The 72089-nt window shown below is 37.1% G+C and overlaps 4 protein-coding genes and 1 pseudogene across 4 annotated transcripts; all 5 read left to right on the top strand.

Annotated features, from left to right (window-relative positions):
• Nucleotides 1-17370: 17370 nt before the first annotated feature.
• Nucleotides 17371-21502, top strand: LOC103109983 (olfactory receptor 4A15-like). The gene is made up of 2 exons (XM_007519124.3): nucleotides 17371-17386; nucleotides 20580-21502. The coding sequence occupies exons 1-2, from the start codon at nucleotides 17371-17373 to the stop codon at nucleotides 21500-21502; spliced, it is 939 nt and encodes a 312-aa protein (XP_007519186.2).
• A 9718-nt stretch (nucleotides 21503-31220) lies between these two features.
• Nucleotides 31221-32168, top strand: LOC103109900 (olfactory receptor 4A16-like). The gene has a single exon (XM_007519019.2). The coding sequence runs from the start codon at nucleotides 31221-31223 to the stop codon at nucleotides 32166-32168; it is 948 nt and encodes a 315-aa protein (XP_007519081.2).
• Nucleotides 32169-43348: 11180 nt separating this feature from the next.
• LOC103109982 (olfactory receptor 4A16-like) lies at nucleotides 43349-44293 on the top strand. Its single transcript, XM_007519123.2, has one exon. The coding sequence runs from the start codon at nucleotides 43352-43354 to the stop codon at nucleotides 44291-44293; it is 942 nt and encodes a 313-aa protein (XP_007519185.2). The 5' UTR covers nucleotides 43349-43351.
• Nucleotides 44294-52487: 8194 nt separating this feature from the next.
• Nucleotides 52488-53244, top strand: LOC103109981 (olfactory receptor 4A15-like; annotated as a pseudogene).
• A 7094-nt stretch (nucleotides 53245-60338) lies between these two features.
• Nucleotides 60339-61259, top strand: LOC103109980 (olfactory receptor 4A15-like). The gene has a single exon (XM_007519122.2). The coding sequence runs from the start codon at nucleotides 60342-60344 to the stop codon at nucleotides 61257-61259; it is 918 nt and encodes a 305-aa protein (XP_007519184.2). The 5' UTR covers nucleotides 60339-60341.
• Nucleotides 61260-72089: the final 10830 nt, after the last annotated feature.

The raw sequence follows: 72089 nt of genomic DNA, 5'->3' as shown, positions 1-72089 counted from the left end.
TTATAGCCATACAATCACATATTAAACAACAAGAAAAAGCTCAAATGAACGACCTTATTGCACACCTCAAGAACTTAGAGGAAGAGGAACAAGGAACCCTAAAGAACCAGGAGGACAGAAATCACTAAAATTAGAGCAGAAATAAACAACATCGAAAATAAAAGAACAATACAAAAGATCAATGAAGCCAAATGTTGGTTCTTTGAAAGATTAAACAGGGGGGTTACCGGAAGATGGTGGACTGAGAAGCTGCTAGTGGCTTGAGCTCTGACCATGTCTTCTGGAAACTGTAGGATTTTCTGCCTTTAGTATGCCACTCAATAAGGGGTCCTAGTGGTGACACCAAGGAGGTGACTATAACTTAATTTGGGTTAAGAAATAGAGTAGGAAAAAAGGGGAAAAAAATTCTTTCCTTTTAATTATTAAGCACACCTTCCCCCCCCCCCCATAACCAGTACCTGGAGATCAGCTCCTAGCAGGCTCCCCTGCTGAGCTTCTGTCTTTACCAAATTCCTGTCCCACCAGGGAGTATCATTCATTCTAAGTGTATACCCTTCTGAAACCTCTGCCCTTTTTTCTTTCTAGGTAGCCAACCCCCCCCACCAAGCTCACCCCGCATAGCTAATTAAATAATTAAAAATAAATAAATAAATAAATAACTCCTTTCATTGCTCTTTTATGACTGTTCTTTTTCTTATCTTTTTCTTTTTTCTCTTTCTCATTCTTGTCATCCTTTCTTCCTTAATCCTACAGCTTCCAAAGCCACAGGCCCCAGCCCCCACACCACCAAACAGTGTGCTTTTTTGAATTCACTGATACACATTTGGGAAATATTTTGGGGAAGAATTTTTTTTTTAATTATCTTTATTTATTGGATAGAAAAAGTTAGAAATGGAGAGGAAAGAGGGAGAGAGAGAGGGAGAGAAACAAAGAGACACCTGCAGCCCTGCTTTACCACTTGCAAAGTTTTCCCCCTGCAGGGGCTCAGACTGGGGGCTCGAACCCAGATCTTTCCACACTGTAACATGTACTCTCAACCAGGTGTGCCTGGCCTTTTGCCAGTACTTTCTATGGTACTAGTGTCCCCCTCAGGGTCATTGAGTCATTATCAGCATCTGCTGTGTTCCCATAGAAAGTAAGAAAACATTTAAGGGAGCTGGGTGGGTGGTATGACTGGTTGAGAACACACATTACCATGCAAAGTAATGCTGCAAGTCTCTCTCTCTCTCCCTCTCCCTCCCTCTCTCTCTCTCTCCCTCTCCATCTCCCCCTTCCCTCTCAATTCTTTTTTTTTTAATTTTTTTTTAAATTTTTTTTATTTTGGGGAAGAATTCTGAATCAGTTTGGACTCTCACTGCTAGTGTCTGCTCAACTTCCCTTTCTCCTTTAGCCACCCCTAGAATATACAGCAGATAGTAGATTTGCATAACTGTCTATTTCAGCTATCCTTGTCTAGTCCTGAGGTTTTGTTTTTTTCTCATTCTTAACAATCAGCTGCCTCTGATCACTAGGTTTGAGGTAATCTTTTTTCTACCCTGTTCTATTTTATTATTAATATTATATAAAGGCATATATCTTCACCCCCTTTAGGTTGATCAGAATTAACTCTTAGGGTATCTTTCATTGCTAGTGTAGTGGGCATCTTATCTTTTGTGGGAGGAACTTGTCTCCTTACTCCTACCTCCTCTACAGACTCTGCCCTCCCTTCTCCTCCTAGCTAATTAAAAAAATCAAATTAAATTAAATTAAAAATAAAGTAATCAAAAAACAACCTTTCCTTTCACTGCTCTTTAATTACAGCTCTTTTTCTTATCTTTTCCCTGTTCTCTCACTTGTCTCTTTTTTCTTTTTCTTTTCTTTTTTTGTTATCTTATCATACACTTCTTCCTTCCTTCTTCTTTGCCTTTCTGAATTTGTAAATTATTTTGGGGAAGAAATATGACTCAGAGTGGACTCTCTGTGTATGTATCTCTGCTCTAGTTCCCTTTCCCCTCTTGTGACCAATAGAATATACAGCGGATAGTAGATTTGCATAACTGTCTGTTCTTGCTATCCCTTCTTTCTTTTCTCTTTCTTCTTCACTGGGATTTGGTTACTATTTTTTCACGGACTGGAGAAATTGTTTGGCTAACTGGTAATGATTAAACTGCTTCAATACTTGCTTCAGTTGCTACTGTAATTCCTGAGGTTGGTGAGTGCAATTGTCATAAAGGTATTTAGTACAGTGTTGCTTGTACTCAAGACACAACAACTAAGGAACAACAGAGCATAAAAAAAAGAAACACATAAATCAAAAGAATGCGTAGATCAAAAACAAATAAAACTGCTACTCCAATGAATGAAGACAAGAGCCCAGAAGAAACTACAAATCAGCCAGAAGTCACCATAGATAAGAAAAGTATGCAAGCAATAATAAACTTAGTAATCACAGAAATGAAAACAACATTGGAGGAAAAGAATGGCAGTATTAGGGAAACATCAGTTGAGACCCCCAAGGAAAATACTGATTATTTTGAGGCAATTAGAGAACTGAAAGCTGAAATAGATGTAATGAAGAAAGAAGCTGAGGCAAGGGAAATCAGACTAGCAGAAGCAGAAAACAGAATTAGTCAGAGGATGAGTAAGATAAAACGAAGAAAGAGGTGAAAGAGCTTAAAAAGAGATTGAGAGACACTGAAAACAACAACAGAGACATATGGGATGATCTCAAAAGAAGTAACATTCGCATAATTGGCCTGCCAGAGGAAGAAAGAGAGGAAGGGGAAGCAAACATTCTAGAGGAAATAATAGAAGAAAACTTCTCAGATCTGAATAACAGAAAGGACATCAAGATTCAAGAGGCCCACAGAGTGCCAAACAGAATCAACCCAGACCTGAAGACACCAAGACACATCATTGTCACAATGAGAAGAAGTAAGGATAAAGAAAGGATCCTAAAGGCTGCAAGAGAGAAACAAAAAGTCACATACAAGGGAAAACCCATAAGATTATCTGCAGATTTCTCCACTCAAACTCTAAAATCCAGAAGACAATGGCAAGATGTCTATCGAGCCCTGAATGAAAAAGGGTTTCAACCAAGGATAATATATCCTGCTAGACTTTCATTCAACCTAGATGGAGGGATCAAAACCTTCTTAGACAAACAACAGTTAAAGGAGGCAACCATCACCAAACCGGCCCTGAAAAAGGTTCTAAAAGACCTCTTATAAACAAGAACATCACTATAATACTGGCAATATATCAGAGCAAACAAAAAAATTGGTTTTTTTTGAACAATGGCACTACAATACATTAAATCCATAATATCAATAAATTTCAATTACTTAAACTCACCCATCAAAAGGCTCAGAGTTGGGGGATGGATCAGAAAACATAATCCAACCATATGCTGCTTGCAAGAATCCCATCTGTCACAACAAGATAAACACAGACTTACAGTGAAAGGATGGAAAACTATCATACCGGCTAACAGACCACAAAAAAGGGCAGGAACAGCCATTATCATCTCAGACATGATAGATTTTAAATTAAATAAAGTAATAAAAGATAGGCAAGGACATTACATAATAATTAGAGGATCAGTCAGCCAAGAAGACTTAATAATCATTAGCATCTATGCACCCAATGAGGGACCATCTAAATACGTCAAGCTCTTACTGAAAGAATTTCAAAAATACATCAATAGTGAAAGATTAAACAAAATTGACAAACCCCTAGCCAGACACACCAAACAAAAAAGAGAGAAGACTCAAATTAATAGAATTGTAAACGATGCAGGAGATATCACAATTGACACCACAAAAATCCAGAGAATCCTGCAAAACTTCTATAAAGAACTATACGCCACCAAGCTAGAGAATCTGGAAGAAATGGAACAATTCCTAGAAGCATATGCCCTTCCAAAACTGAACCAAGAACTACAAAATCTAAATGCACCAATCATAAACAAAGAAATTGAAACTGTTATTAAGAATCTCCCCAACAACAAAAGTCCTGGACCAGAAGGCTTGCTTCACAAACGAATTCTACAAAACTTTTAGGAAACCGTTAGTACCGATACTTCTTAAGCTTTTCCATAAGATTGAATAAACAGTAATACTCCCTTCCACCTTCTATGAAGCCAACATCACCCTGATACCAAAAGCTGATAGGGACAGAACAAAAAAGGAAAACTACAGACCAATATCTCTGATGAACATAGATGCCAAAATATTAAACAAGATCTTGGCCAGCCGGATACAGCAACATATCAAAAAGATTGTTCATCATGACCAAGTGGGATTCATCCCAGGAATGCAAGGCTGGTTCTCTCTCAAAAGCCTAGACCATGTAGATCAGAAGCAACCAGTAGCACAGCTATATACAAGATATTGCGTACTGTACAGCAAACCCTAACAAAAGGACTTTTCAAATTTAACCCAATTACCAAATAATGTGATGATAATATTAACTATCGATTGTCTTTTTGAACCCTAAGACAGCAGGAACCTCACATCTCCACTATAGAGCCTCTACTTCCCTTGTCCTGGAACCCTTGGATAGGGCCTACTTTCCCATATGCCTCTCCCAATCCATATCAAATAATATTGCATCTGCGGATCACAACCTAACCAACACAATGATTGCCACCTCAACATGCTTCACTTCAGATTGTGTCCAGAGACTTCATGTGTGGAATGACAACCCTTCAGCTGCATTGCTTGGGTGAGACCTTTCCTTTCATAGTATATTCTAATTCCATCTCAGGTGGTTCACTTTCTAACAAAGTTCCAAAACCTAGATATACACCAGTTTCTGTAAGAGAGAGCATATGTTCACACGTATCTGTAAACTACTGCAAAATATATACCTGAAAGCAGAAGTACACTACAGTTTGCACTGATTATCCCCCTAACATTTCCTTTCCACTATTCCAAGCTTTGGGTCCATGGCTGCTCAACAATTTGTTTAGCTTTGTATGTTAACTCTTTTCAGTAACCAGGTTCCAGATGTCATCAGGATGCTGGCCATGCTTCCCTGGACTGAAGACCCCACCAATGTGTCCTGGAGCTCAGCTTCCCCAGAGACCCACTCTACTAGGGAAAGAGAGAGGCAGACTGGGAGTATGGACCGACCAGTCAACGCCCATGTTCAGCGGGGAAGCAATTACAGAAGCCAGACCTTCCACCTTCTACAACTCACAATGACCCTGGTCCATGCTCCCAGAGGGGTAGAGAATGGGAAAGCTATCAGGGGAGTGGGTGGGATATGGAGATTGGGTGGTGGGAATTGTGTGGAGTTGTTCCCCTCCTACCCTATGGTTTTGTTCATTAATCCTTTCTTAAATAAAAAAGAAAAAAAAAGAATTTGAATATTGTCTCAGGTGATTGAATGCACAGGCACCCAACTTTGAGCCCCTAGTCCCACCTGCAGGGGGGAAGCTTTTTCAGTGTTGACAGTGCTTCAGGTGTCTCTCCCCCTCATCTCTTGATTTCTGACTATCTCTGCACAATAAATAAGTAAAGATAATAACAAAAAATTAAAAAGGAATTTGATGTTAAACAGAAAACTTTATAGGAAAACATTGGCAGAAGTCTTTGGTATAACATTTACAAGTGTCTTCAGTGAGTCAAGTGCATTCACATAGAATATAACCAAAAATAAACCAGTGAGACTACATCAAATTGATGTTTACAACAACAACAACAAAAAAAACCTCCCAAGTAGACTTTTAAGGAATGGGAGATCTTTGCTATACATCAGACAAAAGATTTATAATCAACATATTCAAAGAACTTACAAATTCATCAATAGAAAAACAAAAATCAAGAAAACATTGAAAAGTGAGGAGGGAGAGGATATGGACAGAATATTCACCAAATAAGAGATTGAAAGGCCCTACCAACATATGAAAAAATACTCAAAGACTGTCGGGCATTAAACCAGCTCCCCCTGTTCCATGCTGCATTGCTGATAGTATGGCCTTTTTACATAATCATTGTTTTGCCTGGTCTATCTTCTTTCAACATCAAGACCTGCCCTGCCTGCAGGGTATATTAATCCCACCAGTTAAAGCCATTGCAACAGTTGCTATGGATGCTTCCACCTTCCCAGCATGCCTTTTCCTAGCCATCTCTGTTCCCAACTTGCCACTTCTCAACCCCTTTTCCTAGCCATCTCTGTTCCCAACTTGCCACTTCTGGTCTTATCCCATAAAATCCACTTCTGTTCCTAGTTTCGCTCTCTTTTCTATCCTGTATCCTGACCTGGAGAAGGGCTGGTGTGTAGAACAGGAGGCGGCCATTGTAGTTGGTGCCACTTGGCTTAACCCGCTGTGCTCACACCCAACTCTGGGGTGTTCCCGTGTGAATAAAGAATTGTATTACCATGCCGCTACTAGTTCCTGTATCCTCTCTCCCACCCGCATTGCTAGCTCAGCAAAAGACAACACTGAAATACCACATCCTGTGAGAATGTCATGCATCAGAAAGGACAGTAACATCAAATTTTGAAGTGGTTGTGAGTTAAAAAAAAAAAAACAACCTTTTACAAGTCAGTGTCATTCCGTTATGAAACACTAAGTTGGAAGAAGAAAACAAGAAATCAATTCCTTTTATTATAGCAACAAAAACATAAAATATCTAGGAATAAGTCTAACCAAAGAAGTGAAAGAATTGTATACTGATAATTATGAGTAACTACTCAAAGAAATAGAAAACGATACAAAGAAATGGAAAGCTAGTCTGTGTTCATGGTTAGAAGAATTAACATCATTCAAATGCATATACTACTCAGAGCCATATACAAATTTAATGCTTTACCATCAAGATCCCAACCACATATTTTAGGAGAATAGAACAAATGCTATAAATATTTATCTGGAACCAGAAAAGACCTAGAATTGCCAAAACAGTCTTGAAAAGAAAGAACAGAACTGGAGACATCACACTCCCAGTTCTCAAATTGTATTATAGGGCCATTGTCATAAAAACTGCTTGGCATTGGAGCATGGATAGACACAATGACCAGTGGAATAGAATTGAGAGCCCAAAATTAAGCCCACACAGCTATGGATATCTAATCTTTGACAAAGTTGTTAGACAATTAAATAGGGAAAGTAGAGTCTCTTCAACAAATGGTGTTGGAAAAATGAGGTTGTAACATGCAGAAAAATGAAGCTGAGCTAATATATTTCACCAAACACAAAAGTAAATTCCAAATAGATAAAGGATTTAAATGGATGTTAGACTAGAAACTATCATATACTTAAAGGAAAACATTGGAAGAAATCTTTTCCGTGTAAATTTTGAAGACATCTTAAATGAAATTAGTCCAATTACACAGAAGACTAAATTAAAAACAAACTAATGGGACTACACCAAATCAAAAAGCTTCTGTACAGCAAAAGAAACCAATACCCAAATAAAGAGATCATTCACAGAATGGGAGAAGATCTTCCCATGCCATTCATCAGACAAGAGGCTAATAACCAAAATATATAAAGAGCCCACCAAACTCAACAACAAGAAAATAAATGATCCCATCCAAAAAATGGAGAGAGGACGTTGAGAGAATATTCAACATAGAAGAGATCCAAAAGGTTGAGAAACATGAGAAAATGCTCTAAGTCATTGATTGTCAGAGAAATGCAAATAAAGACAATAATGAGATACCACTTCATGCCTGTGAAAATGTCATACATCAGAAAAAGTAGCAACAAATTCTAGAGAGGCTGTGCAGACAAGGAACCCTCCTGCTGTGCTAGTGGGAATGTAAATTAGTTCAACCCCTGTGGACAGCATTCCAGAGAACTTTCAAATGGCTAGAAATGGACACCTACCCTATGACCCTGCAATTCCTCTTCTGGGGATATATCCTAAGGAACCAAACACACCCATCCAAAAAAGACTGATGTATGACTATGCTCATAGCAGTACAATCTGTAATAGCCAAAACCTGGGATCAACCCAAGCGTCCAACAACAGATGAATGGCTGATCAAGTTGTGGTCTATACACCATGGAATACTACTCATCTGTTAAAAATGGTGATTTCACTGTTTTCAGCCCATCTTGGATGGAGCTTGAAGAAATCATGTTAAGTGAGATAAATCAGAAACAGAAAGATGAGTATGGAATGATCTCCCTCACAGAAAGAAGTTGGAAAACAACATCAGAAGAGAAAACACTAAGCAGAACTTGGAATGGAGTTGGTGTGTTGCACTAAAGTAAAAGACTAGTGGGTGGATGGTGGGGAGTTCAGTTCCTGGAACTGATGGCAGAGCACCTAGTGGGGGTTGTACTGTATAGAAAACTGAGAAATGTTATGCATGTACAAACTATTGTATTTACTGCTGAATGTGAAACATTCATCCCCCAATAAAGAAAGAAAGAAAGAAAGAAAGAGAAAAAGAAAAAAAGAAAGAAAGAAAGAGAGAGGAAAGAAAGAAAGAAAGAAAGAAAGAAAGAAAGAAAGAAAGAAAGAAAGAAAAGAAGAGAAAAGAAAGAAAGAAACCTTTTTAAATTGCTGGTGGGTGGGAATGTAAAATAAGTGCAAGTCATAATTTTCAGTTTAGAAGTCTTTCATTACTTTGGTTAAGTTTATTCCTAGATATTTTATTGTTTTTGTTACTATAGTAAAAGGAATTGATTTCTGGATTTCAACTTCTTCTAACTTAGTGTTTGCATAGAGGAATGCCACTGACTTTTGAATGTTAATTTTGTAAACTGACACCTTACTGTATTGCCTCATGATTTCCAAAAGCTTCTTGCTGGATTCTTTAGGTTTTCTATGTATGCAATCATGTTGTCTGCAAATAGGGAGAGTCTGACATTTTCTCTTTCAATCTGTATTCCTTTAATTACTTACTCCTGACTGATTGCTATGGCAAGAACTTTCAACACTGTGTTGAATAGTAAAGGTGATAGTGGGCAGCTCTGTCTAGTACCTGATCTGAGGGGAAATGCTTCCAGTTTTTCACCTTGAGTATGATGTTGGCTGTAGTTTTGCTATATAAAGACTTCACTCCCTTAGGAATTTTCCATATATTCCTATTTTTTGTAGCTTTTTGATCACAAAAGGGATGTTGGATTTTGTCAAAGACTTTCTCTGCATCTATTGATATAACCATATGGTTTTTGGTCTTGTTTTTGTTGATGTAGTGGATCACGTTGATTGATTTACATATATTAAACCACCCTTGCATCCCTGGGATAAACCCCACTTGGTCATGATGAAAAATCTTTTCAATATACTCCTGTATCCAGTTGGCTAGAATTTTGTTCAATATTTTAGCGACTATGTTCATCATAGTTTTTAGTGACTATGCTCATCATAGTTTTCTTTTATGGTTGTGTCTCTTTTCTGCTTTTGGTATCAGAGTGATGTTGGCTTCATAGAAGCTGGAAGGGAGTATTCCAGTGTCTTCAATTTTCTGGAAGACTTTTAAAAGTAGAGGTATTAACTCTTCCTTAAAGGTTTTGTAGAATTTGTTTGTAAAACCATCAGGTCCTGGACTTTTATTCTTGGGAAGGTTTTTTATAACTATTTCAATTTCATTGGCTGTGATGGGCCTGTTCATATTATCTAGTTCCTCTTTATTTAATTTTGGAAGCTGGTAGGTATCTAGGAAATCATCAGTTTCTTCCAGGTTCTCTAGCTTGGTGGAAGATAGTTGTTCATAGAAGCCTCACATGATATGTTGAAATTCTGTGGTGTCTGTTGTGATATCACCTCTTTCATTTACAATCCGATTTATTTGGGTAATTTCCCTTTTTTGTTTTGTGAGTCTGGCTAAAGGTGTGCTGATTTTGTTCACTCTTTCAAAGAGCCAGAATTTACTTTCATTGATCTTTTGTATGGTTTTCTTATTTTCAATGTTACTTTATTTCTGCTCTAACTTTAGTTATTCCAGTCCTTCTGGTTGCTCTAGGGTTCCTTTGTTCTTCTTCTTCTAGGTCTTTAAGATGTGCAATCAGGTTGTTTATTTGAGCTTTTTCTTGTTTCCTACTGTGTGCTTGCATCACTATGAACTTCCCTCTCAGTACTTTCTTAGCTGTGTCCCCAATATTTTGATACCTTGTGTCTTCATTTTCATTGAACTCTCGAAACATTTTGAGCTTCCACATTTTGGGACTATTACTAATCTTTTGTTGATTGTTAAGTGTTAGTTTAATTCTACTGTGGTCTGAGAAAATACTTGGGATGATTTCAATGCTCTTGAATTTGCCGATGCTGTCTTTGTGGCCTAACATATGGTCTATCCTTCAGAATGACGCATGTGAACTTGAGTAGAATGTGTATTCCAGTTTCTTGGGGTGAATGATTCTGAAAATGTCCAATAGTACTAATTTATCTATCTCCTCATTTAGCTCCCTTATGTCTTTATTGATTTTCTGCCTGGATGATCTGTCAAGTTGAGAGACTGGGGTGTTCAATTCCCCTACTATGACTTTGTTGCTGTTAATATATTGCTGTAGCTTTTTCATTAGATTTTTGATGTATTTAGATGGCTTCTCATTGGGTGCATAGATGTTAATAATTATTAAGTCCTCTTGATTGACTGATCATCTGAGAATTAAGTAGTCTCCATCCCTATCTTTTCAAATTTTATTTATTTTAAACAGATATCATGTCAGACATGAGAATAGCTATTCCTGCCATTTTTTGTGGCCCATTGGCTTCTATTACCATCCTTTCACGTTGAGGCTCTTTGTCTTGTTGAGTTAGGTGGGTTTCCTCTAGACAGCATATAGTTGGCTTATATTTTCTGATCCATCTTCCTACTCTGTACCTTTTAATAGGTGAATTCAGGCCATTAACATTTATTGATATCAAAGATTGAAGATATTTTAATGCCATTCTTGTAGATTTTTAGAGTGTTGTGATATGTGATATACTTATGGTGGTGTGACTATGTGGACCTTTCAGAACTTCTTTCAGGGCAGGCTTGGTGATAGTTGATTCTTTCAACTGTTGCTTGTCTGAGAAGGTTTTTATGCTTCTACTAGGCTAAATGATAGTCTACCAGAATACAGTAGTCTTGGTTGAAATCCTTAATCATTGAGCACTCGATAGATATCTTGCCATTCTCTATCTTTCTTCCTTTACATTCTAAATATGATGTATCATGGTTTCTTTAATCTGGGTTAATTCTGTTTGGGACCCTCTGGGCTTTTTGAACCTTTATGTCTTTTTAAAAAAAAAAATATATATATATATATATATATATAATTTATTTATTTTCCCTTTTGTTGTCCTTGTTTTTTATTGTTGTTGTTGTTATTGTTGTTGTTATTGATGTCATTGTTGTTGGATAGGACAGAGAGAAATGGAAAGAGGAGGGGAAGACAGAAAGGCGGAGAGAAAGTTAGACACCTGCAGACCTGCTTCACATGTGAAGCAACTCCCTTGCAGGTGGGTAGCCGGGGCTTGAACCAAATCCTTAGGCCAGTCCTTGTGCCTTGTGCCACATGCACTTAACCTGCTGTGCTACTGCCTGACTCCCAAACCTTTATGTCTTTTATGCTGTATAGACTAGAGAAGTTCTTAGCTATTATGTCCTGTAGAATGCTTTCTTCCCCTCCCTCTCTTTCTTCCTCCAGTAAGCCAATAATGTGTATATTATTTCTTTTTTTAATATTTATTTTATTTATTTATTTATTCCCTTTTGTTGCCCTTGTTGTTTTATTGTTGTAGTTATTATTGTTGTCGTAGTTGTTGGATAGGACAGAGAGAAATGGAGAGAGGTGGGGAAGACAGAGAGGGGGAGAGAAAGATAGACACCTACAGACCTGCTTCACCGCTTGTGAAGCGACTTCCCTGCAGGTGGGGATTCAGGGCTCGAACCGGGATCCTCATGACGGTCCTTGTGCTTTGTGCCACCTGCGCTTAACCTGTGCTTAACCCGACTCCCAAATTATTTATCCCCCCTCCATATTATTTCTTTTGAAGACATTCCATATGTCTCTGTTGTTATTTTAAGTAGCTTTTAATATATTTTTTAGATGTCTTATTTCTTTCTTAGTTTTCTGTAATCCATCCTTGACCTTGCTAATTCTGTTTTCACACTCATTTATTCTATTCTCTCTCTTTTCTGCTGTTTTCTGTAGTTCTGCTATTTTGTTATCCTTTTCTGATACTGTTTTAGCTTGTTAAGCTAGTTGTGTTCTTAGCTCAGCTATTTCAACTTTCAGCTCTCTGATTACCTTGAGATAATTAGTGTTTTCTTCCAGAGTCTCATTTGTTGTCTCCCCATCTCTGATGATTATACTTGCAAACTTTCCTCACTCCTGTGTTTAATTCCTTAGCTAGCATTTGGATCTTGACCTCTGTGCTTCAACCTTTAAGGGACTTTTGGCTGGAACGTTGTCCTGGTTCATTTCTTCTTGGTTTAAACATTCTATATAGTGTGTTATGAGGTCCCTTTCTCAGTGCTTTCCAAATTACTGATCACTCTTGCCTGGACTGACCTGTGTCTGAGTAAGGTACTTAAAGAGTTCATACTTTTAGAAATTAACAGTTGTTTCAATATTATCTCAATCCCTGAGTTGAAGCACAGTGGCTGTTAAAACCTCTTTTGTTCTTTTTCTTCCTTGTAGGCTATGGGAGCCTGAGGGGTTTTAAACTATAAGTAGGCTTCTTAGCTTAATCACTTACTCCTTACCAAGAGATAAATCAGGTTGGAGGAGAGCTAACAATAGTTATGCACAGAGATTCCCACACCCCAAGGATACAAAGCCCAGCCTCAATTCAGCTATCTTCCAGCAGCCAGAACTAAGCTGAAAGTACTTGGCCTTGTGAGTTTCCAAACAAGTCCCATTTATACTCTGTGGGTTCTGTGGCAGTTATTCTTCATGTCTCTGCAGTTCATCAGGAGAACAGTGTGGAAAGATTCTCACTATACAGCCCCACCTCTAGCCCACCAGGGTATAGATCTTAACCTGAGTTTCTGGGCCAGTTCTCTGCCCCTCAGTGTCAGCACAGGGCCTCCTGGCTGCCACTCCAGCCTCTGAGGGGTTCCCAGTTGTATTTGGTGAGCCTTAGACAAGTCCTTTCCACCCTTCAGCAGTTTTTTTTAGTAAAACAGACTGGAGGTGATGCTTCAACCAGCAAACTGCCGGACTGTTACCAGCCACTGTGGAGTAGATATGGACTTTTGCCACAGGATCTCTCCTTAGGCTCCTCTCTGCCCAGGAGCCACACGTGTCTGCACTCACCAGTGATTTGGTGGGTTTCCAAATTCATTCTAGTCCTGTCTTGTTGCAGTTCCAGGTGGTCTCCATAGATGTTCCTAGTTGACTGAGGAGAGGAGAGGATAGAAACACAGCTGTTGCTGCTCCGTAGCACCTCCCCCACCATCCAGCTTTCTAGTTCTCTTTCCAACTATGACACCATCTCCTCAGACAATGCTTTGGGTCCACCTGCATGTTAGTTGTCAGACTCAGGAAAAAACTAGTAAAGTCATGGGCCCCTTGGAATATACCTAAAATAGACCTACTAGCTTTTTCCAGAATGAAGACCCCAAATCTCATATACAATATTCATGCCTTTAGGTTCAATATTAGTCAACAATTGGTTCTGCTTTCTATCTTAACTCTTTTCAGCCACCAGGTTCCAGATGCTACCACAATGCCAACCTGAATTCCCTGGGCAGATGACCCCACCAATGTGTCCTGGAGCCCTGCCTCCCCAGGGTCCTACCCTACTAGGGAAAGATAGAAACAGGTTGAGGTATGGATCGACCTGCCAGTATCCATGTCCAGTGGAGAAGCAATTATGGAAACTAGACCTACTACCTTCTGCACCCCATAATGATCCTGGTTCCATACTCCCAGTGGGATAAGAGTAGGAAAGCTTTCAAGGAAGGGGATGAGATATGTAGTTCTTGTGGTGGAAATTGTGTGGAATTGTACCCCTCTTATCCTATGGTCCTGTCAATATTTCCATTCTAGATAAAACTTTAAAAGATCAATATGCATAACTTTCTGTTATCAGTCTTTGTCCCTGTACTCTGTGGTCACCTCCTCCCTTAGGGACATGTACTGGCAAACATTATCTATTTCTATCCTTTTCTAGAATGCCATATAAATCATGGGGCCAGGTGGTGTAACTTTTAAGATGTACAAATCAGTGTATGTGAGGACCAGGGTTCCCTCTACTTCCTGGGGGGAGTTTCAGGAGCAGTGTAGCAGGCTGCACATGTTTCATTCTTTCTGTCCCTCTCTTGCCAGACACTGTTTGCTTCTGTCATTAAAAAAAGAAGGAAAAATGGCCACCAGTAACTGGATTCATAGTGCAGGCACTGAGTCCCAGCAATTACCCTAATGGCAAAATAAATAAGTAAATAAATAAATAAAACCATGACATTGAAGGTCACTTTTTTTTCCTTTTAATCTTTTTTAGTTATGAATAAGAAAAAATAACCCTATATTTTTAAGGTGTACACCTTGGTGATTTGACTTATACATAAATCCTCTAGTGATTAGCACGTTATACTAATATGTATAAACACATTTGTGACCACCAAATTTTTTCATAGTGGAAATACTTAGATGTATCATTCTTGGAAATTTTCATGCTTACAATACAGTGTTTTCTAGAAACACCTTGCTATCTATTAAGTTCCAGTAGTTCATTCATATTTTAATGGATGTTTGTATTCTTTGACTGACTTCTCCATTTTTCACCCAACCCATGCTTGGAACTCAGCATTCTACTCTGTATGTCTGAGAGTCCTGATTTGTAAGAATCATTTGTCCACATTTTAATCACATTCTGCTATACTTTATGGTTCATTTTTCAACAGAAATCTAGGGAAACGATTATTAGCAGCATTCTGTCTTCCATCTCATGAGCATAAGTATCTGTCCATTCACTTAGATTTTACTAGTGTCTTTTCATAATAATTTATAGTTGAAAAGGCTTCTTTGTGAAATTGAAAATATTTTCATGCATGCTATAAGCCTGATAAATTTACTCAATAGTTCCAGTAATCCATAAATTAGTTTTGACTTAATATATATATGCAATGCTATACACACACATACACACATATATACACAGTTTTAATCCACCCACTTCTTTCTTTCCTTTACTTTATCTGTCTTTTACTTTATTTCAGTGGTTAGGTCATTTGGCACGCTACTGGATATGTATAGTTACAATGTATATCTGTCTATGTTTCTGGCCATAGGGGAAATATTCTCAGTCATCTCTCACTAGTAAATTTCTCACTGTATGACGCTTCTAAATAGCCTTTATCACACTGAATGATTTTTTCTTTAACTTTCTGAAAATATTTTCTTTACTTTTCCATTAATTTTCATTGTAGCATTTCTGTCTTATGCTAATTATTCTCATGCCTGAGGTTTCCTCTCCGGCCCACACCTAGGGTGTGTCTCCATCTTAAATGGGTGTAACAAAAGGTTAAAAGACGTTGTTGATATGTAAAAGTCTAAAATTCCTTCTCTATTAGAAACGTTGGATCGTGCAGTAGATATGCTAATAACAAGTTTTGTTTCATAGTAAGTAAGTTGCAGCCAGCTTCCTGTGGGACTCTAGGCCATTCCCCGCCCCCATGCAATTGCCCTAGCCCCCCAGAGGCAAGAAATGTTTTTTTTTTCAGATATGGCCCCCTCAGGCCTTCCCTTGACAACATGCTGGTTTTTGTTATATATGTTTCTGTTCACCCCACACCCTTGATACTATAGTCATTTAGTTAAAAAGAAAAGGGGGAATTGTCGTATGCTTTACATTGGTTTGTTCTAGCCCTCCCCCCCGCCAAGAGAATTGGATCAGTCCTGTTAATTTCGCGGGCCTGCTTGGCCCCGCCCCGAAGGAACCCCGGGAGAGGGTTCCTGAGTTCGAGAGTGACAGAGTTCCTGAGTTCCTAAGTTCGAGAGTTCCAGAGTTGGAGAGGGGTTCCTGAGTTGGAGAGTTTTAGGGTTACAGAGTAAGAGAGAGTTCCACAGTGGAAGAGTTGCAGAGGGTTCCCCAGTACGAGAGTTCCAGAGTTCCAGAGTTGGAGAGTTCCCGAGTTACAGAAAAGGAAAAAGTGCTTGCGCCGCCGCAAAGAGACAGTAGAGTTCTGTTTGGTGATTAGTTTGTCTTAGTTTGTGAATCGTTGTTCCTGAATAAAAAAATACAGCTTCCCTGCCCAGCCGTTGTCTCCGCGTCTCTGTTACCCGCCCGTGAAGCAAGCCAGCCCGGCTAGTAACTATTTCCACTCTACAGTGCCTTCTGTGTTTATTTATCTGTGTTGCTTCTCCAACATCTTTATACAAAGTCTTTGTTATTTAAAAAAAATTATGTTATCTAATACTTGCAAAAACATTCTTTAAGACATTTTTGAAATGTAGTATTTTACTATCTAGTTTGTTGGTCATTTTGGTGAATTTTCCATAAACGCATTAAGATAAATGGAATTGTCTCACAACTCTCTTTTCTTACTGTCTTCTGAACACAGGTACTCTTAGCTAACTGTGTAGAAAGTACTGGTCAAACTCCAGACCCTTATTTTAGGGGGAAATTCTGTGCTACTTGCATTAGAATCAAGTGTTAAGGAGTTACTCTGTAACTGTCAACATCTTCTGGGAGTCAGTTTGAATGTTACCTACAGTAGTATAGTTAGCAGATTGGCCAATTCTGAAGATCATGATTAAAAAAAGAAAATTAAAATTGGTATTTTTACCCACTGGACTTATCCCTTTTGGTGATTTGACTTCAGGTCTTTATTTTGTTATTTTGTCCCCAGAGAACATGATTCTGAAAGTCTTGTTCAACATGATGATTATCTTGGTGGCATCTCTGGAGATGCAAAGCCTACCATCAGAGTCATGGATAGTTCCCGGTGAATTTAATTAGAAAGAATCACCTTTGGAAAGGCACAGTGCCAGTGACTCAGCAACTCAAATGCAGGCAAAGTGCTTGTCCTGACCTCACATCATGTTTGTCTGGATTGGTATTCACATGGCTGGAATTTTCAGAAAATTGACTGATGACCTCAAAGCATAATAAAGAATTTATATGAAATGATTCTCCATGTTTCAGGTAAGGCAAAATTCAACTATGCCTGATAAAAACAGATTGTTAAGGGGCCAGGTGGTACACCTGGTTAAGAGCACACATCACGGGGGTTGGGAGGTAGCACAGTGGGTTAAGCGCATGTGGCGCAAAGCGCAGGGACCGGCGTAAGGATCCCGGTTCGAGCCCCCGGCTCCCCACCTGCAGGGGAGTCGCTTCACAGGCGGTGAAGCAGGTCTGCAGGTGTCTATCTTTCTCTCCCCCTCTCTGTCTTCCCCTCCTCTCTCCATTTCTCTCTGTCCTATCCAACAACGAACGACATCAACAACAACAATAATAACCACAACAAGGGCAACAAAATGGGGAGAAAATGGCCTCCAGGAGCAGTGAATTCATGGTGCAGGCACTGAGCCCCAGCAATAACCTTGGAGGCAAAAAAAAAAAAAAGAGCATACATTACTGTGTGTGAGGACCCAGGTTCAAGACCCTGCAGTGGAAAGCTTCACAAGTAGTGAGGCAGGGATGCAAGTGTCTCTCTATCTCTCTGTCTCCTTATCTTTCTCAATATCTTTGTCTTTATCCAATAATAAATAAGTAATTAAATAAGCAAGCAATCTTTTAAAAAAACAGGTCATTATAATTGTTAGGTAATAATAATAATAATAAAAATGTTGTAAAAGTTATCTCACTTTCATTGACATAAAATATACATTTCAGTAAATATTTCAGTTCATATTTTTAATATTTATTCCCTTTTGTTGCCCTGTATTGTTGTAGTTATTACTGATGTCATTGTTGTTGGAAAGAACAGAGAAAAATGGAGAGAGGAGGGGAAAAACAGAGAGGGGGAGAGAAAGACTCCTGCAGACCTGCTTCACAACTTGTGAAGCGACTCCCATGCAGGTGGGGAGCCGGGGACTCAAACCAGGATCCTTATGCCATTCCTTGTGCTTTGCACCACGTGTGCTTAACCTGATGCACTCCTGCCTGACTCCCAGTTCATATTTTTAACTGTACAGAGAGAAATTGGGAGGGAAAGGGGAAATAGGGAGGGAGGAAGAAAAATAGCTGCAGAATAGCTGCAGTGCTGGTGACCCCCCCCCCCTCCCGGCAACTGGAAGCTTGGACTCGGATCCTAACATGTGTCCTTATGGATTCAACCAGAGGCAGCATTGTCCAGCCCCCAGTTTTTATTTTTCACTCCTAGAATGCAGGCTCTTTTTGATTGATTGCCTTTGCTCTATTGAGGGAAATGATGGTCTTTCGGACTGTTGTCACATGTACAGTTTTACATTTTCCCATGATAGATATCAGCACATTGCACCCTCAATCAAACTGTCAATTTTTTAATATCACTGGCCAAACCCCACCTTTACCCCTTCTACCTCTCCATTTTTATACTCTGCTAGTCTGTTGCAACAGACCATATATAAAATTTCAACATGTATTTTTAATTTCTTTGTTTCCTATGCCAAATCATCTTCAAGAAATAATGTTTTTTTTTGCTACAGTATCAGTATAACTTGAAGAAATCATATTAAGTGCAATAAATAAGAAGGAGAACAACAAATAGCAGATGACCTCACTCACAGGTGGGACTAAAGAGACAAAGAATGTAGTGCTTCATCTCAAAATGTAGATTTGACATTTTTAAAGGGAATATTCTATCCACTGTGATCACTTGGGAGTCTTTTTTATTTATACTTTTTAAGGCTGTTGGATTTTTATTTTTATTTTAAAGATCTCAGTAATGTAAAAGACAATTTTATATGATTATATGATAATTTTTTTCTCCAAATGTGAAATGCAAATTCATCTTTCCAGGAATTAAGATTTCCCTCAAGTTTTAATGAGCTGGCCACCTGGAAATAATAAAGGAGTCATCGACTGGGTGTGTATTATCTCACTCTATGCGTTCACATAGATGGCGTCAGTGTGCAAGGGACAAAGAAGATGGTGCCTTAGCTTAGGAGGCGGATTGAATGTCTCTCTCCTTGTCCAGGTATCCCAGAAAGTATTAATATAGGTTTATAGAAATATTTATATTTTGTAGATTAGTGGTATAAGAATTAAGTTGCTTGGGAGTTGGGCGGTAGCACAGCGGGTTAAGTGCAGGTGGCAAAGGGCAAGAACCCGCTTAAGGAGCCCCCAGCTCTCCACCTGCAGGGGAGTAGCTTCAAAGCGACTTCAAAGCGATGAAGCAGGTCTGCAGGTGTCTGTCTTTCTCTCCCCCTCTCTGTCTTCCCCTCCTCTCTCCATTTCTCTCTGTCCTATTCAACAACAACGACATCAGTAGCAACAACAATACTAACTACAAGAAGGACAACAAAAGGAAATGAATAAATAAATATTAAAAAATAATAATAGTAATAAAGAATTAAGTTGCTTAAAAGTCACTCTGTGTTTCTTATAATCTACAGTGTTTGAGATCCTTCATGATATTGGAACATTTGGGGGCTGGCTCAGACTTTAGTACTCTTAGATATTTGCAGATTATAAAGGTCCAAGATAATTTGTCTTTTCTAATATTGGTATTTTTTTTAAAAAAACAACAAATTCAAGTGTAACTTGAATAGAATAATTTAATGGTCAAATATTTCAAATTTTTCATGATAATTTCAAATGATAGGACCTAGAGTTAATATTTGCTAGTTTGTTAAAATTAAAGAATCATAATGCATCTGAAGAACTTGATGAAGCAACTTTCAAGAGGTCGAGATCTGCATTAGTTAGTAAGGAAGCTTGTCTTTAGTTCCTGTTTTTCTGTTTGTTGGGCCATTTCAGAAATGTCCTTACTGACTATTTAGATGTAAAATTACACCACTTACTGCTTTCTATACTTTTCTTGGTTGTCTTTAATTTGTTAATTGCTTAGAGTTCTTTGACTGCTTTAGATAATATCTGCTTGTATGTCTTCTATATACAAACATTCCCATCAGACAAATTTTGTCTATCTCCTCTATAAAGTGTTTATGCTTTTCTTCTAAATATTTAATTGAAACTTCTGTCAAATGCAGGGTCTGGGAGAGAGTATAATGGTCTTTCACCACCCCAGCACCACCATATGCCAAGGCTGAGCAGCGTCCTGATAATATCAAATCAAAATAGACAAAAACAATTGTGAAATAACAAATATTTGGCATTTTGATGCTTAGTTAAGTAGATTTTCCTACCCTTTTTCTGCATATATTGTCTTCTTTGAAGATGTAAGGCAAATCTAGTTTAAGTTTTTACTAAATTTTTAATCAATTTTAATCTTTCATGATATTTTTATGTATCTGTAAAATTGTATTACTCTCCAAGTAGAAGGTTAGTTGTAGCAACCCATTTGTTTATTTATTTATTTGTTCTTTTCACACATGCATATCTTAATACCTGCCTTTCTATTAGTCTATTAATTTTCTGAGATTAGAAGTCATATTTTAAGCAGGGTTGTTTCTTACACATTTTCTGAACATAATTGATCATCACACTTAAATATTGAATGAATAAACAAATCTTAAGAGCTAAAGAAGTCCTTAGTAATAATTACACTTACAAGTAATTTTGTCCTGAATGCTAAAATAAGGCTTACATAAGAACTTATGGAACAAAGGAACAATGTGACTGAGTTTGTCCTCTTGGGGCTCACTCAGAGCATCCAGGGCCAGAGAGTCCTATTTATTGTGTTCCTGCTCATCTACATTGTGACAATGGTGGGCAACTTGCTCATTGTGGTGACTGTGGTGGTCAGCCCCAGCCTGGATGCCCCGATGTATTTCTTCCTTGGTTATTTATCATTCATGGATGCTGTCTATTCTACGACAGTCACCCCCAATATGATTATAGACTTACTGTATGAGAAGAAAACCATTTCCTTCCAAGCCTGCATGACCCAGCTTTTTATAGGACACTTATTTGGTGGTGCTGAGATTTTACTCCTGGTGGTCATGGCGTATGACCGCTATGTGGCCATCTGCAAACCCCTGCACTATCTGACCATCATGAACCAACGGGTGTGTGTGCTTCTGCTGCTGTTAGCCTGGGTTGGAGGGTTTTTACATGCTGTAGTTCAACTTCTGTTTGTTTACAACCTTCCGTTTTGTGGCCCCAATGTCATTGACCACTTTATTTGTGACATGTATCCCTTATTGAAACTTGCCTGTACGGACACCTACATTATCGGCCTCACTGTGGTTGCCAATGATGGGGCAATTTGTGTGGTGATCTTTATGCTTTTACTTATCTCCTATGGGGTCATTCTGTATTCACTGAAGAATCTCAGTCAGGAAGGGAGGCGTAAAGCCTTGTCCACCTGTGGCTCCCATATTACTGTGGTGGTTCTATTCTTTGTCCCCTGTATCTTCATGTATGTGAGACCTCCTTCTACTTTACCTATTGATAAGTCCTTGACTGTGTTTTATACTGTTGTAACTCCCATGTTGAACCCCCTGATTTATACTCTGAGAAATGCAGAGATGAAAACTGCCATGAGGAAGCTTTGGACCAGGAAAAGAAAATGAGGTGGAATTGAAATGTATTCCTGATTTCTGTGAAGAACTTGGTTTTCTCAGAAGTGCAGTGTGTTTCATTGCAGTGAATCCCTCCTAGTGGTTAAGAAATGAGTCATGAGGAGAAGCATTCATTGAGACTGAGCAGGTGGCACTGCAGTAGATGGCAGGACTTGCAAACCCTTTGTGAGGCCCAAAGTTTGTTCCTCAGTTTCCTATATGCCACTGTGATACTCTGGTTCTCTCTCCTACTACTAAATAAATCTTTTTCTAAAGAGAAAAAAAACACTTATTACATAAATGCTTTCTTTGATCAAAATTTTAAAGATTACAAGAATTTATTGGGAAATTCATATATTTTGTGTAGAAAATGTCTTCTGAGAGTATATATTAGTTTCATGTAATGAATTATATTACTGTTAATATCAATTAAAATGCAATTATTTTTATATGGAATATTTCTTTCATGTTTCTATGATCTGTTTTTAAATATTATAGAAATCATTAAAATTGCAAAATCAGAACTTTAGTGATATGGGTGCAATGTCATGTATACTAATATACATGTATCAATACAGAGATGTGAAGCTGTGCTCTTAAAACTTAGCTTTCTAACTCCATGGTAAGTCCATTAAAAAAAAGAAAGCCAAGAACTAAGACACAAAATGTGGTTTGCTTCTACTCACAGAATGAAAATTCACATTAACATTTCAATTATATATGTTATTTTTATGTATCTTCTTTGTTGTCACCAGGTTTTTACCACTTTGGGGAGAGGTTTCGAAATAGAAAGAGGAAGAAAGGGCAGGAGTAGATAGCATAATGGTTATGCAAAGAGTCTCTCATGCCTGAGGCTCCAAAGTCCTAGGTTCAATCCCCAGCTGAGCAGTACTCTGGTTAAAACAAAACAAAACAAAACAAAACAAAACAAACAAACAAACAAACAACAAAAACCAGAAAGTAGGAGCACTGAAGCTTCCTCTAGTGTTTTGGGCCTGGGCTGGAGCCTTGGACGCCATCATGACAAAGCAGGTACTGGCCCAAGTGAGCTATGTTGGGGCTCCTTGGTGCTGTTGATACAAATCCACCACTTCTAGTGGCCTTTTATTTTATTCCTTTTTAAGATTTGATGACAGAAATAGAAAGGGGTGGCAGAGATAGAGAGGAAGAGAGAAAGATAGATACCTGGAGACCTTCTATACCACTTGTGAAGGGTCCCTCTGCAGGTGGTTAGTGGGGACTTAGAGCCAGGCCCTTGCTTGTTGTAATGTTCAGCTACGTGTGCCAACTCCTTGCCCCCAACCCCCTATTTTTACATCTGTATGTAACTTCATAATTTGTTCATATTGCTTAACCACTGAAGATGTTTATCTTTCAATATTCAAATATTGATCTTAAAGAGGCTAAGTATGGAATGAAAATTGAATAATCAAAGGAAATATGAAGAAAAATAGTTAAAATCTTACTTCATTTTCCTGATTGGGAAATCACATTATCTCCTCAAATACATCAATTTTGTTTGTTGTTATATTTACATAAAGATGACACATTAATATATGAAGTAGTGCAGATGTAAAAATAGGAGGCCGGGTGGTGGTATGAATGCATACGTTACCATGAGCAAGGACCTGGCTTCAAGCCCCCACTCCCTAGAATGTCTGGTATATCTTCTATTTGTCAATATTTCTGTTTAATTTCAGGGATAAGAATCCAAGTCCTGCCTCTCCCATGTAAAAACTAGCCTAATTCATAAGTCACAAACTACAGATATGAACATAAGAACTGGTAGTAAATATTTAGATGAAATTATTTTCAAGGAAGATGTGGACAATATATGCTATCTACATTGTACTAACAGGATGTGGAATATTTGATAATACAGTGGTCAGAATGTATTGTATTGTTCGGCAAGACCTCATTTATAAAATTCCCCTTCTCTATGGCTAGAATCAAGATATTCTCTGTGTCTAACATTGTAGGGATAAAATAGTCAAAGAAATTATGAGCAACTGGGGAAATAGCTTAATGAGTTATTTCTATAATCACAGGATTTGCATGCCTGAATCTTTGCCCCCATTATCACTTTCATCAGAGTGGTGGTAATGGTGTCTTTCTCACTCTGATGAGACACACCCTTTCTCATATGAAATTATATATATCTTAAAATAAAGGTTAAAAATAAACTCATAATACTACCTCCTTTATGTGACTAGGGTGTATAATGTCATAAGGCTATAGGAGAATGAATCTTACTCACTGATAAATCACACTTTATGAAAAACTTTATGTTCTGATTTTTATATTTATTATCAACACATGCGGATTACTTTCCTCTTAAATTGCCACCAGAGTCATGGCTGGAGTTCTGTATATCTACTGCAAACCTGTTGCTTCCTACTAAATCTATAAAAGTATTATTTTTATTTCTTAATTGGGGGATTAATGGTTTACAGTCAACAGTTAGATACAATAGTTTGTACATGAATAACATTTCCACAGAACAATACAACCCCCACTAGGTCCACCTCTGCCATCAAGTCCCAGGACCTGAACCCTCTCCCCTAGCCCTAGTATTTTACTTTGATGCAATATACTAACTCCAGTCCAAGTTCTGCTTTGTGTTTATTGTCCAACTTTTTTTTTTTAATTGAATTTGTTTCATTGAGGGTGCCTTTAAAATTTTCCGTTGTGCATCACTGCACGCACACACACACACACACACCCCAAAATCACATTAGTTACGATCACTCTAGTGACTTTGTTTGACTTAGTGTAATGTCTTGTTATCTGCCATTCAGATTACATGACATTCACATCACATTTATATATCCAAGTTGCACATTGAAAGCATTCTACTCATTTTGTTTGTTTTTTTGGTCCCTATCAGGATAATTTGGAATACTCTATTAAAAATGAGATTATTTGTTTATTTATTTGCTCATTTAATCAATTTAATGAGAGATACAGAGAGACAGTAACAAAGCTCTGGCTTATGATGGTGCTGGGGATTGAAACTGGGATCTCAGAACCTCAGAGATGAAAGATTTCTTGTCTAGCTATTATGCTGTCTCCCAGCCCTTTAACAAGTTTATATATTCAGAGATCATAGCATCATTACAGAAAAAAAAACATATGCATAAGTTGTTAAATTAATAAAAAAGAGGAGCACTGTTGTTTTATCAAGCAGATGTGTGACCTGGCTTTTCCAGGTGTGAAAAAGCAAGCCACACAAATTTCTCCCATATCCTGAAACTGAATGGGCCAATCTTGTATTCCATCTTCATTCTGTGATCTCCGCGAAATGAGAACTAGTACGAGTTGGCAGCAAAGTGTTTTTATTTCACATGGGGCTGCCCACTCCTTCCAGTAGCACACTGGCTGGCCTGGTCCTGTAGTCATACACAGAGAATGTAATGCGTTAGAAAAAAAAGATGAAATCTTGTTAACACATGATGTGGAAGAACCTAGAAAGTAGTATTCTGTGACTTCCTTCCCAAAATATTAGTCCAGGACCAGGCAGTGGTATAGCTGGTTGAGTGTACATGTTACAGTGGTTTAGGATCTGGGTTCAATCCCCCAATCCTCATATTCAGGAAGGGAACTTTGAGATTAGTGAAGTAGTGCTGCAGGTATTTCTCTCACTCCATCTTTCCTGTTGGTTTCTCACTGTCCCTATCCCAATACATAAAAAAGAAATATTTTAATAATACATAGTATTAATTTTATATAATGTATACATAATTATATATTAACACAATGATATATACTGTAATGTTATAATATATAATTTTTAAATCAATGAATAAATAATTGTTGGAAAATAAAATGTTGGCCCTATAAATGTTTGATACCTTGATAGTTCTTGAATACTTTCAACCATCTGCAGTACAGCTGTTGACACATGGATTCAGTTTCTCATTCTCCCATGATAGGTGTTTGCAAAATACTCTCACCCCCAACTTAAGTCCTTTTCTACCATCCTGCATCAGGACCCGAAAGGGCCCCATAGCCCCTCTCCCAACTCTACCAGAGTCCTTTGCTTTGATGCAGTACCGAAAACCCTCTCCAAGCTTTACTTTGTTTTCACTTTCTGTCTTTGTTTCTTAAATTCTGCCTATGAGTAAGAGCATCTCTTACTTAGTTGACACTGGACTGAAGTTAAGGGACTGAGTGAATGATCATTATCAGGTTGAATCCAGAAGACAGACTCAAGCCTTGATTAGCAACATGAATTCTAATCAAGATGTAAACAACTGTGATTTTTTTTCTCTTTTAAAAAATAACTGGAATATTGTATCTGTGAAATAGCTCACTTGGGTAGTGTACTATTTTGTCATGCATGCATTCCAAAGTTTGAGCCCACCCCTACCACATTGAAGGAAGCTTTTTTGCTGAGTCTCTTTCATATTCACTCTGTCTCTCTATTTCAATCTGAAGAGGAAAACATAAAAAGCAAACAGATATATCAGCATCAAACTTCACCAGCCTAGGGTTCTTTGAAATTCGGTGTTAGGGAATCTTGAAAGGAGAGTCTTAAAACTAGAGGAAGGATCATGTTTTTTCAGGACATGATTTCATAAGGGAGCCTGCCACTACTTTTTCTTTCATTTGACTTAAATTAGTTTTAGCTCTAGATTTTCTAGTATGGAGCTCATGCATTATTGTTTATTCATTTTTTCAAATTTATGGCTTTTCATATATTTAACTTTTTATTGCTCTTTCTCGGTAAAACCCAAATCTTTTATCTCTAGGGATTTTTGGAGAAAAAAAAAAAAACTGTCAACAAGAATTATATCACTTGAACTGGTTCCCAAGATGCCGATGAATTATAGCAATCTTATATTCTCTGGGATAACAGTAACAATATATAAAGCTAGAGACTGTTCACAGATAGAAGAGGAACAATGTTTTTTTCTGAGAGAATGCTCCAAGAGGTTTTTTAAAACTCAAGTTTCTGACCAGACAGGAATCTTCTTTTAATTGGTGTCTAACTTATAGATATTATCTTGTTATGTTTTCCATAGATCGCTATCCTTCATTGCTTGGAGAAGAATGAAAGTTGACAGTTATCTGGAATGGAATTGAATGGAAGTAGAGGCATTATGGGATGAGTGTAATTAGGAATAAATTATTTGAATTAAAAGGCTTAAGGGTTCCACTATGTGTAAGAGCACTCAGCTATTGCTATAACATACTGTTAAAATCACATCTTTTTTAGTCACAGAAAGAGGTGTAATTTTTGGTTGCCTTACTGTTAAATGGCTGGAAAAAAATCTTTTAAGTAATTAAGTTTGGTATTTAAATTTTTTTGTATTGGCAAATAATGATCTTAAGTTAATTTTTACTAGTTGGGCTAATGTTTACATAGTTATGTGAACTAATAGCTTTGATTTTCGTTGAAGACAATTTCCCAACAGCTGATGATTTTGTCTTTCTCTGCACAGTAGATATATTTACATTGTATTTAAGTGTCTTTATATTCTATATGCATCTAAATACATGCATATATGTACTTACTAACATCTATAGTTGGTCCTCATGAAAGAAGCACTGACTTTATAGACTAAGGAAAAAACTCAAAAGGTAAGTGCTTGAAACAAACTACAGGGATACTTACTGAAAATTCCTGATATGTTAAAGTATAGTGAATGATGTAAATGCCTTATATTTGATTGGCTAAATCTGAATGAACAAACTTAAGCTAGCAAAACAGAATTTAGCCACGATAAACAAAATGTATTTGGTTTGGTATAACAGCCTGTAGCTTTGCCATGTAGCAAAGAGAAACAATGTATTGTGGATAGCTAATGATTCATAATTTTGGTTCAGGCTCTAGCTAATATGACAGGATATATCAATATTTATAGTTACTTGCAGGCATTTAAGTTAGTTAATTTTAAAAATGACTTCAGGAGTCGGATGGTAGTGCAGCGGGTTAAGTACACGTGGCGCAAAGCGCAAGGACCAGCACAAGGATCCCATTTCGAGCCCCTGACTACCACCTGCAGGGGAGTTGCTTCACAGGCATTGAAGCAGGTCTGCAGGTGTCTCTCTTTCTCTCTTTCTGTCTGTCTTCCCTTCACTCTTTATTTCTCTTTGTCCTATCCAACAACAATGACAACAACAATAATAACTACAACAATAAAACAAGGGCAACAAAAGGGAAAATAAAAAAGACTTATCAAGATTGACAGAATCTAAAGGAATAAACACATATATTTTTCTTGAAATAATGTGGCTTCCTATTGGCAAATCTTAAATTTTCATAGCATCAATATCTGTACAAATTCATAATAAAATCACACTCAGCAAAAGTAGCTTGATTATTGTCACCCAGGGTGATTTGGAACTGTAATTGTAAAGTAATATAGAGGGTATTTTGTTATTGTGAGCTTTAACAATATATTTAGCACATTATCCCCAATTATAGGCACTGCCCTCCATTGTCAAGTATATGGATATGAAATCAACTTTTCTATATTGAAGTTGAAATTGTATTTTTCCTGACCAGTAAATGAAGCATTTGTATTTGTACCAATAGTAACAATCCCCTTCTCTTGTTTAATTTTGCTTTTATGATCAAGTATAGGTTCTCTGGTCTCTTTTGTTTTAGCCTTTTCTTTACTTAATATTCTCTATGTTTATTTGTTGTGGATATTTACTGGGTAGTTGCTGGTAGGCTCTGGTGACTGGATTTCTGGTACTTGGAATCTTTCTGAAGACTCTGTAAATACTAATTCTTCTTTATCACCAAACTCTTATTTTTATTGCTTGTGGTTTTCACTGCTTATGTATACTTTCTCCTTTTTGATTTTATAATCTTTTTATTAAAATTTAAAACAAATATTGGTGTTGATCCTCCTTGCTAAATCTAAATACATTCCATTTTAGGTAAATATCACTGCTATTATACAACTAATTATACAATTTCTATATTGCAAAATCTAATTGTATTATGTACTATGCCCAGGAATGGGTTCACGTGCTATAGGCAAAGTTGTCATTTTACCTAAGACTTTTATTTCTATTCAGGCTGACAATGATTTATATGATTTATTTCTTTTTTTCTTTAAAATGTTTTATTATCTTTATTTAGTATTGGATAGAAACAGTCAGAAATTAAGGAGAAAGAGAGTCACATCTTCACCACTTGCATAGCTTTCCCTCTGCAGGTGAGGACTGAGGGCTTGAACCTGGGTCCTTACACATTGTAACATATACGCTCAACCAGGTGCACCACCACCTGGCCCCTCTATGATTTATTTCTGAAACTGTGATTTTAGTTAAATATAAAATAACATTAATAATTATCATGTATAGGGCTCTTATGAAGTGTCATGGGTTACACTATGACTTTATTTGTAATAAAACTACAGCATTAAGAGCTAGGCATTGTTGATATCCGCATTTTAATAAGAAGAATCTGAGTCTCAAAGGCAGTTGATGGAGTTGCCCAAGGTCACCTAAATAATAAGAGGTGAAGCTGGAATTCCCACAGAGACACAGCGGCTACAGATAGTCCGTTATTCATCACCACTCTGCCATTTCTTTCCAAGAATACTATGCATGTTAAAGATTTTCACCAAATGAGAACTTTGTAGTCATTACTTGGTCTCTGCAATTATGAAATTCCATTGACTATGGTGTAGAAATAATAAGCTTGGGTTTTTTTTTTTTTTTACTCAGTAATTAAAAAACTAAGAAAGAAATCCATCAAGATTTAGAATAAGTTAGAGCATTATACATAGGCTGTGGGAGCTGGACTAGAAAGATTTATAGATCATCTCATTCAATCCATTGGACTTGCAATGAGCAGCCTTAAAAACATTGAGAATGGGGACTGGGTGGTAGTGCAGTGTGTTAAGCGCACATGGCTCGAAATGCAAGGACCTGCATAAGGACTGGGTTGGAGCCCTTGGTTTGTCACGTACAGGAGAGGGGAGTCTCTTCAAAAGCAGTGAAGCAGGTCTGAAGGCGTCTTTCTCTCCCTCTCCCTGTCTTCTATACCTCTCTCAGTTTCTCTCTGTCCTATCCAAAAACAACAGCAATAACAATAATGACAATGGCAACTAAATGGAAAAAAAGTGGCTTTCAGGAGCAGATGACATTTAGACAATGAGCCATTCCATGCCTTTTTAGACAGAACTTGAATATTTCCCTTAACTCCCTTGTTTCATTTTGAAATCCAGATATTGAAGTCTTCTTTTAGAGTATTCTCAGTACCAGAGAAGCCTTGTCAGTAGAATAACTTCCACTGTGCTTTAGCTCTCTTGTTTGGTATTTATCTTTAGAACAGGGGGAGATAGCACAATAGTTATGCAACAAGACTTTCATCCCTGAGGCACCAAAGGTCCCAGATTCAGTCCTCAGCACCATCATATGCCAGAACTGAACAATGCTCTGCTCTGTTAAAAAGATGAATAAATAAATAAAATAAATAGTAATAATGCTAATAATTTGGTATCTTAGTAACAAAAATAATTTGAAACTATCTTTTCCTACTCACTATCTAGTTTACCCCAAAAAGTTTTGAATAAAATACCAAGTGGAACAGCAAAGGTAAATGTAAATAGCTAAATCACAGGGTCAGACTAAGTAATTGCTATTGGACAAATGTGGTGAAAATTTGGAAATTATTTAAATACTTCAAATTCTAGTTTCTTGAGGTATAATGAGATATTAATAATTATTATTCTTTGAGACATGAAGAACAAAATATCTGTTAGTATTACTATTACATTGAGTCAGTCCAGAAGAGGTATTATTTTTGATGCTACATTGTTGGTTTTGTAAAGGTGTTCTCTATGAATACCACCAACTCAAAGGACAGACTCCATGCCAATCATTTAGCATTTAATATCAAAACCACAGACTAAGTTAATTGAGAGCAGTAACCCTTTTATCTGTTGATACTGGTTGAATTCTATGCCAAAATTCTGACACAATTTATATATAGATTCAATAATGTGTGACTAACTGTTGGGTCTCCAATAAATTATACTCTGCTTTAGTGAACAGTCACTTAACCTTAGAGATAGAATTTCTTGTAAATAATACAAAATCAGCTAAGCAGACAGAATTTCTTGTGTTTGATTATTTATTTATTTGTTTATTTAGTGTTTTAATAATGATCTATAAGATTGTTGGGGGAGGGGGTGGGATATGGAGATTGGGCGGTGGGAATTATGTGGAGTTGTACCCCTCCTACCCTATGGTTTTGTTAATTAATCCTTTCTTAAATAAAAAAAAAAATAACAGGTAGAATTCCACACAGTTCCCACCATCGGAGTTCTGTGTCCCCATTCCCTCCAGTAAAAATGGCAGTGGTTCTCCTAAAAAAAAAAAAAAAAAAGATTGTGGGATAAGAAGGGTACAATTTCATACAATTCCCACCACCAGAGTTCTGTATCCCTTCCTCTTCATTAGAAGCTTTCCTTTTCTTTATCCCTCTGGAAGAATGAACCAAAGATGTTTATTGGGTGCAGAAGGTGGGAGGTCTAGCTTCAGTAATTGCTTCTCTGCTGAACATGGTCTTTCTAAGTCATGGCATAATGATGCTTGAAAAACTCAGCAGACATTCACTGAATGTACTGTATATAAACCGTTCTAGAAGATTCAGTGATGAAGAGGTGCTTTATTGCATAATGAATAATCCACAGCACTGATCTTACTGTCATTACAGGTCCTGTTCTCCTGAACTCTCATTCCTGAAATAGATCTGGAAGAGTAAATGGGACATAGTAACAATGTGACAGAATTTATTCTCCTTGGACTCAGTCAGGATCCTAAGTGGGAAACAGTATTATTTGTCATGTTTCTACTCATCTATGTGGTGACGATGGTGGGCAACCTGCTCATTGTGGTGACTGTGTTTGCCAGCCCTGCCCTGGGCTCCCCCATGTACTTCTTCCTTGCCTACCTCTCACTCATGGATGCTGTTTATTCCACTGTCTTTTCACCCAAACTGATTACTGACTTGCTTCATGATAAGAGGACAATCTCCTTCTCAGCTTGCATGGGGCAGCTCTTTATAGCACATTTTTTTGGGGGTGCTGAGGTCTTCCTCCTAGTGATGATGGCCTATGACCGCTATGTGGCCATCTGTAAGCCACTCCACTATCTGACCATCATGAATCAGAACATTTGCATCCGGCTCTTGGTGGTGTCTTGGGTTGGAGGATTTTTGCACTCTGTGGTTCAACTTCTCTTTGTGTACAACCTCCCCTTTTGTGGTCCAAATGTCATTGATCATTTCATCTGTGAGATATACCCATTACTAGAACTTGCCTGCACTGACACCTACTTTATAGGCATTGCTATGGTGGCCAATGGTGGAGTCATCTGTACAGTCATCTTTGTCCTTCTTCTCATCTCCTATGGGGTCATTCTAAATTCCCTCAAAACTCATGGTCAAGAAGGGAGGCTCAAAGCCTTGTCTACCTGCATTTCCCACATCACAGTAGTGGTTCTCTTTTTTGTTCCCTGTATCTTTACATATGTTAGGCCTGTTTCTACCTTTTCTATTGATAAATCTCTTACTGTGTTTTTCACTATTATTACACCCATGCTGAATCCATTAATATACAGCTTGAGAAATTCAGAAATGATAAGTGCTATGGAAAAATTGTGGTGTGAAAACTTAACTACAGGTAGAAACAGAATCTGTTACCCACACTAATGGTTCATAATTGTGAAGCAACAAACAGAAACGGAATTCACATAATGAATGATTACTAGTCAAATGGAATCTCTAGAGATTTTGTTTATATAACAGAATAAACTAGTAAATAAATTGTACTTTGAGGCTTAAATCAGTGGAATAGAGAATTTCTGGATAATGGATTAAAATTACAAATATTTTTTCCTCATTACAACTTAAATAAAACTAAATTATTTTGTATTTTATCTAAGTTAACTTGGAACTTTTGCATAAAACTTAAAAGTTTGGGTCCAACAGTATTTTAAACATTTTCATACTCAATCTGGGGATTTAGATCAGTATTAGAGAATATTCTTTGCATGTATGAGACACTAGGTTTGATTCCTGGCACACACATATTAAAAAAAAAAAGAAACTTCAATGTTCGCTAATCTAAAGCACAACAATTTCCTGTAATTTCATTATACATTTTGTTCTTAAATGCCATTAAAAATAAATAAATACCACTAAGATTGGAGATGTTTGCAATAAATTTGATGGCAAATAAATAAATAGATACTGTGAGGCAGTTTTAGATGATTGTTTTGATGAAAAGGTTATATTTGCCAATTAGAGGGTAGAAAACCATATCAGTGCAAGTTGTTAAAATATTTTTATGCTTTTCCTTACTATTATTTGCATTTTTGTCATTTGACAGAAAGCAGTTAGACATAATTTGGTTTAATGAAAATGAAGATAAGGTTAAAATGTTCTTTTTTTTTTTTTATAAATCCCGTGTTCTCTAAAAGTTGTGTTTAATTTAGTTTTTACTGGTATTATATAATGATTTGTTTTTACAACAAACATTTTTTCCAATTTTATGTCAGAGAACCAACTTTTTCTCACTTGCAGTATCCTATTATCTCACAGTCTATGAAGTATACCAAATTACTTTCATGTTGTCAGGAATATCATTCATATTTTATGAGAGTCTGCTTTTCTTTTTTTCCCCTTTTACATGTTTCTATTTTTATTTATTTATTTATTATTGGATAGAGACAGAGAGAAGTTGAGAGAGGAGAGGAGATAGTGAGGGAGAAAGACAGAGAGACACCTGCAGCCCTGCTTCATCACTTGTGAAGCTTTCCCCCTGCAGGTGGGGACCAGGGGCTTGAACCGGTCTCCTTGTGCACTGTAATGTGAGTGTTCAACCAGCTGTGACACCGCCTGGCCCCTGAGAGTTTGCTTTTCTTCTTTTTTTTTTTTTCTTTTTTTGAAATATTCAATCAATGTTCCCCTCTCATATTAATTAAACAATGATTTATATGATTGCAAATTGATAGGAGTGTACATAAACACCATTCCTACCACCAAAAGACTCTGTCCACCCCCCCACCCCCCCATGAAACTGAACATTCACCCTCACCCTCCACCCAGGGTTTTTTCTTTGGTTCCCTACTCCAAATTCAGTCAAATCCTGCTTTGAATCTCCCTTTCTGTTCTTCTTTCTCAACTTCTGTTTATGAGTGGGATCATCCCATACTTGTCTTTATCTTTCTGACTTAGCTCACTTAACATAATTTCTTCTAGCTCCATCCATGATGGGTCAGAGAAAGTAGATGGGAGTTTGTTTTTATAAGTAAAAGAAGATTTTATTACTTTTATGACATTAGATTTTTAATTTTTATTTCACATGAGCATGTAATAATATAACCTTTTTAATTATAAGTTTTCTAGCCTTTGATCTAAAGTAATGTCAGTATCATTAAAACTACCTGTTACATTTATCTGCTGATATTCCTCTGCTTCTCCCCATGGTCCTTCCAGGTAGTTTAGTTTGTTAGTCATTGTTCAAAATAGCTTAATTATCTTTGAATGTATTCTTAAACTAATTTACTTAGATCTTTATAAAATGTGTATTGTGTTTTATGTAGCTTTCTAAATCTTTTATCTATAATGCTAACACTAAAATATGATTATGTTTCTTCATTTCACTCTAGTCTTAACATTTTCCCAGGTATATTTTATTCTTTGTTGAATATCAGACAGATTACATATCCATTCAACTAGTGGCCATTTGGTTATCACCCCCCCACTCCAGTTTTTTTTTTATATTTTACATCGTGCTGCTATATATATCCTGAAAGAAATTCCTTGATATTAAGTATAATATTTAATTATTCACTTTGATAGATGGTTCCAGTTTTCTCCTTAATCTGTATTGTTATACTCCTACTATATATATAGTTTTCTTTAAATTTTTTTTGCCTCCAGGGTTTTATTTTATTTTATTTTTATTTATTTTAATTGGATAGGCCAGAGAAAAATTGAGAGGAAGGGAAGATAGAGAGGGGGAGGGAAAGGTAGAGACTTTTAGACCTGCTTCACCTCTTGTGAAGCTACACACCTGCATGTGGGGAATCAGCAGCTCAAACCGGCCTCCTTGCACCCCTCCTTGCGCTTCATACTACTTGTGTTTAACTCGCTGCACTACCGTCTGACCCGCTGTGTTTTTCAGTTTAATCCACTAAACACTAATCTTTTAACAAATGATGGTTTACAAGACAATTGACATATGGGTACAATTTCTCATCCTTTCATGGTAGGTACTGCACACCAATCCTACCACCAATTTGGGTCCTACTCCAGAATTGTGTATTGGGTTCCTGATGCACTCTCAGAAGTATATCCAGCCTGTCTTCCACGGGGGATGAACCAATTTACATTCACCCAGCAGTGTAGAAGTACATAAGTCTCCTACATAGGTCTTTTCAGATTATTATTATCTTTTTTAATTGCCATCAAGGCTATTACTGGGTCTCTGTGTTTGCACAATGGATCCACTGCAGCTGGTGGTTATTTTTTCCTTTTTTTATTTTTCATTTTCTTTATAGGACGGAGAAATTGAAAGGAGAGAGAGCTAGAGAAGGAAAAAGAAAGGCAAGTGTAATGCCCTGCTTAATCTTGTGAAGCTTATCTGCTGCAGGTGGGGAACTGGGTTTGAACCTTGTATTGTATGCCTGCCATCCAACTTCCCCAATTTTTTCAAAATACCCCAAATTTCAATTTTTAATTTTGTTGAGTTATACCCACACTGCTTTCCATATAGTTGCACTTATCTATGTTACCATCAATGATAATGTGATCTCTCTCTCTCTCTTTCTCTCTCAATCTCTCTCTCTCTGCCAGAACACTGCACATCTTTGGTTCCTGGTGGTTGCTGTGGATTGACTCTGGAGTCTGGGAGTCTCAGGCATGAGGTTTCTTTGCATAATCATTTTGCTATTTCCACACTCATTTTCTTTTCACATCTTCAACTCCTGTTTTTATCTTGAATAAGGAACATTCTATAGGCGTGAAATGATATGTCACTGTTTTGATTCACATTTTCCTAACAGTAGGAAATGAAAAAACATCTTTCCATGTGATAATTGACTATCTGTTTGTTTTATTTGGAGAACTGTCTATTCAGATTATCTGGGTTTTAGTTGTTGACAATGTTCTATAAGATCTTCGTGTATGCTGGATACTAACTCCTTTTTGATGTAGGGGGATCAAATATTTTTCTCTCATTCATTTTGGTTTATTTTTTCACATTGATGTTATTTTATTTTAAAAACTATAGGAAATACATTGTTTCATGAAACAGTTGTTTCAGAAGTAAAATTTAATAACTTATTTTTAAATATTTATTTATTCCCTTTGGTTGCCCTTTTTATTGCTGTAGTTATTATTGTTGTTGTTATTGATATTGTTGTTATTGGATAGGACAGAGAGAAATGGAGAGAGGAGGGGAAGACAGAGAGGGAGAGAGAAAGACAGACTCCTGTAGACCTGCTTCACTGCCTGTGAAGTGACTCCCTGCAGGTGGGGAGCCGGGGGCTCGAACCGGTATCCTTATGCCGGTCCTTGTGAACTCCTTCTAATATATGTCAGCACACCCTGCATTGCCAGCCTTTTCATTCTCATGGTAATTTAAAAAAAAAAAAATATATATATGGATTTAACCTAGGGCTTTGGAGCCTCAGGAATAAGAGTCTCTTTGCATAACCATTATGCTATCTACCCCTGCCCTAATTTCTTTTATGTTGCAAAACCTTTTTAGTTTGAGATAGTCCTATTTACTTATTCTTGCTTTTGTTTCCACTACTGCTGATGTCTAGTCTTCAAACACATCTCTAACACTGATGACAAAGATCAAATCAAATTAGTAATACACTTAATAATTCTGCTAAAGGATATGCACATTAAAAACTGATTCACTATTGAAAGAAATACAGTGATTCAAGAAAATGGATACTCAATGGTCATATATTGGAATTAAATACATTGATAACATGATCTTGCTGGGGTCAGGCAAGTGGTACACTCAGTTGAGAGTGTATGTCACCATGTTCAAGCTCCCAGTCTCCACCTGCAGGAGGGAAGCTTCACAAGTGGTGAGACTGTGCTACAGGTATTTCTCTTTCTCTCTCCTTCTCTATATCCCATCTTCCTCTTAACTTCTCTCTGTCCTATCAAAATAAATAAATATATATGTATAATTAAAATTATCTTGTCTTCTAAAGCATTATATAGACTCAGTGCAATTCTTATCAAAATTTAAACGACTTCATTTAATTTATTTACTTATTTTTATTGCCCCTAGGATCATCCCTGATGTTTGATTCTGGATCTGTAAATCGATTACTCTGGTCGACCTTTTTTTCTTTTCTTTCTTTTTTTTTTCTTTCTATTTTATTTGATAGGGTAGAGAGAAATTGAAAGGGGAGGGGGAGATAGAATGGAAGAGAGAAAGAGAAACACTGGTAGATTTGCTCCACCACATGTGAACAGTTCCCCTGCAGGTAGTGAAGGGGTGGGGAAGTGGGGCTTGAACCCAGGTCCTTGTGCATGGTAATAATGCAAACACTCTGTTGGGTGTGTCACTGCCTGACCTCTTCAAGTGACATTATTGAATTAAGTTAGAAACCCTTTCCTTTCCTGAAGTAGCAGTTCATTAGTTAATATTTAACAAGTAATTCAGTCCATCTTGGACTCACGATAAGGAATTTCATCCTGAACCTACATCGTTATGATTACTTTTGCTTTTCGAGAATTTAAGCATCAACCTCAAGAACTGTTCTAACCCGAAAGATCTAAAAAGATACCTTAAAGTATCTAATATAGTTTCTACTTAGACCTAGATACCCTCCTCCTCTACTTCCTATTATACTTCCCTCAGTCACTCTAAAGCTAACCTTTTCAAAGTATGTACTATTAAAGCTGAATAAGGGCAAGAGACTGGCATAATTTAATGATGACTCTTTAGTCACCATCAGGCCACCCCATCAGCTGGGGTCCTAGTCAGGGAGTCCTGGGATTCCCAGTCAAACACGATGAGTCTAGACCTTGAATAGATCCCTCTCTCCATTATCACTGGTCATCTCCATCAGGAACAACATAATGGACCCCTTTGGGGGCTCCCATAGGACCTTGTCCTCATTTGTGGATCAACAATAGTAGAGAATGTTTCATCCTCTGAAGGGGGGGTTGGATAACATACTCTATCTATCACCCAAAGTTCATTCTTTCTCTTTCACACTCTCTTAGGAGCATGCAGGTACTGTATCTCACTCTCTTGCCTGTGCTATATCTCCCCCTTTCTTCTTATTTATTTATTTATTTATTTATTTATTTATTTATTTATTATTTTTCACAAGAATGCTACTCAGATCTGGCTTATGGTGATGCTGGTGAATGAACTTGGGACCTCAGGTATGATGTTTTTTTGCATAACCATGTGTTATATCCTCATCTCGCTAACTCCCAAAGTCCTCTATGTCTGAGTCTCTGGCATCTTGAGCAGAGAAATCTTACAATAAAAGGGAAAAACTCTCATTATGGATATGAATGGAGAAAATACTTGAGATTTTGTTCTGCCTTCACTTAATTTGTAAATTATTTGCTTTACCTAGAAACATTCCACCATGAAATTCCCAAGTTATTATTCTCCTGATCATTTTTTTTTCGTTTACAAACTATATCTGTTCTTTCAACAGCAATTTAATTTTTTCTCTAGGGAATTGAACTTGGGGAGAAAACTGTCCACAAATATTGCATCACTTGAATTTGTTTTCAATTATTTGAATAAACTATAATGACTTTATATTGTCACTCTTGGTAAAGCAGTAATGTAATGTAGCAGAAGCTTTGTCTGCACATATAAATTAAAGAATTATTTTTTATGATAGAATGACCTTCTAAATCCTGAGAACAGCTGTTCTTCCACAGGGTGAAATCTGTCTAGTCCCTAAATATTTTCTTGTTACATTCCATTAACAACTATTTTTAGCTGTTTGTGGAAATATTAGCAGTTCCCAGTCACCTGGGGTAAACTTGGACAGAGATAAAGACATGGTTTTAATTAGGGAAAAAAAAGCTTAATAAAGAAGAATCATTGCAATGTCTGAAAAGATAAAGGGTTGTGGTCTCTGTGAGAACACTCAGTCATTACCATGCAGGTAGTTAAATCACAACATTTATTTGTTTAGTTATACAGGTAGCTGAATGCCAGAGATCAAATGTTATCTTAAATCTCCAGTGGAAACAAATTTTTATTGCCTCACCTTTAAGTGGTTGAGAAAGGATAATTCATATAACTAATTAATGTTGTCAAATTTTATTTTTGTATTGGCTCAGAATGAACTTGTAAGGCTAATCTACACTAGTGAGGGCAGTGATCACACAGCCATGTGAAATGTGGAATAGTATATTTGATTTTTGATGAGTAAGTTCCTCTAACAGGTAATGATGTTCAGCTATTTTTGCAAAATATATATGTTATCTTTATGGGTCTTTATATTTGAGACATCCATATGGATTGAAATATGAAAAGTGTAGCCACTTGAAGCTATTTCTGCATACATCAATTAGCCTCACACCGTTTTATGTTCTATTATCACATTCGTGTCTGCACTAACTTAGTGAAAGAAGTGTTCACCTAAAAGACCAAGAAAAAATCCAAGAGGTGAGTACTTAATACGATTTATAGGAGTTTCTCAGAAACTAAATGTTATTTTTGAATATAAATAATATTTAAGTGCCATATATTTTAACATAGTAGACCTTAATTGATAAAATCACATTAGGAAACACAGAAATTAGCCACAATATACAACATGTATTTGGTTTCATATTGTAACTTCATAGATATTTATTGTTCAGGGATTGAACTTGGAGAGAAAACTGTCCACAAGTATTCCTTCCCTCTCCTACTTCCTTCCTTCCTTCTTTCCTTCCTTCCTCCCTTCCTTCCTCCCTTCTTTCCTTCCTTCCTTCCTTTTTTATTATTTATTTATAAAAAGGAAACACTGACAAAACCATAGAATAAGAGGGGTACAACTCCACACAGTTCCCACCACCAGAACACCATATCCCATCCCTTCCCTTGATAGCTTTCCTATTCTTTATCCCTCTGGGAGTATGGACCCGAGGTCATTGTGGGATTCAGAAGATGGAAGGTCTGGCTTCTGTAGTTGCTTCCACACTGAACATGAGCATTGACAGGTCAATCCATACTCCCAGCCTGTCTCTCTTTTTCCCTAGTGGGGCAGGATTCTGGGGAATCAGAGCTCCAGGACACATTGGCGGGGGACACTGCCCCTGCGGCTACAGACAGACTATGACCCACATAGTCAACGACTGCCACCTCTCCAGATTCAAAGGAGGTCTCGAAACTTTACATCAGGCTCAACCTGATGCTGTTGACTGGCTACGGAAGAAGGGCAAACGCTAGAAGAAGAAGAAGGCGGGGTTGTCTGTCCAGGGAAGTCTGGTTGGCATCATGTTAGCATCTGGAACCTGGTGGCTGAAATGAGAGTTAACTTATAAAGCCAAAGAAGTTGTTGACTAATCATCAACCTATAGGCTGGAGTATTGTAAGATTTTATTTATTTATCCATTAAAAAGATAGGAGCACAGAGAAAAAGAACCAGACGTCACTCTGGAACATATGCTGCCTGGGATTGAACTCAGGGCCTCATGCTTGAGAGTCCAGTGCTTTCTTTATCCTCTGCGCCACCTCCTGGACTACTTTCCTTCCTTCCTTCCTCCCTCCCTCCCTCCCTCCCTTCCTTCCTTCCTTCCTTCCTTCCTTCCTTCCTTCCCTCCTTCCATCTCTCTCTCTGTCTTTCTTTCTTTCATTTAGTTCAGGAGCGGGGTTGATGGATTACAGTAAAGCTTTTGACACATGGATACAACTTCTCATCTTAACATGGTCTCACCCCCACCCAACTGAAATTATTTTCCACTATCATGCACTCAGACCTTGACTACAGACGTTTTTTTGTTTTTTTTTAAGAATACCCTTATAACTTTATTAGCACAATACTTTTTTTTATTACTTGAGGATATTTACTTATTATTTTTTTGTATTTATTCTATGTGTAATGTATACATTTCATCATAGGTATATATTACTATTTATAGTAAAATAAATAATAGTTGTTAAGATATTCATCTTTTTATCTCTTTATTGGGAGAATAATTATTTACAAGATAGTTATTGTTACCTGTGTTTGGTTTCTTAACCTCTGATAGATGTATGCATATCTTTTTTTTTCTTGCTTCCAGGTTTTCGCTGGGGCTCAGTGTCCTGGTGGCCATCTTTTTTCCATTGTTGTTGTTGCTGTTATTGTTGCTGCTGTTGTTGTTGGATAGGACAGAGAGAAATTGAGAGCAGAGAGGAAGACAGAGAGGGGGAGAGAAAGACAGACACCTGCAGACCTGCTTCACTGCTTGTGAAGTGATCCATCTGCATATGGGGAGCCAGGAGCTTGAACCGGGATCCTTGTCTGCATATCTTCCTACCACCATCTTATATTTTCCTCCACCATAGTGGATTGAAACACCAACATCCTATCAATCTTCTCAAAACTTCCTTGATTTAGAATCCTTAGATATGTTTCCTTAGACCATAGCTAGTCTAAATAAATTATCTAAATTTCACCCACTGTTTGTGTCTTAAGCACCACCAATGAACGAGACACATAATCTTATCCAATGCCCCTAAATGGGTTATGAGTTGTTGTTATATCATCTTTATTAGTGATTTAATAATTGTTTATGAGTTTATAAGATTATAAGTTTATAAGTTTATAAGATTATAGGACTATAGTTCCATCTACCATAAAATTTCTGTGTCCTACCTCTGACAACTATCATAGTTCTCACAAGTCTTAGAGAAAGAATGACTTTTTAAAAGTTCATATATTTCAGTTCTCTATTTTCCAGATATGAGCAAAACCTTCTGGTAGTTATCTTTCACCTCCTGATTTACATCACTAAGCATAGTCACCCCCAGTCCCATCCATTTTGCTTGACTTTATCTGTATTATCAAATTGAAAATGGTCAGAATGATTTCTCCTCATGCAGCACTCACAGTGAAGCATTCAGGAATATCAATAATATGTATGATGTATTGACTTTTTGCTAGGTACCGGGCAGAATCTCAGCCACTATTCATAAAATAAAACTAAGAACTAGATGCTATTGATATCCTGTCTTCTTCCTCTGAGTTTGAAGTTTTCTGTAGAGTAAGGTGTTTTTAGAATTTAGATACTGAAGTTCTATTTATGATCTCTTACTTTACTTAAGAAACATTATAAGTAGAGCCTAAATTACATATTATTCTCCACTTCTCTTTTTCAGTGTTTGTATTTTTCTTAGTACTTTGATCCATACACTAGATCCAATGATACCAGTTTCTACTCTAATTATGATTTTTATGAGTAAACTCAGTTCAGTTAAAAATATTTCTTTGAGGGGGCCTTGGCAGTGGGCATATTGTTAAAGCTTAAATGCTACCATGCACAAGTACCGAGGTTCAAGCCCCCAGTCCACACCTGCAGGTGGGAAGTTTTAAGAGCAGTTCTGCAGGCATCTCTTCTTCTCTTTCCTCTTCTGTCTCTCCTTCCTCTCTCATTTCTCTTTGTACTATAAAATTAAAAAAGGGAAAAAAATGGATGCTGGGAGGAGTGGATACATTAAAATGCTTCAAGCCCAGTGATAACATTGATTGCAATGAAGAAAAAAAAAGAAAGAGATAGAAATATATTCTGAATGTCTGGCTAGTGTGTTAAGAGTTGTGGGGTAGGCAAGTCAGGAGATAGTAACAAATCCTAAAACTATGGCATTAAGTGTGTCATATCAGACTGGAGAGATAGGTCATAGTTAAAGCATAAGATTTGTGTTCCTGAAGTTCCAAGTTAAGTTCCTGGCACCAGCAGATTTGTGTACCTGAAGTTCCAAGTTCAATTCCTGGCCCAGCATATGCCATAAATGAGCAGTGCTTTTGTTAAAAAGAAGGAAAGTCACAGCAAGTGGTTGCTGAAAGGAAAAGTAGACACATAGTTTGTAGCTATTTGATACACTGCAATGTTCAGTCTTTTGAAACAATGCTTTTTTCAAGTCTGAACATCTCTTGGGGTATGAAGTTATTATTTTTGTGAACTACATTAATACCGTTATTGAGAAGGAGACCTTTTTGGTGCTATGTATATCATACCTTAACATTATTTGGCAAAAATACAGCCAATACAGAGACTGAACCTGTGTTGATTTATTTAATGTCTACCACTATCAGTACAGAGTGAATTTATAGAGAGCAAGAACTCCTTTTGACCATAATTAGTCATTTCTGTACCAAGAACATACATAGCATGTATAGGTTTCAATTTGTTCTCTTTTTAAAAATTGTCTTTTAAATGTATTTACTATTGAGTAGAGACAGAGGGAAAGGTAAGAGCGGAGGGAGTATAGAGAGCTAGAGAAACACAGAGACACCTGCAGCTCTACTTCACCCCTTGTGAAGCTTTCCCTCTCCCTCTGTAGGTGTGGAACAGGGACTTGAACCCAGGTCCTTATGCACTGTAGTGTGTGCGCTTAACCAGGCGCACCACCATGTTATCCCAATTGTTCTTCTCGATAGAAGATTGAATAAGGCTTATAAAATTTTATAGATTGTGAGCAATAGAGGAGAAACAAAATTGTCAAGGGAAGGTGAGATAGCTCCTAAGTAGAAGAATTCAATACATATTTGCTGAACATATTGTATGTGGACTGATTTAGAAATGGAAAGAAGTTCTTTTTACATAGTGAATGATTCACCGGGCTATTCACAGTGTCATTTCAGGTCCTGTTCTCCTGAATTCTCATTCTTGACACAGACCTACAAGAGTAAATGGGACATAGGAACAATGTGACGGAATTTATCCTCCTGGGCCTCACTCTGGATCCTGAATGGGAAAAAGTAGTATTTGTCTTATTTTTATTCATCTATGTGGTGACGATGGTGGGCAACCTGCTCATTGTGGTGACTGTGTTTGCCAGCCCTGCCCTGGGCTCCCCCATGTACTTCTTCCTTGCCTACCTCTCACTCATGGATGCTGTTTATACTACTGCCTTTTCGCCCAAATTGATCACTGACTTGCTCCGTGATAGGAAAACAATCTCCTTCTCAGCTTGCATGGGCCAGCTCTTTATAGCACATTTTTTTGGGGGTGCTGAGGTCTTCCTCCTAGTGATGATGGCCTATGACCGCTATGTGGCCATCTGTAAGCCACTCCACTATCTGACCATCATGAATCGAAAGATTTGCATCCAGCTCTTGATTGTGGCCTGGGTTGGAGGATTTCTGCACTCTTTGGTTCAACTTCTCTTTGTGTACAACCTCCCATTCTGTGGCCCCAATGTCATTGACCACTTCATCTGTGACATGTATCCCTTACTGGAACTTGCCTGTACAGATACCTACTTTGTAGGCATTACTGTGGTTGCAAATGGTGGTGTCATCTGTATGGTCATGTTTATCCTCCTCCTCATCTCCTATGGGGTCATCCTAAATTCCCTCAAAAATCACAGTCAGGAAGGGAGGCGCAAAGCCTTGTCTACCTGCATTTCCCACATCACGGTAGTGGTTCTCTTTTTTGTTCCTTGTATTTTTATGTATGTTAGACCAGTTTCCAATTTCCCTATTGATAAATCCATAACAGTGGTCTTTACTGTTATCACACCCATGTTGAATCCTTTAATATATACCTTGAGGAATTCAGAGATGAAAAATGCTATGGGAAAACTCTGGTGTAAAAAGTTAACTACAGTTGGAATATGTCACTTACACTGAACTTTTTTTTATCTGTTCCAAAGTTTCAAAGAACAATATTTTCTTACAAAGGATGATTGCTTGTCTGTCAGTAGATTCTCTGGAGGTGCTTTATTTTTTTTCTTTTTGCATGTTAAACAATTAGAATAACTTTTAATTTGAGGCTACTTATTCATTTACTTATTTTAATAGAACATTTTATGGTGGACTGGACTGAACCTGAGACTTTAGAACCTCAATCATGAAAATTTTTATGCATAACCATTATGCTATATTCCTATACCCCTCATTAGAATATCTAATAGGGAAAGGCTGGAAGTTCACTAAAAGTCACAAATATTTCCTCATTGCAAATAAAATAAGCCTAAGTTGCACTCAGTAAATTTATTTTATCATTTTATACAAAACGGCATTTTGAAAAGAGCTTAAGTGTACTGATTCATACTTTGGGGAGATATAAAACCAAGGCAATAAGTCTTGTAAAGTAATATTTTCTCAATTAAAGAAAAAATGCTTTCTATTCCAATAGTAGAAAACATTATCACTCTCAAAATTACTTTTGGATAAATTAATAAGTATTTTAACTAAATTGACAATATCTCCTCTATAATATTTTTCAGTGTCATGAAACTACATGTGTGTGTATGTGTCTGTATAATCTTTTTTCCTAATGTGGATTATCTACATTACAAACATCATTTATCAAGTACCTTATCCTTTCTCGTATGAAATATTCACTTATGTCTAATTCAAGTTCAAGTTCAAATGTCTATTATGATCATGTCATTTTGTCCTAGCAGTGGGTTCCTTTCTATACAGGAGATTTCATATTCTTCAAATATATGTCACTCAAGATGTCATTAAAAAATGCCTTTGAATATTTATACTGGAATTACATTGAGTATATTGACAATAAATCTTGTGAAAATAATACCCTCTGAGCCAAACTAGATCTCTAATTCTCTAAAAATTGGAATAGTTTCACAAAATAACTGCATTTTTCTAGTGGCTTTGTTGTCCTATTCATAGCAATACTAATTTCAGAAATATATATATATATATTTGCATTATGAGACATATCTCACTTTTCAAGCAGTTTACATGCACTCATATTGCTACCAGTTGGGCATTTTGCCATTATCACTTTATACATGTAGTTTCAATATTCAGAACACTGAAATAAATTGAAAGATATATATTTATGCTATAATATGAAAGAAAGAAACTCCAAAAGTGTTTCTTAATTATTCCCATTTTTACCAGCATTCTTTTATAAGAACTGTTTACATGCGTTGCTGCACCATGCCCACCTGAAAAATTGCTAGTGTTTTTATAGTGTGGATTTTAGGTCAGTAGTGACTTTCTTCTTTGCTGTGTTTGCAGTTTTGTTTTTATTCTTCAGTGTGAAAGTTCTCTTCTTCAAGGTGGTTCATGCCTTGGTCAGAATTTGCTATAGATTTGCTATGCTCACTGGAGGAATCTAAACTCAGTTCTCCCTAATCTGCCATCTTGGATTTCCCTCATCCCTTTTCCCCATGATGGCTTCTGTATGGAAGCTTTTTAGCTTGATATCTACCCCTTTGTTTATTTTTACTTGTTTGTTTTTTTTCTATTGCAGTCAAGTACCCAAAGATATCTTTAATACTAATAGTAAAGAGTATATCACCTATATTTTCTTCTGGGTATTTTATGTCTTCTGGATAGTTTTTGCAATGATTTATGTCATTTAATGCTATTTACATATAACTGTATATGTCTTAATTTAGATTACATTAATTGAAGCAAAATATTATAATCATGAATAGACATAACTTTGATGTATAGACTCACTGGGGGGTGCTTATAATATTTCCCACATTAAAAAATAGGTTCATTAATGTGATTTTCCCCTTCTGTATATCAGTGTTCTGACACTTTGTCAGTGAGAGATCACAGATCTTGGTGCAAAAAGAATCAGCTTACAGGAATGGCACACAAAAAAGCAAGTTTAGTTCTCCAAGTCAAGAGGGGAAATGCTTGCAGAAGTAACCTGGACCACCAAGAAAGTCATGAATCCTAGGTGCAGATACCTAAGATGGCAGACCTGAAGTAGAATTTATTATCTTCTGGTTCACGCTCTGAGCCAGCCGGTGGCATAGGTCTTTGCTTGACTAGTAAGATTTAGTTTGTCAAGACATACAAGTGACTAAACTGAAGGGAATAGTTCTAACATTTCATTAGTTCTAGGTATCTGACTGATGTCATCTAGACTCCACCCCCTCCCTAAAATAGCTTTTGTAGTCAAACTGGATGATCATGGGGCCTGCTGAGCCCTCATCATTTAAGGTGCCCACAGGCTGTCCTTCACAGATGACTGTACCTTCTTTACTATACCCAGAGGTTATCTTCTGCAGATGTCTGCTTCACTTGTTCATCAGAAGTCAAGTATGCCCACAAGATCCCAAGTAGTCACTGACCTTTGACAAATGATCTGTGGTGCTAGAGGATGCTTACCTGTCTGAGTTTTTCCCTGTGCTGATCATTTCAATCTTCAAAGGAGTTACTGAATTCCCCCACCTGCAAGGGGAAGCTTCGCAAGTGGTGAATATCAACTCACTTTCTCTCTTCCTCCCTCCCTCTCTGTTTTCCCCTCCCCTCTCAATACATCTCTTATCAAATAAAATAAATGAAGATAAAAACCTTAAAAATATGAAAGCAGCCATGGATGGGTCACTGTGCATAAATTGTTCGATTCTCAAGCATGAGACCTGGGAAGCTCACTCAGTGGAGCCTGGGGGTGGAGGGTTAGGCGTCATGGTGTAATGGTGTAGAGCAGGACAGCAGGTGTGAGGTCCTGAGTTTGATCCCCAATGGTGTGTGTGCAAGAGTCCTGCTCTGGTTCTCACCTACCCTCTCCTTCCCTCCCTTCCTCTAAAAAAAAAAAAAGAAAAAAAAAGAAAAATTACTGAAAACTATTTGCAAGTATAATGCAAGGTTAAATACTTGAAAAGCAGGGCAAAATACTTAGTATTGAAAAACAGTGGGAATTTACCACTTCCTTAGGTATGAAGGGAAAAACAGAAAGGCCACCTGACTGAAGTCATGTATTAGTTAAAGAGAGACAAAGTCCCTTGAAGCTTAAAGAAAAATTAATGCTTTGATATATTTTCTCTTCAAACATTGAATTCAAGTTGTTTCCTTTCATTAGTGGACCCTAACCAATGGTTAACATTAGTCAGGGCTGGATATTAGGATCTAGGTAGAAAGCAGAAACATACCCTAAACTGCAAAAGTTAACAGGAAAAAAGTTATAGGACATATATTCAGCATTAAGAAAATATTATATTGTGTCCTTTAGGAAAAAAATTGAGGCTTCTTTTTCCCTGACATCTAAGTATATTGCAAGGTTATAATATTTAAAACTTCAGGGCACTGGAGTTAAACAGATATATAGAACAATGAAATGAAAATAAGAGTTCAGATATAAGACTGCTACCTATGACCAAAATTGTGACAAGGGGGCATTTGAGTGGAGATTCCATTACATTTTCATCTAAAAAAAGACTTTGCTTTTGAGTTCAATTTATGGACAGTTGTTCTTTTGTAATGATATATTACCTTGAGGCTTCAAGTCCCTTGGGCTAAAATTTCTATTTGCCATTTGCCATCTTTAAAACTATCTCTGGCTTTTGTTTAAAATATGGACCAACAACTTAAAACTTACCTGTTTATCTTCTACTTTAGCAACAGGTGGTGAACTTCATTTGTTTATCTGGTTACTTTTTTGCTTGACTCCCTTGCTTTTAAGGTATTTCCATGAGTTTGATCTTGCTCTTTCATTTGGAATAAGGGTATCTGACTCCTCATTCTTTCTAATTCTCTGAGTTTGCACTATGTATTAGAAAACTATTTCAAATCTCTTGATTTTGAAGGTTTGGTCTTATTATGGCAATTTCTCAGAGTTCTAAATACACTTTAGAACTTCCTCTGGTCTTCTAAACTAAATGTAGTATGTTCCTTCTATAAGCTGTGCTCTCATGATTACTGTGCTAGAATGTTATTGTGTATAGAATGCTGGTTTCACTTCAGCTAAACCATGCTATTTGAATTTCATAGAGACCATTAAGAATAGCAGATCAACTTAATGGTAGTATGGACTTGATTATCCCTTGGCCTGTTGTTAGTGTTTAGTGGATGGATAGGGCAGTGAGACTGTCCCTGTGCTCCATTTACTCTTTCCATTTTATTGTGTTTCCTAAGTTTGTGTTAATTTTCCCTTCCCAGTTTCTTGAGATGGAAACTAAGTTCATTTATTTTAATATTTATTCTCTTCCAATACTTGCATTTATAACTATACATTTATTGTAAGAACTCCTGCAGCTGCAACCAACTCACATATACACATAGATGTAAATATATATACACATATACATATATATATATATATATATAGACATACACACACATATATGGGTGATATATAAATATATTGAAAATTTAATGTTTTGTTGGTATTCTGCTTAATATATGGGTGATTAAGTTTGTGTTGCTTATTTCACAAACAATAACACTTATATGTTTGGTAATTTCTAGTTGAATTTCATTACTTTGGGGTATTTTTTGTGATTTAAGTCCATTGAAATATAATAACTTTTTTTTTTAACCTTTATTCTTTTTTTTTTTTAATTTAAGAAAGGATAAATTAACAAAACCATAGGGTAGGAAGGGTACAACTCCACACAATTCCCACCACCCAGTCTCCATAACCCACCCCCTCCCCTGATAGCTTTCCCATTCTCTAGCCCTCTGGGAGCATGGACCCAGGGTCATTGTGGATTGCAGAAGGTGGAAGGTCTGGCTTCTGTAATTGCTTCCCCGCTGAACATGGGCATTGACTGGTCTGGTCGGTCCATACTCCCAGTCTGCCTCTCTCTTTCCCTAGTGGGGTGTGTCTCTGGGGAAGCTGAGCTCCAGGCCACATTGGTGGGGTCTTCAGTCCAGGGAAGCCTGGCCGGCATCCTGATTTGTTTTATGTTCACGTGGATAGTGTACTATTTTGCCACACATATGACTCAGGTTTCAGTGTGCCCCCTACTCCACACTGAAGGAAACTTTGGTGTTATGACTTCTTTCTTTCTCTCAGTCTTCTCCTTCTCCTTCTCCATCTCTTCTTCTTTTCCCTCTACTTATCTCTGCTTCTGTCTCTATATTTTTTATAGCCTAATGTATTCTTTATTCTGATGAATGCTCATGAGATTGTTCAGATAAATTAAATTGATCCACAAAGGTTTTCTCTTAATAAGATACTTCAACCTGCTTGTCTGAAACTATTTGCCAATCTCAGGGATCCTACTTTTTGGAAGAATTAAACTTTATATACATTAAAATCAAGTTTCACAGGAATTTTTCTGAAAGTAAGCATCATCTTTATCTGGAAATTAGTACAGATGTCATCAACCTTGAAATGGTTTAAAAATATTTTCCTTTTTTTATACATCACTATTTGAGCAAAAGTTTTTTTAGATATTTTATTTATAAGCACTGGATTTTTTTCTTTTGGTGATTTGAGTTCAGGTTTTTCTTTTGTGATAACATCCCAAAGGACTTACATACCTTTATAAGTCATATTAAGCATGATGATAACCCTGTGGCATCTCTGGAGATGTAGTCTTTCAGAATTATGATTATCCCCCAGTGAATACAATTAAAGAAGAACCATGCATGGAGATATGCCAAGTGAATTGCTACAGAATTTGTGCTGAAGTTCAAACATAGAAGTGTTTACAGATCATTCTGTTTTTACCTTAGAGACAGTTGATATTAAGATTTATATTTCTGGCTTTTGTAATCTTCTTCTTCTAGTGTTTGCCCAGGCTTTTGTAATGATTGAAATTAACTCAAAATATAGTGGTGCATATACAATATATATTATTCTCCACCCTTCAGACAACTTAAAGTTCAAGTATATCTTAAGAGAAGAGGTCATTATGTTTGAAAACCACAAAGATGTAAAAGCTGTTTCTTTATTTCAACATTATTGGTATAAAACAGAAGTTACAAAATGTTTATTGAACAGTTTCACAAATCTATGTTATTTTCTCTGACCTACAAACATCAACTCAACAGCTTCTTTTATTCAGATTCTAGCAACAAAGAAGATTATGATTCTCTTTGTCCAACCTTCTTTAACTCATAGAAACACTACACTTATTTTGAAACTCCTAACAATTTAAAACCTAACATTTATGTTCCCTCAGAGACTGAAACAAACTGAACTTCCTTCAAATATGGAAAGAATTGGCTATCAGAAGACACTTGACAGTCCAGTAGTGGTAGATGTGTTGTCGTGTTCCTTATGTTCAGAAAGATGGCATCAGAGCATGAAGGGTAAGGAAGAAGATACCACAGTTCAGGTGTTACAGTGAATGGCTGTCTCAGTATTCATATAACCCTTAAAATGCATCTGAAGATGTAATTCAGAATTTAGGATTCAGATTTTTCAAGAGAACATTGGTGAGAACTCATACTTTTTAAAAAAGTTCTCCTACGAAATTCTGATAATTAGACCTGCTAGACTTTATGACTACTAAAATAAAGCAGGACTGACTCAATTTCCTAGTACTCCTATGGGTAATTTTATATTATAAAGTTTTAGAATTTGATTTCTTTAGCATTAGTATTTTTGAAAACTAAACTCTAGGGAGTCGGGTGGTAGCACAGCGGGTTAAGCGCAGGTCGCGCAAAGTGCAAGGACCAGCGTAAGGATCCTGGTTCGAGCCCCCGGCTCCCCACCTGCAGGGGAATCGCTTCACAGGCGGTGAAGCAGGTCTGCAGGTGTCTGTCTTTCTCTCCCCCTTTCTGTCTTCCCCTCCTCTCTCCAGTTCTCTCTGTCCTATCCAACAACCATGACATCAATAACTACAATAATAAAAAAACAATTAGGGTAACAAAAGGGAATAAATAAATAAATATTTTAAAAAAAAGAAAACTAAACTCTAGTGAAGCTATAGGAAAATGATACTTTCTTTGAGAATTATTTGTTAATCTGTTAAATTTCTGAGATGCGGTATCAGGGGATGTAATGCTTTACTAAAAATCAGTAATTCCAGTTCCTTTACATTTCAGTTCAGAGGTAAATTTCAGCCTCAAATTATATGCTTATTGAATATCCAGACTTCCCTGGATTGAAGACCCCACCAATGTGTCCTGGAGCTCAGCTTCCCCAGAGACCCACCCTACTAGGGAGAGAGAGAGACAGGCTGGGAGTATGGACCGACCAGTCAACGCCCATGTTCAGCGGGGAAGCAATTACAGAAGCCAGACCTTCTACCTTCTGCAACCCACAATGACCCTGGGTCCATGCTCCCAGAGGGATAGAGAGTGGGAAAGCTATCGGGGGAGGGGGTGGGATATGGAAAAAAAAAAAATTCAAAACACAAGAGAAGAAAGAAAAAAAAAGACAAAATGCAAAAATTCACAGACAAAAGTAAAATGATAAAATGAAAAGAAATTCTTTCATGTTAATTATTATCCTAAATGTTAATGGTTTTAATTATTAATTAAATGTAGAAACTGAATTGAAAAAAAAAAAGAATATCTAGATGAATTCTTTAAAGGTAGTTGCTTTGTTTATTCATTACCTCATTAAACTGCTCTTTTGATAATTTTTAAATGGAAAGTCCTTAGAGTGCTTTTATGTTTTTTGGATATTATCTATGGGAATGTCCTCAAAAATGTAAATCCTTCCTCTAAGCTTTTTTGCTTATTGACAGTATGGTTCATTTTTCTAAATTCATACTTGCTGTTATCAAATTTGATCTGTTTGGAATTTCAGTGAAGCTATAAGAAGGTTCTTTCATCCATAGAAAGTGAAGCCTTGTCTCTGTTATTTATGGGAAAATAAATGTTGCTTAGTTTTTCATTGATAATTGAATTTATTTAATTTTTTCCTAGGATGATAGCTCCATATACAGTTGCATTAGCTCCCAGATGAAAGTCAACTCTGGTAATGCATTTATTTAATAGTATTAGCTCCTGCACAGATTCTTCTAAATTGATTTACATATGCTGAACCTTTATCCTGTTATCTTTGTATGTGGTAGGTGAACAAAAATCTATAATTTCTATTTGTTGAGTAACTAAACAAATTATCTCAATTTGTATGAATTTATTAGTAATCATGGTATTTACACATTATTTTGTCCTGAATTCTTAGATGAGATAGACAGATGAGTCCATGGAACAAAGGAACAATGTGACTGAGTTTGTCCTCTTGGGGCTCACTCAGAGCATTCAGGGCCAGAGAGTCCTGTTTGTTGTGTTCCTGCTCATTTACATTGTGACAATGGTGGGAAACTTGCTCATTGTGGTGACTGTGGTGGTCAGCCCCAGCCTGGATGCCCCGATGTATTTCTTTCTTGGTAATTTGTCATTTATGCATGCTTTTTATTCTAATAAAGTCACCCCAAATACTGTTATAGACTTACTGTATAAGAAGAAAACCATTTCCTTCCAAGCTTGCATAACCCAACTTTTTCTAGGACACTTGGTTGGTAGTGCTGAAGTTTTACTTCTGGTGGTCATGGCTTATGACCGCTACATTGCCACCTGTAAATGTCTGCATTATCTGACCATCATGAACCAGCGGGTATGTGTCCTGCTGCTGTTCTTAGCCTGGGTTGCAGGGTCTTTACATTCTGTGGTCAAACTTCTCTCTCTGTTTACAAACTTCCCTTCTGTGGCCAAAATATCATTGATCACTTTGCCTGTGTCATGTACCCTTTACTTAAACTTGCCTGCACTAACACCTACATTCTTAACCTCACTGTGAATGCCAATGATGGACAGTTTGTGCTGTTATTTTTATGCTCTTACTCATCTATTATGGGGTCATTCTCTACTCACTGAAGAATCAAAGACAAGAAGGGAGGTGTAAAGCCTTATCCACTTGTGGGTCACATATGTCTATTATTCATCAAAATGAATATTCTCCAAAGAGCTATATACAAATTTAATGTAATACCCATCAAAGTTCCACCAAGCTTCTTTAAGAGAATAGAACATAAACTGCAATTATTTATCTGGAACCAGAAAACACCCAGAATTGTCAAAACAATCTTGAGTAAAAGAAACAAAAATGCAGATATCACACTCCCAGACCTCAAATTATATTATAAGGCCATCATCATCAAAACAGCCTGGTACTGGAACAAAAATAGGCACACAGACCAGTGGAGCAGAATTGAAAGCCCAGAATTAAACCTCCACACCTATGGACATCTAATCTTTGATAAGGGGGCCTAAAGTATTAAAGGGAGGAAGGAGGCTCTCTTCAATAAATGGTGCTGGGAAAACTGGGTTAAAACATGCAGAAGAATGAAATTGAACCGCCTTATCTCACCAGAAACAAAAATCAACTCCAAATGGATCAAGGACCTGGATGTTAGACCAGAAACTATCAAATACTTAGAGGAAAACATTAGTGGAACACTTTCCCACCTAAACCTCAAGGACATCTTTGATGAAACAAATCCAATTGCAAGGAAGACTCTTCTGCCCCTAGAAGAGTGGGAAATAATTAGTTGTTTAAGCCACATTCTTTTAGACCAGTATGAATGAAAAAAACATACACTTATTTCGATTATGAATTTGTCTATATAACAGAATGTAAAAAATATTTGTCTATTTCACAGAATGGTGATGTAAAAAACTTCAATTGTTTGTAAGTTCTTGGAGTCAGGAAAGTTATGTAATGTCTTTTAAATTAATTTTACAATTAATTTAAATGTTTTTTCTGTTTCATACACAAAGTTATATTCTAATTCCCTATTCTAAATTCCCATTCCCTAGCTCCTGCACAGCTCTGTAAGATACTTGTATTCTGGATCTATTTAAGTGAGAACTTTTACTAATGAATTTTGATGGACTCTTTCATATACATGTGTGTATTTTCTATGTATATATATTTATGATTGCTGATACTTGTTGAAAATATTTTAATTGTGTCACATAGTTACCATTTGGTGTGTTTTATATCAAGATGCTATATTTTAATTTTTAATTTTTTGATTTCTTCTATCACTTTTGATTTCATTCCTTGTTAAAAAATGATTAATGGTAGTTCACAAGGTTATAAGAGAGTACGACATAGTTCCACACCGCACCTCACCCCTCACAAAGTTCTTTGTCCTCACCTTCTCAATGATAACCACCGTAGTTCGCTCAGAGTAGTAGAGACAATTCACCTCTATTTTTCCCCCCAAGTTGGGTGTTTAAATTCTCTAGATTTCACATCTAAGTAAAGTTACTGAAGTCATTCTGAAGTTATCTTTCACCTCTTTTACTTTGCTAAGAATAATCATCTTCCGTCACCCATTTGATTCAAAGAACACGATGCTATCATTATAAATTGCAGAGTAGGATTCCATGGAGCATATTATTTATATGTATATGTATATGTATATGTATATGTATATGTATATGTATATGTATATGTATATGTATATGTATATGTATATGTATATGTATATGTATATGTATATGTATATGTATATGTATATGTATGCATCCAAGGTTATTTCTGGAGCTTGGTGCCTACACTAAAAAAATCCACTGCTCCTGACAGCCATTTTATTACATTTTAATGGATAAGTCAGAAAGAAATTGTGATGGGTGGATGGAATTGAGAGAAAGATAGAAACCTGCAGACATACTTCACTTGTAAAGAGTCCCTTGTGCAGGTAGGGAGCCAAAGGCTCAAACTTCTTTATGTAGTCATCTAGTCATCTCCAGCACCGTTTATTGAAGAGGCTTTCTTGACTCTTGACTCCTCCTAATAAATTAATTATCTATATGCACACAGTTTTATTTCCGTGTTCTCAACTGTGTCTTAATAATTTATATGTATTCTCTTTGATCTAATAATGTGCAATTTTAACTACCATTTCCTTATCCTATAGCTTGAAAGGAGGGAGTGTGATACCTCCATTTTTTAACTTTTCTGGAATACTTTTATTATTTGACACCTTGAATGATCCTATGTGGATTTCATAGTCTTTTTTTTTTTCCTGTACAAAATGAAATTTCTGTGAGAAATGACAGCTTATAGAACAGTCCCTGACGCTGTTGACTGGCTATGGAAGAAGGGCAAACGCTAGAAGAAGAAGAATAGAACAGTCCTATGTGTTTGGAAAATCCTAACAGTTTAAAGATAATATTTTTCTCTAAGACAAAAATGAATCAGACCTCCTTCAATCACCAATAGACAGTTCAAAGCGCATATACTGTAGTGTTTGATGCATATACGAAGATGATGTCAGAATATGAAGTGCCAGAGAGAAGTCCCCATAGTCCACTAGGTACATTAACTAGCCGTGTCCTTTTGCGGGTAACACAAGCAGTGTGTTTATATGTTATATTCTGAACTTGGGCTTCATATTTAACAAGACAATAATTATAACTGTATGAATTACCCTTTCAAAGTTTCTCCTATAGGATTTTGATAATCAGCCTTATTAGAGATCCTTTGTGACTACTAAGGTACATAGTAATCAATTCAACTCTATTATATTCTCTTGAATACTTCCATATTATAAAGATCTAAAATGTTTACTTTCTATAATAACAGAATTCTTAAAAAGTAAATGCAAGTGCAGTTACTTGTCCATTTTAAAAGGCAAATATTTCTAAATTTTATGGTTTTTTGATTTCTGTAAAACAATACTAAGATTTTGACAGGGATTTCATTGAATCTGTACATTTTTATAGATAATAAATATTTTCCTATGATTTGATAGGTGAGTACAGAGTGTTATTAAGTGTAGTTCATCTAATTTGTTAAGACCTTTGTTTCTTTAGTAATTTTAGTCTGAGTAACCTGTCCATTGCTATGAGCCCCTTACTATAATTTGTGGTGTTGTCGATTATTTCCAGTTCTGTTAGTATCTGTTCTTTACCTTTCATTTTGGAGTTATGTATAGTGTATATGTATTGAATATTATTACGTCTTCTGTGTTGACTCTTATTATTATGTATTGTCCTCAATATTTTCCTCAATATATTTTCAATATTGTCCTTTATTTTCCTCAATATATTTTCCTTACTTTATAGAAGATACATAGAGAGCTTTATATGAGAGAGTAAAAGTCAAAGCACCATTGTGGTATTAGAGATTGAACCAGGAACTTCAAGCTTGCAAATCCTGTGCTTTATCAGCTGAACTATTTCTCCTGAATGATCTTTATTGTGAATGGAAATATATTTGACCTGATAAACTTCTATTGATTCTGCCTTTAAATATTTCTTTTACTTCTGAAGTACTACTATCCACCCGTTCTCTTTAAGTCTATGTTGTTTTTATAATTTAAATGAGTTTCTTGTAGGAATGTAGTTCATCTTTTATTTTGTTTTAGTGATCTATTGTCTCTCAAAGGACTTCCTTTTGTAAGTCTTAGTCTACATGATGATTATTCTGAGGGCATCTCTGGAGATGCTGCTTGTGTTTAGATTTATTATTAGGCCCCAATGAATTTAATTAGAGAAGAGTCACGTGGAGTTTTGCCAAGTAAATTTCTCCACAGTATATGCTTCAGCTCAAATGTGCATAATGTATACAGACCTCTGACCTCACCTCAGAGATTGCAACCATATTCATAAGGATGAGATTTCAAGTATTGAAGTGAGGAACTGAAAACCTAATAAAGTATGTACAATGAATGAAATTATTCTCTGTCTGTCAGGCAACTCAAAGTTCAGATCTGAATTATGAAGCTAGGCTGTTATGATTGTTTGAAAAAATGTTAGGGCTGTTTCGTTTTTATTATGGTTTTAATTTTTTTAACTAACATTATTTTTATTTATTGGATAGAGACATCCAGGAATTGAGAGGGGAGGAAATGATAGGGAGAGAGCCAGAGAGATCCCTGCAGCACTGCTTCAGCACTCACAAAGCTTTCCTCCTGCAGGTGGGGACAGGGGGCTCAAACCCAGATCCTTGCACACTGTAACATGTGTGTTCAACCAGGTGCAGCACCACCTATCTCCAGGGCTATTTCTCTATTTCAATATTATTTGTGTGAAGCAAACTAAAACTGTCTTAAAAGATCATGATTTTCTCACATTTTTCTTTTAAGATAGGAATGGCAATTTAACATTTTGTTGTTTTGTGTACTTTTTTAATTAGTGATTTAATACTAATAACAAGATTGTAAGATAATAGGGGTACAATTCCACACAGTTCCCATCACCAGAGTTCCATGTCCCATAGCTGGCTATGTCCTATGCATGTCCCATGGCATAGCTCAGCTCTGCCTTATGGTGGTGCTGAGGACTGACTATGTGTCTCAGTCATGAGTTTTTTGCCATAATACTATTATACTATTTCCCCAGCTTTAACATTTGTTGTTTTTTTATATTTATTTATTTTCCCTTTTGCTGCCCTTGTTGTTTTTCACTGTTGTAGTTATTGTTGTTGTTACTGATGTTGTTGTTAGATAGGACAGAGAGAAATGGAGAGAGGAGGGGAAGACAGAGGGGGAGAGAAAGACATCTGCAGATCTGCTTCGCTGCCTGTGAAGCGTCTCCCCTGCAGTAGAGAGCCGGGGGCGAACCAGGATCCTTACTCTGGTCCGTGCGCTTTGTGCCACATGAGCTTAACCCCCTGTGCTACTGCCCGACTCCCCTACATTTGTTGTTTTATCGGGACAACTTCTGGCAACATTGAACAGGTCTCCATTCAGAGTCCCTAAGAGGATAGAACAGTCCTATTTACTTGGAAAATATCAACAGTTTAAAAAATAACATTTTTTTTTCTCTGAGGTAGAAATGAATCACACTCCCTTCAAACATGGAAAGAGTTGGACACCAAGAGACATTGTAAAGCCCAGTGACAGTGCATGTGTTGTCCTGCTTGCTTTATGCACACAGATGACATCAACATGTGAAGTGTAAGAGGAAAAGACACCACAGTCCAGTAGGTGCTATAACTAGCTGTCTCTTTGTGCAAGTAACCCAGCAAGTATGTTTATAGAAAAGATTCTGAACTTGGGCTTCATATTTTACAAGAGAACAATGATAAGAGTATGAAGTACCCTTTCAAAAGCTCCTCTATGTGAATCTGATACTTCGCTCTGTTTGGAGATCCTTTGTAATTACTAAAATAGATAGCCATTAACTTGACTCTATCATACTCTCTTGGATATTTCTTTTTTTTTTAATTAATTAATTAATTAATTAATTATTCGTTTCTCCTTCTCCTCCTCCTTTCTCCTCCTCCTCTTCCACTTCTCCTCCTCTTTGTCCTCTCCTTCTTGATAGAGACAGGGATGAGAGGAGAGAGAAAGAGAGAGAGAGAGAGAGAGAGAGAGAACAGCACCAAAGCTTTCTTCAATGAGTTAGGGGCTGGACTTAAACCTGAGTCTACACATGGTAAAACAACAGTGCATTATCCAAGTATGCTATTTCACTGGTTTGCTTTCTTGGAAATTTTCATAGATTTGGGATAATTACTTTCTCTAATATCAGTGTTCCTAAAGACTAAATTCAAGTATAGCTATTTGGTGTATTTTAATATGCGGATATTTCTAAATGTCCTTATAGATAAATGATATATTCTCCAGGCTTTGCTTGTTAATCTGTTAAAGTTTAGTACCTGGAGATTTAATTGAATGATTTTTTTAAGAAAAAATAAGCAATACTTTAATAAACAACTTTCATCCTTATTGTTTACAGGTGAACTAAGCTTACCATGTTTATTGTGCAAGTATCTGGATATGTTTTTTTGTTTCATTTTCTCACAACGGTACCATTTTTATTTTTATATGTTAACTTATTAGAGTTTTATATATTTTATGTGGAATTCTATTTATGTATTTATATATTCATATATATTTTTTGTTACCAGAGTTATCACTGAGGGTTGGTGTGTGCATGGCTCACAACAGACTCTTTTCCCCCTTTCTTTTTGATAGAGAAAGAGAAACACCAACTCCAGTGCTCCGTGAGTTCCAAATTTTACTTCAGTTGATGATCTGGTGTTAGAATGCAGGTCCTAATGCATGGTAGTATGTTCATGAACCGCCACCCAGTCACAGAACACAGCTTAGCTCTGTTTACTTAATGTTTTGATGAGAATACAGGTTAGCTCTTTCTATTTGGGTGCCAGTGCTGGGGGAGAGTTTTTATATTTTAAATACTTATTAAAATATAAATCTTCCCCCCCAAATGTCTTTGTTTATTGATATTGTGACCTATTATCTTATATTAAAAAAATCTCACAATTGCCAAATGAGTCCATTTTGGATTTTAATGATTAGTTAATAATTTTCTAGCTAGGGGCTGGAGAAATAGCATGATAGTTATGCAACAAAACTTTCATGCCTGAAGTTCTGTTGTCACAAGTTCAATCCTCTATCCTACCATAAGCCATAGTTGTGCAGTGTTCTGGTTAAAAAAAAAAATCTACCACTCATAGAATCTAGAAATTTGTCTCTTTTATTTTATATAAAGTAAATATAAAATAAATCTTGCTTTAATTTTCACTAATTTTTTGTTTTTGGTAGTCACAAAGGCTACACTGTTCTGGGTCAACTTTTTCTCTCTTTCAGTGAGAGAGAACAAAAAAACCAATGAATCAGAATGTGCTCTACTGCAGTTAGTTAGACTTGAATGATCTGGATTGTGTGGAGGGAAAAGCAGAGACAGTATTCAGGTTAAATATTCTGATGACCTTTGTCCATTAATTTCTTTTATCAAATTTGTCGCATATGTTAATACCTGTTGGTTTAGTTGTATTCGCTGTAAGATACAAAGTTAGTTGTGTGAATCAATTTATTTAATCATGTGCTCTTTCCTATAGATGTGGCTGACTATGTGTTTCTTCTACAATCTATAAAAGTCTTCAGGTTAGAAACTATATTTTAAGCATCCAGCACACTTGTGTCCTAAAATCTCTGAATATACTCCAAGGACATTAACAATAATACGAGCTAATTGAAGAGTTAAACAAGTTGTCTTACATTTTTAGGAGCATATAGCTGATTGTTATATTCTAGGTAATTTTGTCTGAACTCTGAAATGGCATAGGGAAGAATCCATGGAACAAAGGAACAATGTGACTGAGTTTGTCCTCTTGGGGCTCACTCAGAGCATCCAGGGCCAGAGAGTCCTATTTGTTGTGTTCCTGCTCATCTACATTGTGACAATGGTGGGCAACTTGCTCATTGTGGTGACTGTGGTGGTCAGCCCCAGCCTGGATGCCCCGATGTATTTCTTCCTCGGCAACTTGTCATTCATGGATGCTGTCTATTCTACGACAGTCACCCCCAATATGATTATAGACTTACTGTATGAGAAGAAAACCATTTCCTTCCAAGCCTGCATGACCCAGCTTTTTCTAGGACACTTATTTGGTGGTGCTGAGATTTTACTCCTGGTGGTCATGGCGTATGACCGCTATGTGGCCATCTGCAAACCCCTGCACTATCTGACCATCATGAACCAACGGGTGTGTGTGCTGCTGCTGCTGTTAACTTGTGTTGGAGGCTTTTTACATGCTGTGGTTAAACTTCTCTCTGTTTACAACCTTCCCTTCTGTGGCCCCAATGCCATTGACCACTTCATCTGTGACATGTACCCTTTACTTAAACTTGCTTGCACTGACACCTACGTGATCGGCCTCACTGTCATTGCCAATGATGGGACAGTTTGTGTGGGCATCTTTGTGCTCTTACTCATCTCCTATGGGATTATCCTGAACTCTCTGAAGACTGTTAGTCAGGAAGGGAGACGCAAAGCTTTGTCCACTTGTGGCTCCCACATTACTGTAGTGGTCCTTTTCTTTGTTCCATGTATCTTCATGTATGTGAGGCCACCTTCTACTTTACCTATTGATAAATCCTTGACTGTGTTTTACACTGTGGTCACTCCTATGTTGAAACCCCTGATCTACACTTTGAGAAATGGAGAGATGAAATCAGCTATGAAAAAACTCTGGGTTAGAAAAAGAATATGAGGTAGCAGGATAATTATAATAATAAGTAACTTTTCTACTTAATGAAGAACTGCTCTTTCAGAAAGTTGTATATGAGTTGCATACTCATGTGGCAGTAAAATTTAATACTAAGTCACTGTCAGGTTTGGTAATGGGACATGATGAAAAGCATTTATTCAGTGAATTTTTCATTGACCCACTATATATTGTAAGATTCTCATATTGAATGATTAAGATGTATATTTTTGTTTAGTATATCTTTTAAAGATTTTTGTAACTTCTTAGGAAAATACATGATTGATCAGGTTTTTGCAAATAAGCTCTCTCTCTTGATATTTCTTTTTATTGTTATGAGATACTGTATAGTAAATAACATAAGTGTATGGATAGAATATTTTTATGCTTCTTAAATGTACATGTATGTATGCATATCTATACATGTATGTATATGTATTTATAGTGAACATTTTTTAAATTTTTCATGAGAGCAAGAGTGTGGAGCATTGTTCAGTTCTGGCAGAAAGTAATGCCGAGGACTAAACCTGAAACTTCTGGGGCCTCAGGCATTTGTGTGGTGCACTACCAATGGATATCTCCCTACTCCTAAAATTATTCCCTTTTTCTTAAGAGATATTTCAAAGGGTAGACACAAGATGTACGTATGAGACTCTAGGCTCTACATATACTGTAACGGAGTGGTACTCTGGTCTCTCTCTCTCTCTCTCTTGCTAATTTGTACCCAACCTCTAAAAAAGAAACTGATAATTCTTTTTGATTGTTTGTGTTTAGTATTTTTATTTTACTTATTATTGGATAGAGATAGAGAGATATTGAGAGGGGAGGGGAAGGGAGAGAGAGGGAGAGAGACAGAGAGACACCTACATGCTTGCTTCAGCACTTGTGAAGCTTTCCCCCTGCAGGTAGGAACCAGGAGTTTGAACCTGGCTCCTTTTGCACTGTGATGTGTGCACTTAACCAGGTGTGCCACCACCTGGATCTGAAACATAATTCTTTAAAAAATATTTTCTGTATTTCATTCAATTAATAGCATTCATTAAAAATATTACAAAACAACTTACATGATTGCTCCTCTATTCACAAAAAAATGTCCTTGCTAATACTTGAAATACTTAGTTTATTTATTTTTTTATCTATTTAATTTTTTATTTATAAAAAGGAAACATTGACTAAACTATAGGATAAGAGGGGTACAACTTTGTACGATTCCCATCACCAGAACTCTGTATCTCCTCCTCTCCCCTGAGAGCTTTCCTATTCTTTAACCCTCTGGGAGTATGGACCCAAGGTCATTATGGGATGCAGAAGGTGGAAGGTCTGGCTTCTGTAATTGCTTCCCCGATGAACATGGGCATTGACAGGTCGATCCATACTCCCAGCCTGTCTCTCTCTTTCCCTAGTGTGGTGGGGCTCTGGGGAAGTGGAGCTCCAAGACACATTGGTAGGGTTGTCTGTCCAGGGAAGTCTGGTTGGCATCATGCTAGCATCTAGAACCTAGTGGTTAAAAAAGAGAGTTAACATACAAATCCAAAAAAATTGTTGACCAACCATGGACCTAAAGGCTGGAATAGTGCAGATGAAGTGTTGGGGGCCCCTTCATTATGTATATAGCTAGTAGGCATTTTTTTGAATCTTCAAGATACCTTGAGTACACAGTTTTGCTCAAATTGCTTATCACGATATATTGAGGATGAATTATATATCAGTGTTCCATAGCTATCAATAGGGATGCAGACCCTGCACTTCATTTGTTATTTAACATAATCCATAATCCATGAGCATCAAATATTAGTTAAAACATTAACAGCCAATACTTTGTAGTTGTGGGCCTTTTTCACTGCAAAGTCACACTGTGTGAAAAGCTTTCTATGCTGTATTTGATCCTTGTTTTCTACATGGAGATTTCTTATATCATTTCATTGTCTTCCTAAACATAATACAATTTTCCTAAGTAACAGTAAGCTGACTGCATACAAGTTTAGGAAATTAAATTCTCACTGCAAATTTCTGAGGAAAGACCTTTATGTTTCTGAAATATATATTTTAAACATTTACAAAGTGATGCTGTTTATACATATGACCTTTGGAAAGTGATCAAATCTTAAATACGGAATCTTACATAAGAAATCAACATAAGTGACTCAGGCTCATTATGAAAGGCATTCCACGGAGTCCGGTGGTAGCACAGCAGGTTATGCGCATGTGGCACAAAGCTGAAGGACCAGTGTAAGGATCCAGGTTCCAGCCCTGGGCTCCCCACCTGCAGGGGAGTGAAGCAGGTCTGCAGATGTCTTTCTCTCTCCCTCTTTGTCTCTCCATTTCTCTCTGTCTTATCCAAGAATGACAATATCAATAACAACAACAATAACTACAAAAACAATAAAAAGGTCAGCAAAAGGGAAAATAAAAAAATGTTTAAAAAAAGACATTCCAAAAAAGTAAGCAAGCAGAGACCAGAGATTGGTGCATGATATAGAGTGTATATGTTGTGATGTGCCAGGGTTCAAGACCCTGGTCCCCACCTGTGGGCCTGATGTGTGCTTGAGCATGGATGGCTGACCCCCCCTTCCTCCAGAAGTTTGTCTATCAGTCTCCCCTTGGCATGGCAGCCTTGTGGTCCAGCAAGATGTGGCAAGAGTATGAGGGGGAATTCCAACCTTCCTATCAGTCTGGATGCATCACCCGCCCCTCCCCCCTTTCTGGTGGGCTTCGCCTTCCTTATATTTCTATTTCCCTGTTCTTGCATCACCTTTCATACCTTCTCATTGCCTTGCTCTCTTTTCCCTTATAAGGAGATATTGACCTCATTGGCCAGCTGGCTACTTCCCCTACACAGTTTGTAACTGCTTCAATAAAATTGTTCCATTCCCCACAACGGAACCCTAAAGAGGTTTGTGTATCATCTGCTGCCACGGTATGCTGGATGATCCCTTTAGTGAGCTCACCCCTGCCCAAGGAACCCCGACATCTGGTGCCCCAAAGCGGGACACCTTTCCCCCACTGGGGGGGGGGGGGAGATTCCACAAGGCAGAAGAGACCCTAAAGCTATCAGGTGAGTTCTTGGAGATCCTGGAGATATCTGGCTCCTGAGCCCTCAGTGGCCCCGGTCTGTAGAGGCACCGCAGGTCCTTTAATCTATCCCTTTTATTTCTCCCGTCTCAAGGGACATGATATGAGACAAGATAATTGAGGATCTCTGGCCAGGGCACTCCCTGGCATGATTCGAAGGTCACGTGCAGAATGGGAAGACTCACAAGTGGTGAAACAGTGCTGCATCTCTCTCTCTTCCTCTCAAATTATCTCTGTATACAGAAATAAATAACTAAGTACAATAGCTTTTTAAAAAAGGAATCTTCCAAAGAAGAAGGAGGAGGAGAAGGAGGAGGAGAAGGAAAAAGGGCCAGCAGCTGAGGGAGAGGGCTAACCAGATAAATAAACAGGGTTTATTTTATGGTGAATTATGGGAGGGAGAAAGATAGGCACCTGCAGACCTGCTTTTGTGTTTTCTCCCTTGATAGCTTTTCTATTCTTTGATCCTCTGGGAGTATGGAACCAGGGTCATTATGGGGTGTGGAAGGTGGAAGGTCTGACTTCTGTAATTACTTCCCTGCTGAACATGGACGTTGGCAGGTCAATCCATACTCCCAGCGTATCTCTCTCTCTTTCCCTAGTGGGGAGGGGCTTTGGGGGAAGCGGGGCTCCAGGACACATTGGTGGGGTCATCTGCCCAGAGAAGTCTGGTTGGCTATTCTGTCTTTTAAAAAAAGTGTTGGGAACATGTGTAAGCCTGATAGAGCTTAGGGAGAACCATCCCCATCTTTGGATGGAGGTCTGAGAAGATAACCTCTTGGTAAGTCTCTCTCAACTGAGGTGAGCATAAGGGGGGAAACTCAGACTTGGTTCTGTCCTTCTTGACTCTCAGGCCCACAGATACCCCAGTACATCCCTCCATTAACTACAGGCCACATGGCTGCAGATTCACTTATTCAAAGTCACCTTCTGATCACAGAAGAACACACCTCAGACCCCAGACAAGAGAAATTCCAAACTATATGGTTCTTTGATAGCCATCTTCTCTCTGTCTCACCCTACTGGTTTAACCCCTATGCTTCTCTCAAATACCTTTGGATAATTAAGTTGCTTGTGTTATGGAGAATAACTGTCTTGTATCTCATCAATTCCTGTCATATCAGCCCCCTACCTTAGGGGCATGCTGACTGTTAAGAAACCTGTAATTTCTGTCATATTTCAACAATAATTACCTCCATTGCTTTTTCTATTTAACTCATGTCAATTTTGCTAATAAACGGACTCTAGGATTCTGGGACTCTAAGGACTCAGATTCTAGATTCATGTGAAGAGTCCCCTGGTGTCTTTTACTTCGTGTCACCACTGTCGTGAGCAAGAAAGAACCAGCCCGTTACCTTTCCCCTGGAGGACACCCTGCTGGGGAAGGAGAGAGACACCCCGAAAAAAAGATTTTATTTATTTGTTAATGAGAAATATAGGAGAGAGAGAGAAAGGACCAGACATCACTCTGGTACATGTGCTGGTGGGGATCAAACTCAGGACCCCATGCTTGAGAGTCTAGTGCCTTAGCCACTGTGCCACCTCCTGGGCCACATTTTTTGAAAATTTATTTTATGATTTTATTTATTTTTTAATGAGAAAGGAGAAGAGAGAGAAAGAACCAGATATCAATATGGTATATGTGCTGCAGGGGATTGAACTAGGGACTTCATGCTTGAGAACCAATGCTTTATCCACTGCACAACCTCCCAGACCAGTTATTCTGTTTTTTTATCACATCATACTTGGAAAATTCCATTTCCTCCCAGGAATAGATTGTGTGAATGATAACCATCTTATTCACAGCTACTAGTCCAAATAATCATTAATAGAGCTGTATCTGAAACCATTCAAGTATATATTTTTCTGTATGCTGAGATGCATATGTAGTTTTATCTTGGTACAGTTGTATGTTTGATGATATGCAGGCCTATATCTGATTGCGTACATTCGTCTATATATGAACACAGATGGGAAACAAATATATGACCCTTCATAGGAATACTTTCCTAGTTGTGTATGTGAGTGCAGGATATAATATTTGACATGATCATACAATGTGTCTGAGTGGGCATATCCCCTTTTTGTGCATAGATCCTATAATATAAAGCCAGTATTTTGAATATATTTATTTATTCCCTCATGTGCTTCCCCCTCCATTTTATTTCCTCCCTCATGTTGATTGTAGAATATTCTCAGTAGACAATAGTGAGATGTGGAATTAGCAAAAGTAGCCACAAGGTGAGGGCTACTGGGACCATGCACAGCGAAATAATATGCAACCATGAACAGGAGAGATATTCTGCCATTTGAATGGATACAGCGGGAACAATGCTAAGTGAAATAAGTCAGACAGAGAAATATAAACATTGTATTACCTCATATATATATATATATATATATGTAGAATGGTGGTTACCAGGGGCTCAGAAGTTGAGAGATATAGGTCAAAGGATACAAAGTTCCAGTTAAAAGATGAAAAGGTCTGGAAATCTAATGTCTGCCTAATGACGATAGTTAACAATATCAAAATATATACTGTAAAGTTACAAAGGGAGTAAATCTTAAATGTATGTACTGCAAATAGACGGAACTGCAGTTATATGAGTGATGGATCTGTTAAGGACCTCATGATGCTTATTATGTTGCAATGTATTTGTGTGTCATATTATCGACTTTTACACCTTAGATTATACAAGGAGAGGGCAGGACAGAGGCACACCCATTAAACTCACATATTATGAAGCACAAGGGCCTGTGCAAGGATCTAGGTTTGAGCCCCCACTCCCCACCTGTAGGGGGATGCTTCAGATGTAGTGAATCAGGTATGCAGGTGTCTGTCTTTCTTTCTCCCTCCCTGTCTTCCCCTCCTCTCTCAGTTTCTCTCTGACCCATCAATAAAATGGCTTCCCAGAGCTGTGGATTTGTAGTGCTAGCACCGAGCCCCAGCAATAACTCTGGAGGGAAAACAGAGAAATTATACAATAATATGTCACCCGTGTCTCAGTAAAGTGTACAAGACACACTAAATAAAATTTTATTTTATAAATTAATAAAAGGTTTATGACGTACACCATATTCCTTTCACATAGCTTACACATTATGTTTCTATACAATTGTGTGGAGTAGATGACTAGCAGAATCACAATGCAGAACATCATGTTAGAAGGGAGATAAGTAAAAAATACTCAAGTGGTCTTTTCAGGCATTAACTGACTTACTGCCACTTATGAGAGATATATCTAAGAGTTTCACTCTCTAAAACCAAGCAATCTGATGCTAAATTCATAATAGGAGCTTTCATCCATTTATATGATCCTTTCTAGGTTACTCCAATTTCCTTTCTTAGTCATTTATTTCTAATATATAAACACAATTTAAGACTATACAACGAACAAAACAGTGTCATTGTATGATCTGGCACAAAATAGATGGGACTGGAAGTTAATATGGGCTACCAAAACACATGAAATGTCAAGAAAGGTAACTAAACTGTCTCTCGGACTTCATGAGGACTATGATGGATATTAAGGCAGGGGGTGGATGGTACAGAAATTTGACCGAGGGTGTGGTGACTCACACATATCATGCATAAGTGTGAATTACATCCCTGAAATCTAATAATTTTGTAAAGTGCTGTTAAATTACTCAAAACTTTAAAAAATATTAAACCATTATGTGAGCAGTAAAGTGTATAATGTTTTCATATGAAATATTCTTTAGCTAATTTATGGTCTTTAGATATAGGGAAATTTGTGCTTTGGCTCAGGGAGGTGCAATTTAGAGGAGTGACTTTGCTTCACATATTTTATTTCAATAGTGTGGCAGTTTAATAACCCCCCCTCTGTAAAGTGGGGAAAAAACACTCAAATTTATACCCAGGCTAGTGTATATATTTAATTAGTATCTAGTACTACGTGCACCATTGCCTGACCCCCACATTCTCTAGATATTCTGTTGTATTTCCATCATTTCTTGTACAAGTAAAAATGTGTGGACATTCCCAATTATCTGATGTGAAACTAGGGAGACATAGAGACTTGCTCTTAATTAAGAAAGAAGTCACCTTAGGGATAAGCTATTTGAAGGACTGAAAGGTGAAGAGAACACTCAGTTGACTATTTCAGGGAGTTACATCTCAGCTGCTGTACTGTTAGGTACAGATAAGATTAATGGACAGAGATAGGAATGTTCCTCTATGTTTTAAATCAGAATGAATTACTTCCAGCAGCCTCACTATAAGCAGTAGAGAGGAACATTCAAATCATTAATTTCAGTACTTAACTTTAAGAAAATGTTTCTGGTACTAGCTGGGCCAAGTTGATTTCTGATAGGAGAATTTTTCCAGTCATGTGAACAGAGACACTTTGATTGTCTTTGAGGACATTTTTACAGAAGATGAGAATATTTAATTAGCTTTGCACAGCAAATATATGATTTAAGTGCCCTTATATCCTGTGAATCCACATGCAATACCTCTGTGTTCCCTTGAAAGTCTGAGGTGATGAGAAGAATGGGTGAAAATGTGCAAAGTGCTGTCATTTGGAGCTATTTCAGCTACACATTATTTTGCATTCTGTGATCATACAGAGAACACATACGGTATGTACACTTATGCTTTGGGGGAAATTATTGATTTTAAAGACCAGAACAAGCATTCAAGTTGAGTGCTTGTGTTAACTGACAAGGGGTGATCATTTTATAATCTTGTGATATATGTAAAGATATATAATGTCTTAAATGTTATTGGAAATAATCAGAATTGAGAAAAAGTTGTCACACAGAAATTAACCAGAATATACACAATGATTTTGGTGTTAGTACTACAGCCTGACAGATGTTTTTATTGTCAACTGTAAAGGGTTTATAATCTTATTCCATGGCCTATCATATTTTATATGTAAATGTAATTTTACTTTTTAAAATCTTTTAAAATATTTTATTTATTGGATAGAGACAGAAATTGAGAAGGAAGGGGGAGATAGAGTGAGAGAGGGAGAGAGAAAGAGAGAGAATGGGAGAGAGGGAGAGGAAAAAGGAGAGGGAAAGGGGGAGGGAGAGAGAGAAAGACACCTGCAACATGACTTCACTGCTCAAAAAGCTTTCCCCTTGCAGGTGGGTACTAGGGGCTTCAGTCCAGGTCCTTGAGCAAGCTAACATGTCTGGTCAACTGAATGATCACTGTCTATCCCAGTATTATGTTACCCATTGAAATGAGAGAAGTTTAAAATGTGCCATATAGCAAGTTTGTTAGAATATCAACCAACTAGGGCTGAAGAAACAGCATAATGGTTATACAAGGGGAGTTGGGCGGTAGCACAGTGGGTTAAGTACATGTGGTTCGAGCCCCAGGCTCCCCACCTGCACTTCACAAGTGGTGAAGCAGGTCTGCAGGTGTCTGTCTTTCTCGCCCCATCTCTGTCTTCTCCTCCTCTCTCCATTTCTCTCTCTCCTATCTAACAACGACATCAATAACAACAACAATAAAAAAACAACAAGGGCAACAAAACGGGAAATAAATAAATAAATATAAATAAATAAAATATTTTTTAAAAGAATATCAATAGTGGTTATACAAAATACTCTCATGCCTAAGACTTTAAGAGTGTCAGCACCATCATAAATCAGAGATGAGCTGTGTTTTGGACTCTCTCACTCTCTGAAACAAAATAAATAAAATATTTAAAAATCATCAAGTAATATATGCTGATTATGTCCTTGAAAGTTGATACTGCCTTTCATGTAAAAATCTTTTTAAATTATCACATCAACCATGTTTGTTTGTAGTTCTAAAGATTCCATGCTCAGGGAAGTATTTTATCTACTGTCATTGGAATAACATTAGGTAAAATTTAAAGTACTATAGAGGATAATTTTATTTTATTCAAGTATTTTCTATTTTAGAAAGCCATATATTTGTAGAAAATGAAGTTAAATTAGATTTTATTTATTACCATTCATTTATTTGTTATTTTAGATAGAGACAGAGAAAGGGTAAGAGACCATAGAACCAAACTTCCTTCAACATGGTCAGGACCAGGCTTGAACTTGGGTTATGCACATGACAAGGTAGCAAACTATTTAAGTGAGCTATTTTGTGGCCCTGAATTAGATTTTAAAAAGATAAGTGTTAAGTTTATGGTTTAACCTAAAAGCCTAGAAGTATATTCTATTGCAGTATTTGTAATTTCACATTTCTCACATCACACTATACAGACTAATTTACCTAAATGTTATCTGTAAGTAATTTAAATGTTGAATATAAGATTTATCTTGGTGAAATACAATGTTGATAATTATTATTGGATGCTAGCTCCCACAGAAACAAGTGAAAATAATCTAATTAGATCACCTTGTACCTTTATCCTTTTTAATTTTTTTTTTAATTTAAGAAAGGAGACATTAACAAAACTGTAGGATAAGAGGGGTACAGTTCCCTCCACCCGATCTCCATATCCTATCTCCTCCCCTGATAGCTTTCCCATTCTCTATTCTCTGGGAGTATGGACCTAGGGTCCTTGTGGGTTGCTGCAGGTGGAAGGTCTGGCTTCTGTAATTGCTTCCCTGCTGAACATGGGCATTGACTGGTCGATCCATATTCCCAGTCTATCTCTCTCTTTCCCTAGTAGGGTGGGTCTCTGGGGAAGCGGAGTTCCAGGACATATTGGTAGGGTCGTCAGTCCAGGGAAGTCTGGTCAGCATCATGCTGGCATCTGGAACCTGGTGGCTGAAAAGAGTTAACATACAAAGCCAAACAAATTGTTGAACAATCATGAACCTAAAGGCTGGAACAGTGCAGATAAAATGTTGGGGGTGGGTACTCCCTGCAGAATCTTGTGTACTCCTGCTTTCAGGTATATATTTTTCCCTGGTTTATGGGCACATGTGAACATATCCTCTATCTCAGGGGACCTGGACTATATCTAGGTTTGGGGACTTTACTGGGGAGTGGACCACCTGGAATGGAATTAGAGAATACTATGAAAGGAAAGGTCTCACCCGAGTAATGAAGCTGAAGGGTTGTCATTCCACACCTGAAGTCTCTGGACACAGTCTGAAGTGAAGCACTCGTTGCGTTGATTAGGTTGCAACTGGCGGATGCAATATTATTTGATTTGAATTGAGAGAAGCATGTGGGAAAGTGCATCCCACCCTAAGGTTCCAGGACTGGGGGAAATATAGGCTCTATAATGGAAATGTGAGGTTCCTGCTATCTTAGGATTCAAAAAGACAATGGATAGTTATTGTTATAATCACATTATTTGGTAATTGGGTTAACTTTGAAAAGTCCCTTTGTTAGGGTTTGCTGTATAATACCCAGCATCTTGTATATAGCTGTGCTACCAGTTGCTTCTGTTCTCCCTGGTCTAGGCTTTTGAAAGAGTCAACATATCAAAGACTCAGCCTATGTATTAGAAAGACTCAGTCTGTGTTTTAAAAAGTTAGAGACATATGATCAATTTTCCCCTCTCATATTAATTAAATAGTGGTTTATATGAATACACTTTACTAGGAGTGTACATAAATACCATTCCCACCACCAAAAGACTGTGTCCAATCCCACCCACCTACCCTCACCACCCTCACCGACCCAGGAAGCCTAATGTCTACCCTCCCCCTCACCACAGGGTTTTTACTTTGGTGCCCTACTCTTGATTTAATCAGATCCTGCTTTTAGTTTCCCTTTCTGTTCTTCTTTCTCAACTTCTTGTTGGTATGCTTCTAATTATGCTTCTAAAAACCCCTTCTGTTTCATTTGATTTA

Source organism: Erinaceus europaeus, chromosome 17, assembly GCF_950295315.1.
Source record: "Erinaceus europaeus chromosome 17, mEriEur2.1, whole genome shotgun sequence".
Classification (NCBI taxonomy): Eukaryota; Metazoa; Chordata; class Mammalia; order Eulipotyphla; family Erinaceidae; genus Erinaceus; species Erinaceus europaeus.
This window is presented reverse-complemented; position numbering and strand designations above follow the sequence as displayed.

Bases quoted from the DNA above. Each gene is read 5' to 3' on its own strand.
- LOC103109900 (XM_007519019.2), top strand. From the start codon at position 31,221: ATGGGACATAGTAACAATGTGACAGAATTTATTCTCCTTGGACTCAGT.
- LOC103109980 (XM_007519122.2), top strand. From the start codon at position 60,342: ATGGAACAAAGGAACAATGTGACTGAGTTTGTCCTCTTGGGGCTCACT.
- LOC103109982 (XM_007519123.2), top strand. From the start codon at position 43,352: ATGGGACATAGGAACAATGTGACGGAATTTATCCTCCTGGGCCTCACT.